At 34.8% G+C, this 72,089-nt stretch overlaps 1 protein-coding gene, 1 long non-coding RNA gene and 1 pseudogene across 5 annotated transcripts; 1 reads left to right on the top strand and 2 right to left on the bottom strand.

Moving 5' to 3' along the window:
• Window positions 1-29,513: 29,513 nt before the first annotated feature.
• On the bottom strand, window positions 29,514-36,941 carry LOC146904991 (uncharacterized). Its single transcript, XM_085727027.1, has 9 exons — window positions 36,850-36,941; window positions 35,406-35,516; window positions 32,059-32,919; window positions 31,679-31,938; window positions 31,395-31,598; window positions 31,221-31,313; window positions 30,964-31,068; window positions 30,156-30,509; window positions 29,514-29,888 (listed from the first exon to the last, which is right to left on the bottom strand). Exons 3-9 carry the CDS (start codon window positions 32,912-32,914, stop codon window positions 29,736-29,738), a joined length of 2,025 nt encoding a protein of 674 aa, XP_085583153.1. The 5' UTR covers window positions 32,915-32,919; window positions 35,406-35,516; window positions 36,850-36,941; the 3' UTR covers window positions 29,514-29,735.
• LOC146904992 (uncharacterized) lies at window positions 33,245-35,281 on the bottom strand (annotated as a pseudogene).
• Window positions 36,942-37,462: 521 nt separating the features above from the next.
• On the top strand, window positions 37,463-40,877 carry LOC146904990 (uncharacterized). Of its 4 annotated transcripts, none has more exons than XR_015019936.1 (6): window positions 37,463-38,094; window positions 38,190-38,234; window positions 38,564-38,622; window positions 39,376-39,477; window positions 39,780-39,981; window positions 40,534-40,877. It is a non-coding gene; the product is annotated as an uncharacterized LOC146904990 (long non-coding RNA). The 4 variants fall into 4 exon arrangements; XR_015019935.1 differs by having other exon boundaries at window positions 37,465-38,094; window positions 38,184-38,234; XR_015019934.1 differs by lacking the exon at window positions 38,564-38,622.
• Window positions 40,878-72,089: the final 31,212 nt, after the last annotated feature.

The raw sequence follows: 72,089 nt of genomic DNA, 5'->3' as shown, positions 1-72,089 counted from the left end.
AAAATGGTGGTAAAGTGAATTTCCTTGTTAATTTATGGATTTTACTCGATTTTGTTCCTTTTTCTTTCGCTAAAAATGGCATAAAGTGGCCTAGCCTTATCGAATCGAACCATGTAATAGTTCGTAGGAAATCTAACGAGCATATCTATCTCTTCCATGGTTGATTTTAGAATTTTCTAAACCGGCCAAAATGGGGGTTAAGTGAATATCCTTGTTTATTTACGGATCTTACTCGTCCTTGACCCATTTTCTTTCACTAAAAAATGCATAAAGTGGCCTAGCCTTATCGAATCGAAGCATGTAATAGTTCCTAGGAAATCTAACGAGCATATCTATGACTTCCATGGTTGATTTTTGAATTTTCAAAAACGGCCAAAATGGGGGTTAGGTTAATTTCCTTGTTAATTTACGGATTTTACTCGTTTTTGACCCTTTTTCTTTCCATAAAAAGGGCATAAAGTGGCCTAGCCTTATCGAATCGAAGCATGTAATAGTTCCTAGGAAATCTAACGAGCATATCTACGACTTCCATGGTTGATTTTAGAAATTTCAAAAACGTCCAAAATGGTGTTAAAGTGAATTTCCTTGTTAATTTACGGATTTTACTCGATTTTGATCCTTTTTCTTTTGCTAAAAAGGGCATAAAGTGGCCTAGCCTTATCGAATCGAACCATGTAATAGTTCGTAGAAATTCTAACGAGCATATCTATGACTTCCATGGTTGATTTTAGAATTTTCAAAAACGGCAAAAATGGGGGTTAAGTTAATTTCCTTGTTGATTTATGGATTTTTTTCGTTTTTGACCCTTTTTCTTTCACTAAAAAAGGCATAAAGTGGCCTGGCCTTACCGAATCGAAGCATGTAATAGTTCCTAGGAAATCTAACGAGCATATCTATGACTTCCATGGTTGATTTTAGAATTTTCAAAAACGGCCAAAATGGGGGTTAGGTTAATTTCCTTGTTAATTTACGGATTTTACTCGTTTTTGACCCTTTTTCTTTCCATAAAAAGGGCATAAAGTGGCCTAGCCTTATCGAATCGAAGCATGTAATAGTTCCTAGGAAATCTAACGAGCATATCTACGACTTCCATGGTTGATTTTAGAAATTTCAAAAACGTCCAAAATGGTGTTAACGTGAATTTCCTTGTTAATTTACGGATTTTACTCGATTTTTATCCGTTTTCTTTCGCTAAAAAGGGCATAAAGTGGCCTAGCCTTATCGAATCGAAGCATGTAATAGTTCGTAGGAAATCTAACAAGCATATCTACGACTTCCATGGTTTATATTAGAATTTTCAAAACGGCCAAAATGAGGGTTAAGTTAATTTCCTTGTTAATTTACGGATTTTACTCTCTTTTGACCCTTTTTTTTCACTAAAAAAGGCATAAAGTGGCCTAGCCTTATCGAATCGAAGCATGTAATAGTTCCTTGGAAATCTAACGAGCATATCTACGACTTCCATGGTTGATTTTAGAAATTTCAAAAACGTCCAAAATGGTGGTAAAGTGAATTTCCTTGTTAATTTATGGATTTTACTCGATTTTGTTCCTTTTTCTTTCGCTAAAAAAGGCATAAAGTGGCCTAGCCTTATCGAATCGAACCATGTAATAGTTCGTAGGAAATCTAACGAGCATATCTATCTCTTCCATGGTTGATTTTAGAATTTTCTAAACCGGCCAAAATGGGGGTTAAGTGAATATCCTTGTTTATTTACGGATCTTACTCGTCCTTGACCCATTTTCTTTCACTAAAAAATGCATAAAGTGGCCTAGCCTTATCGAATCGAAGCATGTAATAGTTCCTAGGAAATCTAACGAGCATATCTATGACTTCCATGGTTGATTTTTGAATTTTCAAAAACGGCCAAAATGGGGGTTAGGTTAATTTCCTTGTTAATTTACGGATTTTACTCGTTTTTGACCCTTTTTCTTTCCATAAAAAGGGCATAAAGTGGCCTAGCCTTATCGAATCGAAGCATGTAATAGTTCCTAGGAAATCTAACGAGCATATCTACGACTTCCATGGTTGATTTTAGAAATTTCAAAAACGTCCAAAATGGTGTTAAAGTGAATTTCCTTGTTAATTTACAGATTTTACTCGATTTTGATCCTTTTTCTTTTGCTAAAAAGGGCATAAAGTGGCCTAGCCTTATCGAATCGAACCATGTAATAGTTCGTAGGAATTCTAACGAGCATATCTATGACTTCCATGGTTGATTTTAGAATTTTCAAAAACGGCAAAAATGGGGGTTAAGTTAATTTCCTTGTTGATTTATGGATTTTTTTCGTTTTTGACCCTTTTTCTTTCACTAAAAAAGGCATAAAGTGGCCTGGCCTTACCGAATCGAAGCATGTAATAGTTCCTAGGAAATCTAACGAGCATATCTATGACTTCCATGGTTGATTTTAGAATTTTCAAAAACGGCCAAAATGGGGGTTAGGTTAATTTCCTTGTTAATTTACGGATTTTACTCGATTTTTATCCGTTTTCTTTCGCTAAAAAGGGCATAAAGTGGCCTAGCCTTATCGAATCGAAGCATGTAATAGTTCGTAGGAAATCTAACAAGCATATCTACGACTTCCATGGTTGATTTTAGAAATTTCAAAAACGTCCAAAATGGTGGTAAAGTGAATTTCCTTGTTAATTTACGGATTTTACTCGATTTTGTTTCTTTTTCTTTCGCTAAAAAAGGCATAAAGTGGCCTAGCCTTATCGTATCGAACCATGTAATAGTTCGTAGGAAATCTAACGAGCATATCTATCTCTTCCATGGTTGATTTTAGAATTTTCTAAACCGGCCAAAATGGGGGTTAAGTGAATATCCTTGTTTATTTACGGATCTTACTCGTCTTTGACCCATTTTCTTTCACTAAAAAATGCATAAAGTGGCCTAGCCTTATCGAATCGAAGCATGTAATAGTTCCTAGGAAATCTAACGAGCATATCTATGACTTCCATGGTTGATTTTAGAATTTTCAAAAACGGCCAAAATGGGGGTTAGGTTAATTTCCTTGTTAATTTACGGATTTTACTCGTTTTTGACCCTTTTTCTTTCCATAAAAAGGGCATAAAGTGGCCTAGCCTTATCGAATCGAAGCATGTAATAGTTCCTAGGAAATCTAACGAGCATATGTACGACTTCCATGGTTGATTTTAGAAATTTCAAAAACGTCCAAAATGGTGTTAAAGTGAATTTCCTTGTTAATTTACGGATTTTACTCGATTTTGATCCTTTTTCTTTTGCTAAAAAGGGCATAAAGTGGCCTAGCCTTATCGAATCGAACCATGTAATAGTTCGTAGGAATTCTAACGAGCATATCTATGACTTCCATCGTTGATTTTAGAATTTTCAAAAACGGCAAAAATGGGGGTTAAGTTAATTTCCTTGTTGATTTATGGATTTTACTCGTTTTTGACCCTTTTTCTTTCACTAAAAAAGGCATAAAGTGGCCTAGCCTTACCGAATCGAAGCATGTAATAGTTCCTAGGAAATCTAACGAGCATATCTATAACTTCCATGGTTGATTTTAGAATTTTCAAAAACGGCCAAAATGGGGATTAGGTTAATTTCCTTGTTAATTTACGGATTTTACTCGTTTTTGACCCTTTTTCTTTCCATAAAAAGGGCATAGACTGGCCTAGCCTTATCGAATCGAAGCATGTAATAGTTCCTAGAAAATCTAACGAGCATATCTACGACTTCCATGGTTGATTTTAGAAATTTCAAAAACGTCCAAAATGGTGTTAAAGTGAATTTCCTTGTTAATTTACGGATTTTACTCGATTTTTATCCGTTTTCTTTCGCTAAAAAGGGCATAAAGTGGCCTAGCCTTATCGAATCGAAGCATGTAATAGTTCGTAGGAAATCTAACAAGCATATCTACGACTTCCATGGTTTATATTAGAATTTTCAAAACGGCCAAAATGAGGGTTAAGTTAATTTCCTTGTTAATTTACGGATTTTACTCGCTTTTGACCCTTTTTCTTTCACTAAAAAAGGCATAAAGTGGCCTAGCCTTATCGAATCGAAGCATGTAATAGTTCCTTGGAAATCTAACGAGCATATCTACGACTTCCATGGTTGATTTTAGAAATTTCAAAAACGTCCAAAATGTTGGTAAAGTGAATTTCCTTGTTAATTTATGGATTTTACTCGATTTTGTTCCTTTTTCTTTCGCTAAAAAAGGCATAAAGTGGCCTAGCCTTATCGAATCGAACCATGTAATAGTTCGTAGGAAATCTAACGAGCATATCTATCTCTTCCATGGTTGATTTTAGAATTTTCTAAACCGGCCAAAATGGGGGTTAAGTGAATATCCTTGTTTATTTACGGATCTTACTCGTCCTTGACCCATTTTCTTTCACTAAAAAATGCATAAAGTGGCCTAGCCTTATCGAATCGAAGCATGTAATAGTTCCTAGGAAATCTAACGAGCATATCTATGACTTCCATGGTTGATTTTTGAATTTTCAAAAACGGCCAAAATGGGGGTTAGGTTAATTTCCTTGTTAATTTACGGATTTTACTCGTTTTTGACCCTTTTTCTTTCCATAAAAAGGGCATAAAGTGGCCTAGCCTTATCGAATCGAAGCATGTAATAGTTCCTAGGAAATCTAACGAGCATATCTACGACTTCCATGGTTGATTTTAGAAATTTCAAAAACGTCCAAAATGGTGTTAAAGTGAATTTCCTTGTTAATTTACGGATTTTACTCGATTTTGATCCTTTTTCTTTTGCTAAAAAGGGCATAAAGTGGCCTAGCCTTATCGAATCGAACCATGTAATAGTTCGTAGGAATTCTAACGAGCATATCTATGACTTCCATGGTTGATTTTAGAATTTTCAAAAACGGCAAAAATGGGGGTTAAGTTAATTTCCTTGTTGATTTATGGATTTTACTCGTTTTTGACCCTTTTTCTTTCACTAAAAAAGGCATAAAGTGGCCTAGCCTTACCGAATCGAAGCATGTAATAGTTCCTAGGAAATCTAACGAGCATATCTATAACTTCCATGGTTGATTTTAGAATTTTCAAAAACGGCCAAAATGGGGATTAGGTTAATTTCCTTGTTAATTTACGGATTTTACTCGTTTTTGACCCTTTTTCTTTCCATAAAAAGGGCATAGACTGGCCTAGCCTTATCGAATCGAAGCATGTAATAGTTCCTAGAAAATCTAACGAGCATATCTACGACTTCCATGGTTGATTTTAGAAATTTCAAAAACGTCCAAAATGGTGTTAAAGTGAATTTCCTTGTTAATTTACGGATTTTACTCGATTTTTATCCGTTTTCTTTCGCTAAAAAGGGCATAAAGTGGCCTAGCCTTATCGAATCGAAGCATGTAATAGTTCGTAGGAAATCTAACAAGCATATCTACGACTTCCATGGTTTATATTAGAATTTTCAAAACGGCCAAAATGAGGGTTAAGTTAATTTCCTTGTTAATTTACGGATTTTACTCGCTTTTGACCCTTTTTCTTTCACTAAAAAAGGCATAAAGTGGCCTAGCCTTATCGAATCGAAGCATGTAATAGTTCCTTGGAAATCTAACGAGCATATCTACGACTTCCATGGTTGATTTTAGAAATTTCAAAAACGTCCAAAATGTTGGTAAAGTGAATTTCCTTGTTAATTTATGGATTTTACTCGATTTTGTTCCTTTTTCTTTCGCTAAAAAAGGCATAAAGTGGCCTAGCCTTATCGAATCGAACCATGTAATAGTTCGTAGGAAATCTAACGAGCATATCTATCTCTTCCATGGTTGATTTTAGAATTTTCTAAACCGGCCAAAATGGGGGTTAAGTGAATATCCTTGTTTATTTACGGATCTTACTCGTCCTTGACCCATTTTCTTTCACTAAAAAATGCATAAAGTGGCCTAGCCTTATCGAATCGAAGCATGTAATAGTTCCTAGGAAATCTAACGAGCATATCTATGACTTCCATGGTTGATTTTTGAATTTTCAAAAACGGCCAAAATGGGGGTTAGGTTAATTTCCTTGTTAATTTACGGATTTTACTCGTTTTTGACCCTTTTTCTTTCCATAAAAAGGGCATAAAGTGGCCTAGCCTTATCGAATCGAAGCATGTAATAGTTCCTAGGAAATCTAACGAGCATATCTACGACTTCCATGGTTGATTTTAGAAATTTCAAAAACGTCCAAAATGGTGTTAAAGTGAATTTCCTTGTTAATTTACGGATTTTACTCGATTTTGATCCTTTTTCTTTTGCTAAAAAGGGCATAAAGTGGCCTAGCCTTATCGAATCGAACCATGTAATAGTTCGTAGGAATTCTAACGAGCATATCTATGACTTCCATGGTTGATTTTAGAATTTTCAAAAACGGCAAAAATGGGGGTTAAGTTAATTTCCTTGTTGATTTATGGATTTTACTCGTTTTTGACCCTTTTTCTTTCACTAAAAAAGGCATAAAGTGGCCTGGCCTTACCGAATCGAAGCATGTAATAGTTCCTAGGAAATCTAACGAGCATATCTATGACTTCCATGGTTGATTTTAGAATTTTCAAAAACGGCCAAAATGGGGGTTAGGTTAATTTCCTTGTTAATTTACGGATTTTACTCGTTTTTGACCCTTTTTCTTTCCATAAAAAGGGCATAGACTGGCCTAGCCTTATCGAATCGAAGCATGTAATAGTTCCTAGAAAATCTAACGAGCATATCTACGACTTCCATGGTTGATTTTAGAAATTTCAAAAACGTCCAAAATGGTGTTAAAGTGAATTTCCTTGTTAATTTACGGATTTTACTCGATTTTTATCCGTTTTCTTTCGCTAAAAAGGGCATAAAGTGGCCTAGCCTTATCGAATCGAAGCATGTAATAGTTCGTAGGAAATCTAACAAGCATATCTACGACTTCCATGGTTTATATTAGAATTTTCAAAACGGCCAAAATGAGGGTTAAGTTAATTTCCTTGTTAATTTACGGATTTTACTCGCTTTTGACCCTTTTTCTTTCACTAAAAAAGGCATAAAGTGGCCTAGCCTTATCGAATCGAAGCATGTAATAGTTCCTTGGAAATCTAACGAGCATATCTACGACTTCCATGGTTGATTTTAGAAATTTCAAAAACGTCCAAAATGTTGGTAAAGTGAATTTCCTTGTTAATTTATGGATTTTACTCGATTTTGTTCCTTTTTCTTTCGCTAAAAAAGGCATAAAGTGGCCTAGCCTTATCGAATCGAACCATGTAATAGTTCGTAGGAAATCTAACGAGCATATCTATCTCTTCCATGGTTGATTTTAGAATTTTCTAAACCGGCCAAAATGGGGGTTAAGTGAATATCCTTGTTTATTTACGGATCTTACTCGTCCTTGACCCATTTTCTTTCACTAAAAAATGCATAAAGTGGCCTAGCCTTATCGAATCGAAGCATGTAATAGTTCCTAGGAAATCTAACGAGCATATCTATGACTTCCATGGTTGATTTTTGAATTTTCAAAAACGGCCAAAATGGGGGTTAGGTTAATTTCCTTGTTAATTTACGGATTTTACTCGTTTTTGACCCTTTTTCTTTCCATAAAAAGGGCATAAAGTGGCCTAGCCTTATCGAATCGAAGCATGTAATAGTTCCTAGGAAATCTAACGAGCATATCTACGACTTCCATGGTTGATTTTAGAAATTTCAAAAACGTCCAAAATGGTGTTAAAGTGAATTTCCTTGTTAATTTACGGATTTTACTCGATTTTGATCCTTTTTCTTTTGCTAAAAAGGGCATAAAGTGGCCTAGCCTTATCGAATCGAACCATGTAATAGTTCGTAGGAATTCTAACGAGCATATCTATGACTTCCATGGTTGATTTTAGAATTTTCAAAAACGGCAAAAATGGGGGTTAAGTTAATTTCCTTGTTGATTTATGGATTTTACTCGTTTTTGACCCTTTTTCTTTCACTAAAAAAGGCATAAAGTGGCCTGGCCTTACCGAATCGAAGCATGTAATAGTTCCTAGGAAATCTAACGAGCATATCTATAACTTCCATGGTTGATTTTAGAATTTTCAAAAACGGCCAAAATGGGGATTAGGTTAATTTCCTTGTTAATTTACGGATTTTACTCGTTTTTGACCCTTTTTCTTTCCATAAAAAGGGCATAGACTGGCCTAGCCTTATCGAATCGAAGCATGTAATAGTTCCTAGAAAATCTAACGAGCATATCTACGACTTCCATGGTTGATTTTAGAAATTTCAAAAACGTCCAAAATGGTGTTAAAGTGAATTTCCTTGTTAATTTACGGATTTTACTCGATTTTTATCCGTTTTCTTTCGCTAAAAAGGGCATAAAGTGGCCTAGCCTTATCGAATCGAAGCATGTAATAGTTCGTAGGAAATCTAACAAGCATATCTACGACTTCCATGGTTTATATTAGAATTTTCAAAACGGCCAAAATGAGGGTTAAGTTAATTTCCTTGTTAATTTACGGATTTTACTCGCTTTTGACCCTTTTTCTTTCACTAAAAAAGGCATAAAGTGGCCTAGCCTTATCGAATCGAAGCATGTAATAGTTCCTTGGAAATCTAACGAGCATATCTACGACTTCCATGGTTGATTTTAGAAATTTCAAAAACGTCCAAAATGGTGGTAAAGTGAATTTCCTTGTTAATTTACGGATTTTACTCGATTTTGTTCCTTTTTCTTTCGCTAAAAAAGGCATAAAGTGGCCTAGCCTTATCGAATCGAACCATGTAATAGTTCGTAGGAAATCTAACGAGCATATCTATCTCTTCCATGGTTGATTTTAGAATTTTCTAAACCGGCCAAAATGGGGGTTAAGTGAATATCCTTGTTTATTTACGGATCTTACTCGTCCTTGACCCATTTTCTTTCACTAAAAAATGCATAAAGTGGCCTAGCCTTATCGAATCGAAGCATCTAATAGTTCCTAGGAAATCTAACGAGCATATCTATGACTTCCATGGTTGATTTTAGAATTTTCAAAAACGGCAAAATGGGGGTTAGGTTAATTTCCTTGTTAATTTACGGATTTTACTCGTTTTTGGCCCTTTTTCTTTCCATAAAAAGGGCATAAAGTGGCCTAGCCTTATCGAATCGAAGCATGTAATAGTTCCTAGGAAATCTAACGAGCATATCTACGACTTCCATGGTTGATTTTAGAAATTTCAAAAACGTCCAATATGGTGTTAAAGTGAATTTCCTTGTTAATTTACGGATTTTACTCGATTTTTATCCGTTTTCTTTCGCTAAAAAGGGCATAAAGTGGCCTAGCCTTATCGAATCGAAGCATGTAATAGTTCGTAGGAAATCTAACAAGCATATCTACGACTTCCATGGTTTATATTAGAATTTTCAAAACGGCCAAAATGAGGGTTAAGTTAATTTCCTTGTTAATTTACGGATTTTACTCTCTTTTGACCCTTTTTCTTTCACTAAAAAAGGCATAAAGTGGCCTAGCCTTATCGAATCGAAGCATGTAATAGTTCCTTGGAAATCTAACGAGCATATCTACGACTTCCATGGTTGATTTTAGAAATTTCAAAAACGTCCAAAATGGTGGTAAAGTGAATTTCCTTGTTAATTTATGGATTTTACTCGATTTTGTTCCTTTTTCTTTCGCTAAAAAAGGCATAAAGTGGCCTAGCCTTATCGAATCGAACCATGTAATAGTTCGTAGGAAATCTAATGAGCATATCTATCTCTTCCATGGTTGATTTTAGAATTTTCTAAACCGGCCAAAATGGGGGTTAAGTGAATATCCTTGTTTATTTACGGATCTTACTCGTCTTTGACCCATTTTCTTTCACTAAAAAATGCATAAAGTGGCCTAGCCTTATCGAATCGAAGCATGTAATAGTTCCTAGGAAATCTAACGAGCATATCTATGACTTCCATGGTTGATTTTAGAATTTTCAAAAACGGCCAAAATGGGGTTAGGTTAATTTCCTTGTTAATTTACGGATTTTACTCGTTTTTGACCCTTTTTCTTTCCATAAAAAGGGCATAAAGTGGCCTAGCCTTATCGAATCGAAGCATGTAATAGTTCGTAGGAAATCTAACAAGCATATCTACGACTTCCATGGTTTATATTAGAATTTTCAAAACGGCCAAAATGAGGGTTAAGTTAATTTCCTTGTTAATTTACGGATTTTACTCGTTTTTGACCCTTTTTCTTTCACTAAAAAAGGCATAAAGTGGCCTAGCCTTATTGAATCGAAGCATGTAATAGTTCCTTGGAAATCTAACGAGCATATCTACGACTTCCATGGTTGATTTTAGAAATTTCAAAAACGTCCAAAATGGTGGTCAAGTGAATTTCCTTGTTAATTTACGGATTTTACTCGATTTTGTTCCTTTTTCTTTCGCTAAAAAAGGCATAAAGTGGCCTAGCCTTATCGAATAGAACCATGTAATAGTTCGTAGGAAATCTAACGAGCATATCTATCTCTTCCATGGTTGATTTTAGAATATTCTAAACCGGCCAAAATGGGGGTTAAGTGAATATCCTTGTTTATTTACGGATCTTACTTGTCTTTGACCCATTTTCTTTCACTAAAAAATGCATAAAGTGGCATAGCCTTATCGAATCGAAGCATGTAATAGTTCCTAGGAAATCTAACGAGCATATCTATGACTTCCATGGTTGAATTTAGAATTTTCAAAAACGGCCAAAATGGGGGTTAGGTTAATTTCCTTGTTAATTTACGGATTTTACTCGTTTTTGACCCTTTTTCTTTCCATAAAAAGGGCATAAAGTGGCCTAGCCTTATCGAATCGAAGCATGTAATAGTTCGTAGGAAATCTAACAAGCATATCTACGACTTCCATGGTTTATATTAGAATTTTCAAAACGGCCAAAATGAGGGTTAAGTTAATTTCCTTGTTAATTTACGGATTTTACTCGTTTTTGACCTTTTTTCTTTCACTAAAAAAGGCATAAAGTGGCCTAGCCTTATTGAATCGAAGCATGTAATAGTTCCTTGGAAATCTAACGAGCATATCTACGACTTCCATGGTTGATTTTAGAAATTTCAAAAACGTCCAAAATGGTGGTCAAGTGAATTTCCTTGTTAATTTACGGATTTTACTCGATTTTGTTCCTTTTTCTTTCGCTAAAAAAGGCATAAAGTGGCCTAGCCTTATCGAATAGAACCATGTAATAGTTCGTAGGAAATCTAACGAGCATATCTATCTCTTCCATGGTTGATTTTAGAATATTCTAAACCGGCCAAAATGGGGGTTAAGTGAATATCCTTGTTTATTTACGGATCTTACTTGTCTTTGACCCATTTTCTTTCACTAAAAAATGCATAAAGTGGCCTAGCCTTATCGAATCGAAGCATGTAATAGTTCCTAGGAAATCTAACGAGCATATCTATGACTTCCATGGTTGATTTTAGAATTTTCAAAAACGGCCAAAATGTGGGTTAGGTTAATTTCCTTGTTAATTTACGGATTTTACTCGTTTTTGACCCTTTTTCTTTCCATAAAAAGGGCATAAAGTGGCCTAGCCTTATCGAATCGAAGCATGTAATAGTTCCTAGGAAATCTAACGAGCATATCTACGACTTCCATGGTTGATTTTAGAAATTTCAGAAACGTCCAAAATGGTGGTAAAGTGAATTTCCTTGTTAATTTACGGATTTTACTCGATTTTGTTCCTTTTTCTTTCGCTAAAAAAGGCATAAAGTGGCCTAGCCTTATCGAATCGAACCATGTAATAGTTCGTAGGAAATCTAACGAGCATATCTACGACTTCCATGGTTTATATTAGAATTTTCAAAACGGCCAAAATGAGGGTTAAGTTAATTTCCTTGTTAATTTACGGATTTTACTCGTTTTTGACCCTTTTTCTTTCACTAAAAAAGGCATAAAGTGGCCTAGCCTTATTGAATCGAAGCATGTAATAGTTCCTTGGAAATCTAACGAGCATATCTACGACTTCCATGGTTGATTTTAGAAATTTCAAAAACGTCCAAAATGGTGGTCAAGTGAATTTCCTTGTTAATTTACGGATTTTACTCGATTTTGTTCCTTTTTCTTTCGCTAAAAAAGGCATAAAGTGGCCTAGCCTTATCGAATAGAACCATGTAATAGTTCGTAGGAAATCTAACGAGCATATCTATCTCTTCCATGGTTGATTTTAGAATATTCTAAACCGGCCAAAATGGGGGTTAAGTGAATATCCTTGTTTATTTACGGATCTTACTTGTCTTTGACCCATTTTCTTTCACTAAAAAATGCATAAAGTGGCCTAGCCTTATCGAATCGAAGCATGTAATAGTTCCTAGGAAATCTAACGAGCATATCTATGACTTCCATGGTTGATTTTAGAATTTTCAAAAACGGCCAAAATGGGGGTTAGGTTAATTTCCTTGTTAATTTACGGATTTTACTCGTTTTTGACCCTTTTTCTTTCCATAAAAAGGGCATAAAGTGGCCTAGCCTTATCGAATCGAAGCATGTAATAGTTCCTAGGAAATCTAACGAGCATATCTACGACTTCCATGGTTGATTTTAGAAATTTCAAAAACGTCCAAAATGGTGGTAAAGTGAATTTCCTTGTTAATTTACGGATTTTACTCGATTTTGTTCCTTTTTCTTTCGCTAAAAAAGGCATAAAGTGGCCTAGCCTTATCGAATCGAACCATGTAATAGTTCGTAGGAAATCTAACGAGCATATCTATCTCTTGCATGGTTGATTTTAGAATTTTCTAGACCGGCCAAAATGGGGGTTAAGTGAATATCCTTGTTTATTTACGGATCTTACTCGTCTTTGACCCATTTTCTTTCACTAAAAAATGCATAAAGTGGCCTAGCCTTATCGAATCGAAGCATGTAATAGTTCCTAGGAAATCTAACGAGCATATCTATGACTTCCATGGTTGATTTTAGAATTTTCAAAAACGGCCAAAATGGGGGTTAGGTTAATTTCCTTGTTAATTTACGGATTTTACTCGTTTTTGACCCTTTTTCTTTCCATAAAAAGGGCATAAAGTGGCCTAGCCTTATCGAATCGAAGCATGTAATAGTTCGTAGGAAATCTAACAAGCATATCTACGACATCCATGGTTTATATTAGAATTTTCAAAATGGCCAAAATGAGGGTTAAGTTAATTTCCTTGTTAATTTACGGATTTTACTCGCTTTTGACCCTTTTTCTTTCACTTAAAAAGGCATAAAGTGGCCTAGCCTTATCGAATCGAAGCATGTAATAGTTTCTTGGAAATGTAACGAGCATATCTACGACTTCCATTGTTGATTTTAGAAATTTCAAAAACGTCCAAAATGGTGGTAAAGTGAATTTCCTTGTTAATTTACGGATTTTACTCGATTTTGTTCCTTTTTCTTTCGCTAAAAAAGGCATAAAGTGGCCTAGCCTTATCGAATCGAACCATGTAATAGTTCGTAGGAAATCTAACGAGCATATCTATCTCTTCCATGGTTGATTTTAGAATTTTCTAAACCGGCCAAAATGGGGGTTAAGTGAATATCCTTGTTTATTTACGGATCTTACTCGTCTTTGACCCATTTTCTTTCACTAAAAAATGCATAAAGTGGCCTAGCCTTATCGAATCGAAGCGTGTAATAGTTCCTAGGAAATCTAACGAGCATATCTATGACTTCCATGGTTGATTTTAGAATTTTCAAAAACGGCCAAAATGGGGGTTAGGTTAATTTCCTTGTTAATTTACGGATTTTACTCGTTTTTGACCCTTTTTCCTTCCATAAAAAGGGCATAAAGTGGCCTAGCCTTATCGAATCGAAGCATGTAATAGTTCATAGGAAATCTAACAAGCATATCTACGACTTCCATGGTTTATATTAGAATTTTCAAAACGGCCAAAATGAGGGTTAACTTAATTTCCTTGTTAATTTACGGATTTTACTCGCTTTTGACCCTTTTTCTTTCACTAAAAAAGGCATAAAGTGGCCTAGCCTTATCGAATCGAAGCATGTAATAGTTCCTTGGAAATCTAACGAGCATATCTACGACTTCCATTGTTGATTTTAGAAATTTCAAAAACGTCCAAAATGGTGGTAAAGTGAATTTCCTTGTTAATTTACGGATTTTACTCGATTTTGTTCCTTTTTCTTTCGCTAAAAAAGGCATAAAGTGGCCTAGCCTTATCGAATCGAACCATGTAATAGTTCGTAGGAAATCTAACGAGCATTTCTATCTCTTCCATGGTTGATTTTAGAATTTTCTAAACCGGCCAAAATGGGGGTTAAGTGAATATCCTTGTTTATTTACGGATCTTACTCGTCTTTGACCCATTTTCTTTCACTAAAAAATGCATAAAGTGGCCTAGCCTTATCGAATCGAAGCATGTAATAGTTCCTAGGAAATCTAACGAGCATATCTATGACTTCCATGGTTGATTTTAGAATTTTCAAAAACGGCCAAAATGGGGGTTAGGTTAATTTCCTTGTTAATTTACGGATTTTACTCGTTTTTGACCCTTTTTCTTTCCATAAAAAGGGCATAAAGTGGCCTAGCCTTATCGAATCGAAGCATGTAATAGTTCCTAGGAAATCTAACGAGCATATCTACGACTTCCATGGTTGATTTTAGAAATTTCAAAAACGTCCAAAATGGTGGTAAAGTGAATTTCCTTGTTAATTTACGGATTTTACTCGATTTTGTTCCTTTTTCTTTCGCTAAAAAAGGCATAAAGTGGCCTAGCCTTATCGAATCGAACCATGTAATAGTTCGTAGGAAATCTAACGAGCATATCTATCTCTTGCATGGTTGATTTTAGAATTTTCTAGACCGGCCAAAATGGGGGTTAAGTGAATATCCTTGTTTATTTACGGATCTTACTCGTCTTCGACCCATTTTCTTTCACTAAAAAATGCATAAAGTGGCCTAGCCTTATCGAATCGAAGCATGTAATAGTTCCTAGGAAATCTAACGAGCATATCTATGACTTCCATGGTTGATTTTAGAATTTTCAAAAACGGCCAAAATGGGGGTTAGGTTAATTTCCTTGTTAATTTACGGATTTTACTCGTTTTTGACCCTTTTTCTTTCCATAAAAAGGGCATAAAGTGGCCTAGCCTTATCGAATCGAAGCATGTAATAGTTCGTAGGAAATCTAACAAGCATATCTACGACATCCATGGTTTATATTAGAATTTTCAAAATGGCCAAAATGAGGGTTAAGTTAATTTCCTTGTTAATTTACGGATTTTACTCGCTTTTGACCCTTTTTCTTTCACTAAAAAAGGCATAAAGTGGCCTAGCCTTATCGAATCGAAGCATGTAATAGTTTCTTGGAAATCTAACGAGCATATCTACGACTTCCATTGTTGATTTTAGAAATTTCAAAAACGTCCAAAATGGTGGTAAAGTGAATTTCCTTGTTAATTTACGGATTTTACTCGATTTTGTTCCTTTTTCTTTCGCTAAAAAAGGCATAAAGTGGCCTAGCCTTATCGAATCGAACCATGTAATAGTTCGTAGGAAATCTAACGAGCATATCTATCTCTTCCATGGTTGATTTTAGAATTTTCTAAACCGGCCAAAATGGGGGTTAAGTGAATATCCTTGTTTATTTACGGATCTTACTCGTCTTTGACCCATTTTCTTTCACTAAAAAATGCATAAAGTGGCCTAGCCTTATCGAATCGAAGCGTGTAATAGTTCCTAGGAAATCTAACGAGCATATCTATGACTTCCATGGTTGATTTTAGAATTTTCAAAAACGGCCAAAATGGGGGTTAGGTTAATTTCCTTGTTAATTTACGGATTTTACTCGTTTTTGACCCTTTTTCTTTCCATAAAAAGGGCATAAAGTGGCCTAGCCTTATCGAATCGAAGCATGTAATAGTTCATAGGAAATCTAACAAGCATATCTACGACTTCCATGGTTTATATTAGAATTTTCAAAACGGCCAAAATGAGGGTTAACTTAATTTCCTTGTTAATTTACGGATTTTACTCGCTTTTGACCCTTTTTCTTTCACTAAAAAAGGCATAAAGTGGCCTAGCCTTATCGAATCGAAGCATGTAATAGTTCCTTGGAAATCTAACGAGCATATCTACGACTTTCATTGTTTATTTTAGAAATTTCAAAAACGTCCAAAATGGTGGTAAAGTGAATTTCCTTGTTAATTTACGGATTTTACTCGATTTTGTTCCTTTTTCTTTCGCTAAAAAAGGCATAAAGTGGCCTAGCCTTATCGAATCGAACCATGTAATAGTTCGTAGGAAATCTAACGAGCATTTCTATCTCTTCCATGGTTGATTTTAGAATTTTCTAAACCGGCCAAAATGGGGGTTAAGTGAATATCCTTGTTTATTTACGGATCTTACTCGTCTTTGACCCATTTTCTTTCACTAAAAAATGCATAAAGTGGCCTAGCCTTATCGAATCGAAGCATGTAATAGTTCCTAGGAAATCTAACGAGCATATCTATGACTTCCATGGTTGATTTTAGAATTTTCAAAAACGGCCAAAATGGGGGTTAGGTTAATTTCCTTGTTAATTTACGGATTTTACTCGCTTTTGACCCTTTTTCTTTCACTAAAAAAGGCATAAAGTGGCCTAGCCTTATCGAATCGAAGCATGTAATAGTTCCTTGGAAATCTAACGAGCATATCTACGACTTCCATTGTTGATTTTAGAAATTTCAAAAACGTCCAAAATGGTGGTAAAGTGAATTTCCTTGTTAATTTACGGATTTTACTCAATTTTGTTCCTTTTTCTTTCGCTAAAAAAGGCATAAAGTGGCCTAGCCTTATCGAATCGAACCATGTAATAGTTCGTAGGAAATCTAACGAGCATATCTATCTCTTCCATGGTTGATTTTAGAATTTTCTAAACCGGCCAAAATGGGGGTTAAGTGAATATCCTTGTTTATTTACGGATCTTACTCGTCTTTGACCCATTTTCTTTCACTAAAAAATGCATAAAGTGGCCTAGCCTTATCGAATCGAAGCATGTAATAGTTCCTAGGAAATCTAACGAGCATATCTATGACTTCCATGGTTAATTTTAGAATTTTCAAAAACGGCCAAAATGGGGGTTAGGTTAATTTCCTTGTTAATTTACGGATTTTACTCGTTTTTGACCCTTTTTCTTTCCATAAAAAGGGCATAAAGTGGCCTAGCCTTATCGAATCGAAGCATGTAATAGTTCGTAGGAAATCTAACAAGCATATCTACGACTTCCATGGTTTATATTAGAATTTTCAAAACGGCCAAAATGAGGGTTAAGTTAATTTCCTTGTTAATTTACGGATTTTACTCGCTTTTGACCCTTTTTCTTTCACTAAAAAAGGCATAAAGTGGCCTAGCCTTATCGAATCGAAGCATGTAATAGTTCCTTGGAAATCTAACGAGCATATCTACGACTTCCATTGTTGATTTTAGAAATTTCAAAAACGTCCAAAATGGTGGTAAAGTGAATTTCCTTGTTAATTTACGGATTTTACTCAATTTTGTTCCTTTTTCTTTCGCTAAAAAAGGCATAAAGTGGCCTAGCCTTATCGAATCGAACCATGTAATAGTTCGTAGGAAATCTAACGAGCATATCTATCTCTTCCATGGTTGATTTTAGAATTTTCTAAACCGGCCAAAATGGGGGTTAAGTGAATATCCTTGTTTATTTACGGATCTTACTCGTCTTTGACCCATTTTCTTTCACTAAAAAATGCATAAAGTGGCCTAGCCTTATCGAATCGAAGCATGTAATAGTTCCTAGGAAATCTAACGAGCATATCTATGACTTCCATGGTTAATTTTAGAATTTTCAAAAACGGCCAAAATGGGGGTTAGGTTAATTTCCTTGTTAATTTACGGATTTTACTCGTTTTTGACCCTTTTTCTTTCCATAAAAAGGGCATAAAGTGGCCTAGCCTTATCGAATCGAAGCATGTAATAGTTCGTAGGAAATCTAACAAGCATATCTACGACTTCCATGGTTTATATTAGAATTTTCAAAACGGCCAAAATGAGGGTTAAGTTAATTTCCTTGTTAATTTACGGATTTTACTCGCTTTTGACCCTTTTTCTTTCACTAAAAAAGGCATAAAGTGGCCTAGCCTTATCGAATCGAAGCATGTAATAGTTCCTTGGAAATCTAACGAGCATATCTACGACTTCCATTGTTGATTTTAGAAATTTCAAAAACGTCCAAAATGGTGGTAAAGTGAATTTCCTTGTTAATTTACGGATTCTACTCGATTTTGATCCTTTTTCTTTTGCTAAAAAGGGCATAAAGTGGCCTAGCCTTATCGAATCGAACCATGTAATAGTTCGTAGGAAATCTAACGAGCATATCTATCTCTTCCATGGTTGATTTTAGAATTTTCTAAACCGGCCAAAATGGGGGTTAAGTGAATATCCTTGTTTATTTACGGATCTTACTCGTCTTTGACCCATTTTCTTTCACTAAAAAATGCATAAAGTGGCCTAGCCTTATCGAATCGAAGCATGTAATAGTTCCTAGGAAATCTAACGAGCATATCTATGACTTCCATGGTTGATTTTAGAATTTTCAAAAACGGCCAAAATGGGGGTTAGGTTAATTTCCTTGTTAATTTACGGATTTTACTCGTTTTTGACCCTTTTTCTTTCCATAAAAAGGGCATAAAGTGGCCTAGCCTTATCGAATCGAAGCATGTAATAGTTCGTAGGAAATCTAACAAGCATATCTACGACTTCCATGGTTTATATTAGAATTTTCAAAACGGCCAAAATGAGGGTTAAGTTAATTTCCTTGTTAATTTACGGATTTTACTCGCTTTTGACCCTTTTTCTTTCACTAAAAAAGGCATAAAGTGGCCTAGCCTTATCGAATCGAAGCATGTAATAGTTCCTTGGAAATCTAACGAGCATATCTACGACTTCCATTGTTGATTTTAGAAATTTCAAAAACGTCCAAAATGGTGGTAAAGTGAATTTCCTTGTTAATTTACGGATTTTACTCGATTTTGATCCTTTTTCTTTTGCTAAAAAGGGCATAAAGTGGCCTAGCCTTATCGAATCGAACCATGTAATAGTTCGTAGGAATTCTAACGAGCATATCTATGACTTCCATGGTTGATTTTAGAATTTTCAAAAACGGCAAAAATGGGGGTTAAGTTAATTTCCTTGTTGATTTATGGATTTTACTCGTTTTTGACCCTTTTTCTTTCACTAAAAAAGGCATAAAGTGGCCTAGCCTTACCGAATCGAAGCATGTAATAGTTCCTAGGAAATCTAACGAGCATATCTATAACTTCCATGGTTGATTTTAGAATTTTCAAAAACGGCCAAAATGGGGGTTAGGTTAATTTCCTTGTTAATTTACGGATTTTACTCGTTTTTGACCCTTTTTCTTTCCATAAAAAGGGCATAAAGTGGCCTAGCCTTATCGAATCGAAGCATGTAATAGTTCCTAGAAAATCTAACGAGCATATCTACGACTTCCATGGTTGATTTTAGAAATTTCAAAAACGTCCAAAATGGTGTTAAAGTGAATTTCCTTGTTAATTTACGGATTTTACTCGATTTTTATCCGTTTTCTTTCGCTAAAAAGGGCATAAAGTGGCCTAGCCTTATCGAATCGAAGCATGTAATAGTTCGTAGGAAATCTAACAAGCATATCTACGACTTCCATGGTTTATATTAGAATTTTCAAAACGGCCAAAATGAGGGTTAAGTTAATTTCCTTGTTAATTTACGGATTTTACTCGTTTTTGACCCTTTTTCTTTCCATAAAAAGGGCATAAAGTGGCCTAGCCTTATCGAATCGAAGCATGTAATAGTTCGTAGGAAATCTAACAAGCATATCTACGACATCCATGGTTTATATTAGAATTTTCAAAATGGCCAAAATGAGGGTTAAGTTAATTTCCTTGTTAATTTACGGATTTTACTCGCTTTTGACCCTTTTTCTTTCACTAAAAAAGGCATAAAGTGGCCTAGCCTTATCGAATCGAAGCATGTAATAGTTTCTTGGAAATCTAACGAGCATATCTACGACTTCCATTGTTGATTTTAGAAATTTCAAAAACGTCCAAAATGGTGGTAAAGTGAATTTCCTTGTTAATTTACGGATTTTACTCGATTTTGTTCCTTTTTCTTTCGCTAAAAAAGGCATAAAGTGGCCTAGCCTTATCGAATCGAACCATGTAATAGTTCGTAGGAAATCTAACGAGCATATCTATCTCTTCCATGGTTGATTTTAGAATTTTCTAAACCGGCCAAAATGGGGGTTAAGTGAATATCCTTGTTTATTTACGGATCTTACTCGTCTTTGACCCATTTTCTTTCACTAAAAAATGCATAAAGTGGCCTAGCCTTATCGAATCGAAGCATGTAATAGTTCCTAGGAAATCTAACGAGCATATCTATGACTTCCATGGTTAATTTTAGAATTTTCAAAAACGGCCAAAATGGGGGTTAGGTTAATTTCCTTGTTAATTTACGGATTTTACTCGTTTTTGACCCTTTTTCTTTCCATAAAAAGGGCATAAAGTGGCCTAGCCTTATCGAATCGAAGCATGTAATAGTTCGTAGGAAATCTAACAAGCATATCTACGACTTCCATGGTTTATATTAGAATTTTCAAAACGGCCAAAATGAGGGTTAAGTTAATTTCCTTGTTAATTTACGGATTTTACTCGCTTTTGACCCTTTTTCTTTCACTAAAAAAGGCATAAAGTGGCCTAGCCTTATCGAATCGAAGCATGTAATAGTTCCTTGGAAATCTAACGAGCATATCTACGACTTCCATTGTTGATTTTAGAAATTTCAAAAACGTCCAAAATGGTGGTAAAGTGAATTTCCTTGTTAATTTACGGATTCTACTCGATTTTGATCCTTTTTCTTTTGCTAAAAAGGGCATAAAGTGGCCTAGCCTTATCGAATCGAACCATGTAATAGTTCGTAGGAAATCTAACGAGCATATCTATCTCTTCCATGGTTGATTTTAGAATTTTCTAAACCGGCCAAAATGGGGGTTAAGTGAATATCCTTGTTTATTTACGGATCTTACTCGTCTTTGACCCATTTTCTTTCACTAAAAAATGCATAAAGTGGCCTAGCCTTATCGAATCGAAGCATGTAATAGTTCCTAGGAAATCTAACGAGCATATCTATGACTTCCATGGTTGATTTTAGAATTTTCAAAAACGGCCAAAATGGGGGTTAGGTTAATTTCCTTGTTAATTTACGGATTTTACTCGTTTTTGACCCTTTTTCTTTCCATAAAAAGGGCATAAAGTGGCCTAGCCTTATCGAATCGAAGCATGTAATAGTTCGTAGGAAATCTAACAAGCATATCTACGACTTCCATGGTTTATATTAGAATTTTCAAAACGGCCAAAATGAGGGTTAAGTTAATTTCCTTGTTAATTTACGGATTTTACTCGCTTTTGACCCTTTTTCTTTCACTAAAAAAGGCACAAAGTGGCCTAGCCTTATCGAATCGAAGCATGTAATAGTTCCTTGGAAATCTAACGAGCATATCTACGACTTCCATTGTTGATTTTAGAAATTTCAAAAACGTCCAAAATGGTGGTAAAGTGAATTTCCTTGTTAATTTACGGATTTTACTCGATTTTGATCCTTTTTCTTTTGCTAAAAAGGGCATAAAGTGGCCTAGCCTTATCGAATCGAACCATGTAATAGTTCGTAGGAATTCTAACGAGCATATCTATGACTTCCATGGTTGATTTTAGAATTTTCAAAAACGGCAAAAATGGGGGTTAAGTTAATTTCCTTGTTGATTTATGGATTTTACTCGTTTTTGACCCTTTTTCTTTCACTAAAAAAGGCATAAAGTGGCCTAGCCTTACCGAATCGAAGCATGTAATAGTTCCTAGGAAATCTAACGAGCATATCTATAACTTCCATGGTTGATTTTAGAATTTTCAAAAACGGCCAAAATGGGGGTTAGGTTAATTTCCTTGTTAATTTACGGATTTTACTCGTTTTTGACCCTTTTTCTTTCCATAAAAAGGGCATAAAGTGGCCTAGCCTTATCGAATCGAAGCATGTAATAGTTCCTAGAAAATCTAACGAGCATATCTACGACTTCCATGGTTGATTTTAGAAATTTCAAAAACGTCCAAAATGGTGTTAAAGTGAATTTCCTTGTTAATTTACGGATTTTACTCGATTTTTATCCGTTTTCTTTCGCTAAAAAGGGCATAAAGTGGCCTAGCCTTATCGAATCGAAGCATGTAATAGTTCGTAGGAAATCTAACAAGCATATCTACGACTTCCATGGTTTATATTAGAATTTTCAAAACGGCCAAAATGAGGGTTAAGTTAATTTCCTTGTTAATTTACGGATTTTACTCGTTTTTGACCCTTTTTCTTTCCATAAAAAGGGCATAAAGTGGCCTAGCCTTATCGAATCGAAGCATGTAATAGTTCGTAGGAAATCTAACAAGCATATCTACGACATCCATGGTTTATATTAGAATTTTCAAAATGGCCAAAATGAGGGTTAAGTTAATTTCCTTGTTAATTTACGGATTTTACTCGCTTTTGACCCTTTTTCTTTCACTAAAAAAGGCATAAAGTGGCCTAGCCTTATCGAATCGAAGCATGTAATAGTTTCTTGGAAATCTAACGAGCATATCTACGACTTCCATTGTTGATTTTAGAAATTTCAAAAACGTCCAAAATGGTGGTAAAGTGAATTTCCTTGTTAATTTACGGATTTTACTCGATTTTGTTCCTTTTTCTTTCGCTAAAAAAGGCATAAAGTGGCCTAGCCTTATCGAATCGAACCATGTAATAGTTCGTAGGAAATCTAACGAGCATATCTACGACTTCCATTGTTGATTTTAGAAATTTCAAAAACGTCCAAAATGGTGGTAAAGTGAATTTCCTTGTTAATTTACGGATTTTACTCGATTTTGATCCTTTTTCTTTTGCTAAAAAGGGCATAAAGTGGCCTAGCCTTATCGAATCGAACCATGTAATAGTTCGTAGGAATTCTAACGAGCATATCTATGACTTCCATGGTTGATTTTAGAATTTTCAAAAACGGCAAAAATGGGGGTTAAGTTAATTTCCTTGTTGATTTATGGATTTTACTCGTTTTTGACCCTTTTTCTTTCACTAAAAAAGGCATAAAGTGGCCTAGCCTTACCGAATCGAAGCATGTAATAGTTCCTAGGAAATCTAACGAGCATATCTATAACTTCCATGGTTGATTTTAGAATTTTCAAAAACGGCCAAAATGGGGGTTAGGTTAATTTCCTTGTTAATTTACGGATTTTACTCGTTTTTGACCCTTTTTCTTTCCATAAAAAGGGCATAAAGTGGCCTAGCCTTATCGAATCGAAGCATGTAATAGTTCCTAGAAAATCTAACGAGCATATCTACGACTTCCATGGTTGATTTTAGAAATTTCAAAAACGTCCAAAATGGTGTTAAAGTGAATTTCCTTGTTAATTTACGGATTTTACTCGATTTTTATCCGTTTTCTTTCGCTAAAAAGGGCATAAAGTGGCCTAGCCTTATCGAATCGAAGCATGTAATAGTTCGTAGGAAATCTAACAAGCATATCTACGACATCCATGGTTTATATTAGGATTTTCAAAATGGCCAAAATGAGGGTTAAGTTAATTTCCTTGTTAATTTACGGATTTTACTCGCTTTTGACCCTTTTTCTTTCACTAAAAAAGGCATAAAGTGGCCTAGCCTTATCGAATCGAAGCATGTAATAGTTTCTTGGAAATCTAACGAGCATATCTACGACTTCCATTGTTGATTTTAGAAATTTCAAAAACGTCCAAAATGGTGGTAAAGTGAATTTCCTTGTTAATTTACGGATTTTACTCGATTTTGTTCCTTTTTCTTTCGCTAAAAAAGGCATAAAGTGGCCTAGCCTTATCGAATCGAACCATGTAATAGTTCGTAGGAAATCTAACGAGCATATCTATCTCTTCCATGGTTGATTTTAGAATTTTCTAAACCGGCCAAAATGGGGGTTAAGTGAATATCCTTGTTTATTTACGGATCTTACTCGTCTTTGACCCATTTTCTTTCACTAAAAAATGCATAAAGTGGCCTAGCCTTATCGAATCGAAGCGTGTAATAGTTCCTAGGAAATCTAACGAGCATATCTATGACTTCCATGGTTGATTTTAGAATTTTCAAAAACGGCCAAAATGGGGGTTAGGTTAATTTCCTTGTTAATTTACGGATTTTACTCGTTTTTGACCCTTTTTCTTTCCATAAAAAGGGCATAAAGTGGCCTAGCCTTATCGAATCGAAGCATGTAATAGTTCATAGGAAATCTAACAAGCATATCTACGACTTCCATGGTTTATATTAGAATTTTCAAAACGGCCAAAATGAGGGTTAAGTTAATTTCCTTGTTAATTTACGGATTTTACTCGCTTTTGACCCTTTTTCTTTCACTAAAAAAGGCATAAAGTGGCCTAGCCTTATCGAATCGAAGCATGTAATAGTTCCTTGGAAATCTAACGAGCATATCTACGACTTCCATTGTTGATTTTAGAAATTTCAAAAACGTCCAAAATGGTGGTAAAGTGAATTTCCTTGTTAATTTACGGATTTTACTCGATTTTGTTCCTTTTTCTTTCGCTAAAAAAGGCATAAAGTGGCCTAGCCTTATCGAATCGAACCATGTAATAGTTCGTAGGAAATCTAACGAGCATATCTATCTCTTCCATGGTTGATTTTAGAATTTTCTAAACCGGCCAAAATGGGGGTTAAGTGAATATCCTTGTTTATTTACGGATCTTACTCGTCTTTGACCCATTTTCTTTCACTAAAAAATGCATAAAGTGGCCTAGCCTTATCGAATCGAAGCATGTAATAGTTCCTAGGAAATCTAACGAGCATATCTATGACTTCCATGGTTAATTTTAGAATTTTCAAAAACGGCCAAAATGGGGGTTAGGTTAATTTCCTTGTTAATTTACGGATTTTACTCGTTTTTGACCCTTTTTCTTTCCATAAAAAGGGCATAAAGTGGCCTAGCCTTATCGAATCGAAGCATGTAATAGTTCGTAGGAAATCTAACAAGCATATCTACGACTTCCATGGTTTATATTAGAATTTTCAAAACGGCCAAAATGAGGGTTAAGTTAATTTCCTTGTTAATTTACGGATTTTACTCGCTTTTGACCCTTTTTCTTTCACTAAAAAAGGCATAAAGTGGCCTAGCCTTATCGAATCGAAGCATGTAATAGTTCCTTGGAAATCTAACGAGCATATCTACGACTTCCATTGTTGATTTTAGAAATTTCAAAAACGTCCAAAATGGTGGTAAAGTGAATTTCCTTGTTAATTTACGGATTCTACTCGATTTTGATCCTTTTTCTTTTGCTAAAAAGGGCATAAAGTGGCCTAGCCTTATCGAATCGAACCATGTAATAGTTCGTAGGAAATCTAACGAGCATATCTATCTCTTCCATGGTTGATTTTAGAATTTTCTAAACCGGCCAAAATGGGGGTTAAGTGAATATCCTTGTTTATTTACGGATCTTACTCGTCTTTGACCCATTTTCTTTCACTAAAAAATGCATAAAGTGGCCTAGCCTTATCGAATCGAAGCATGTAATAGTTCCTAGGAAATCTAACGAGCATATCTATGACTTCCATGGTTGATTTTAGAATTTTCAAAAACGGCCAAAATGGGGGTTAGGTTAATTTCCTTGTTAATTTACGGATTTTACTCGTTTTTGACCCTTTTTCTTTCCATAAAAAGGGCATAAAGTGGCCTAGCCTTATCGAATCGAAGCATGTAATAGTTCGTAGGAAATCTAACAAGCATATCTACAACTTCCATGGTTTATATTAGAATTTTCAAAACGGCCAAAATGAGGGTTAAGTTAATTTCCTTGTTAATTTACGGATTTTACTCGCTTTTGACCCTTTTTCTTTCACTAAAAAAGGCATAAAGTGGCCTAGCCTTATCGAATCGAAGCATGTAATAGTTCCTTGGAAATCTAACGAGCATATCTACGACTTCCATTGTTGATTTTAGAAATTTCAAAAACGTCCAAAATGGTGGTAAAGTGAATTTCCTTGTTAATTTACGGATTTTACTCGATTTTGATCCTTTTTCTTTTGCTAAAAAGGGCATAAAGTGGCCTAGCCTTATCGAATCGAACCATGTAATAGTTCGTAGGAATTCTAACGAGCATATCTATGACTTCCATGGTTGATTTTAGAATTTTCAAAAACGGCAAAAATGGGGGTTAAGTTAATTTCCTTGTTGATTTATGGATTTTACTCGTTTTTGACCCTTTTTCTTTCACTAAAAAAGGCATAAAGTGGCCTAGCCTTACCGAATCGAAGCATGTAATAGTTCCTAGGAAATCTAACGAGCATATCTATAACTTCCATGGTTGATTTTAGAATTTTCAAAAACGGCCAAAATGGGGGTTAGGTTAATTTCCTTGTTAATTTACGGATTTTACTCGTTTTTGACCCTTTTTCTTTCCATAAAAAGGGCATAAAGTGGCCTAGCCTTATCGAATCGAAGCATGTAATAGTTCCTTGGAAATCTAACGAGCATATCTACGACTTCCATTGTTGATTTTAGAAATTTCAAAAACGTCCAAAATGGTGGTAAAGTGAATTTCCTTGTTAATTTACGGATTCTACTCGATTTTGATCCTTTTTCTTTTGCTAAAAAGGGCATAAAGTGGCCTAGCCTTATCGAATCGAACCATGTAATAGTTCGTAGGAAATCTAACGAGCATATCTATCTCTTCCATGGTTGATTTTAGAATTTTCTAAACCGGCCAAAATGGGGGTTAAGTGAATATCCTTGTTTATTTACGGATCTTACTCGTCTTTGACCCATTTTCTTTCACTAAAAAATGCATAAAGTGGCCTAGCCTTATCGAATCGAAGCATGTAATAGTTCCTAGGAAATCTAACGAGCATATCTATGACTTCCATGGTTGATTTTAGAATTTTCAAAAACGGCCAAAATGGGGGTTAGGTTAATTTCCTTGTTAATTTACGGATTTTACTCGTTTTTGACCCTTTTTCTTTCCATAAAAAGGGCATAAAGTGGCCTAGCCTTATCGAATCGAAGCATGTAATAGTTCGTAGGAAATCTAACAAGCATATCTACAACTTCCATGGTTTATATTAGAATTTTCAAAACGGCCAAAATGAGGGTTAAGTTAATTTCCTTGTTAATTTACGGATTTTACTCGCTTTTGACCCTTTTTCTTTCACTAAAAAAGGCATAAAGTGGCCTAGCCTTATCGAATCGAAGCATGTAATAGTTCCTTGGAAATCTAACGAGCATATCTACGACTTCCATTGTTGATTTTAGAAATTTCAAAAACGTCCAAAATGGTGGTAAAGTGAATTTCCTTGTTAATTTACGGATTTTACTCGATTTTGATCCTTTTTCTTTTGCTAAAAAGGGCATAAAGTGGCCTAGCCTTATCGAATCGAACCATGTAATAGTTCGTAGGAATTCTAACGAGCATATCTATGACTTCCATGGTTGATTTTAGAATTTTCAAAAACGGCAAAAATGGGGGTTAAGTTAATTTCCTTGTTGATTTATGGATTTTACTCGTTTTTGACCCTTTTTCTTTCACTAAAAAAGGCATAAAGTGGCCTAGCCTTACCGAATCGAAGCATGTAATAGTTCCTAGGAAATCTAACGAGCATATCTATAACTTCCATGGTTGATTTTAGAATTTTCAAAAACGGCCAAAATGGGGGTTAGGTTAATTTCCTTGTTAATTTACGGATTTTACTCGTTTTTGACCCTTTTTCTTTCCATAAAAAGGGCATAAAGTGGCCTAGCCTTATCGAATCGAAGCATGTAATAGTTCCTAGAAAATCTAACGAGCATATCTACGACTTCCATGGTTGATTTTAGAAATTTCAAAAACGTCCAAAATGGTGTTAAAGTGAATTTCCTTGTTAATTTACGGATTTTACTCGATTTTTATCCGTTTTCTTTCGCTAAAAAGGGCATAAAGTGGCCTAGCCTTATCGAATCGAAGCATGTAATAGTTCGTAGGAAATCTAACAAGCATATCTACGACTTCCATGGTTTATATTAGAATTTTCAAAACGGCCAAAATGAGGGTTAAGTTAATTTCCTTGTTAATTTACGGATTTTACTCGCTTTTGACCCTTTTTCTTTCACTAAAAAAGGCATAAAGTGGCCTAGCCTTATCGAATCGAAGCATGTAATAGTTCCTTGGAAATCTATCGAGCATATCTACGACTTCCATGGTTGATTTTAGAAATTTCAAAAACGTCCAAAATGGTTGTAAAGTGAATTTCCTTGTTAATTTACGGATTTTACTCGATTTTGTTCCTTTTTCTTTCGCTAAAAAAGGCATAAAGTGGCCTAGCCTTATCGAATCGAACCATGTAATAGTTCGTAGGAAATCTAACGAGCATATCTATCTCTTCCATGGTTGATTTTAGAATTTTCTAAACCGGCCAAAATGGGGGTTAAGTGAATATCCTTGTTTATTTACGGATCTTACTCGTCTTTGACCCATTTTCTTTCACTAAAAAATGCATAAAGTGGCCTAGCCTTATCGAATCGAAGCATCTAATAGTTCCTAGGAAATCTAACGAGCATATCTATGACTTCCATGGTTGATTTTAGAATTTTCAAAAACGGCCAAAATGGGGGTTAGGTTAATTTCCTTGTTAATTTACGGATTTTACTCGTTTTTGACCCTTTTTCTTTCCATAAAAAGGGCATAAAGTGGCCTAGCCTTATCGAATCGAAGCATGTAATAGTTCCTAGGAAATCTAACGAGCATATCTACGACTTCCATGGTTGATTTTAGAAATTTCAAAAACGTCCAAAATGGTGTTAAAGTGAATTTCCTTGTTAATTTACGGATTTTACTCGATTTTTATCCGTTTTCTTTCGCTAAAAAGGGCATAAAGTGGGCTAGCCTTATCGAATCGAAGCATGTAATAGTTCGTAGGAAATCTAACAAGCATATCTACGACTTCCATTGTTTATATTAGAATTTTCAAAACGGCCAAAATGAGGGTTAAGTTAATTTCCTTGTTAATTTACGGATTTTACACTACAACATTTTTCGCCTTAGGCAACGACCGAAAACGGTGGCTAGAACCCCGATAACCGTTGCTTAAACGTTTAGGCCACGATTTTACAGGCATGGTATATATGCCCGTTGCCTATTCAATATGTCACGGTTTTTTGTACTTTAGGCAACGGCATGACCAATCCATTGCATTATTGGGAATAGGTCACAGTTTAAGAGGTTCTTTTAGGTCACAGTTTCAACTTAGCAATGCATGAAAATCGTGGCAAAAACATGAAAACGCCACGGATGTATTGAAACAATTTGTTTTAACCGTGGCATAAAATGTAAAAACAAGCCACAGTTTTGAACAGATAAGACATATATAACTTTGCCTGTAGTTTAAAAAATTGTTGCCTATAGTGTAAAAAACCATACCATATTGTTTTAATCCACTATAATTATATTAACAATTAGAGTCATACATCTTTATACTCTTTTTTTTTTTTTTCATTTATAGAGTGCTATGATATTATACTTTATGCAATATTATCAATTAGATAAATCTCATAAATTGTTCATATACCTTAAAGTACTTAATAATGACATCTCCGTACATTCATTCATAAATTCAAAAGATTATAATCTAATAATAACAATAGGGTTACCAAACATTAATGTAGACTTCCAAAATACATCAAAGTTTTATAACTAATTATAGTGAACATTATCTCATTACAAAAAACAAAACATAATATTCCATCTTTTCATGCTTGAATCATGGTTGGTCTTCACCAAATTCATCAAATTCTTCAAGTTGGTCAATATCATTAAAATCATCATCTTGGGGCTCATTTTGAGGATCATCATCATCTTGAGGGTCTTGATCATCTTGAGGATCAACATCTTGATCATTATCTTTGTTTCTAACCTAAAATTATGAAAGTAGTAATAACAAAGTAAAATAATCACCAACCAAAAAAATGACACTTTAAACTTTCATTTATATTTTAATAAAATGGATAAACTAGGTTCATATTTAATCTCACTTTGATCCTTAACTAATGAACAAAATCTAATACATCTACTTCAAATATAGTTGAATATCCTAACATCAAATTCATGATATAAATATATCATCATTCAATTATAACTTAAAAAGTTGAAACAACAAGAACACAATGTTATTAATTTATACCTTTTGATGAGTAGGAGCGTAGGTTGATGTCGATGAATGTGGTGCTGGACTATCACCATTGGGTAAAACATGTCTCAACATATTATCTACATCTTCTTCACTTAAATGCGGGTTATTTTGCATGTATATGTTTTTCAAAAGTGATTGCATTGCTCCCATCTTCTGTGACATTTCGGCTATTTGACCATCATATTGCCTTTTCATTAAAGCAATTTCAGCATTTCTCTTTAACATTGATGGTGTGGCAGTTCTTCCAAAACACCGCACTCTACCAGGCCTTTCTTTCCCAAGCAATGACTCAAATGTTTGTTCTCCAGCTTCAGTTGAAATTTTAATCGATTCTTGAAGTTTATCCTAATATCAAACATAGATAGATTAAATTGTTGGTAGTTGTTGGCTGAACATAACTTTTATTTAAACAACAAATATTATTCACGACGAATAACTTTTGAATCAGAAAATAAAAACCAGCACAAACAGTAGCCCAGGTAACAAACCAATTAAGCTTATTCACCTAAACATGGTCTACTCACGCATACACCTGCATAACAGCCAGCACTAAAACAGACAGAACTATACGGGACACACCAAAACAGAAGGGAGCCAAAAGAGGAGAGAAGCAACACTGAGAGTAAAACAAAAAATGGCACCATGAAACAAGTACTGAAGCTACTGCAGAAAAACATAGCAGCCATCAGCACCCACCCAAACCACCAAAAACGCCATCCCCTCACCAAATCTCAAACCAACACACATACAGAAAAACGATCTAAGAGAACATATCATATGATGGAAAAATTTAACTTACAATTGCATCTTGTGTTTCTGCATCCAATTGTTTTCCTTTTCGGCCTTTTCGAGTTTCAATGAACATCTCAGCTTTGGTTACTTCTTCTCCATCCTTCTTTTCTCGCTACATTAGTAATCATATATTGAAAAGAAAAATACTACTTAACAAGATATAGAAGAAATGATAAAAATATAATAAAAATGAAATACTAGTTACTGAAGTCCATAAAACAATCCAAATTACAAAAACAAAAACACATAATAAAAATATCATACCAATTTTGCTCGAATTCTAGCAAAGTTTGTTGATCCCACACGATGCATAAACTTTTGTTTTTTCCTATTAGCTGCATTTTTTTCGCTAATGGTCTGCAATACGAGAAATGATATCGCTATCTACTATATCAACATTTTCTTGAAATGACATTATTGAGTTAAACACTACCTTACCTGGACATTACTATGTTTCCAAAATATCAACAGTTTTCTGAAATGACATTCAGATATGCAATCAGGACGGTTTTTTAATCTTTCCTTCATAGTGGGATACTTCAGATAATGATCTCTCTTGATAAAACATTTTTGTCGTCTCCAAGCATCATTAATGCGGGAAAACACTGCTTTCTCTCCTTCAATAGGAATATTGAACCTCCTCTACAAAAAAAAAGAAATTGTCATCACACGTCGATAAATATTTTATCATTGAAACAAATATGAAATTTTACTTCCCATACATTAATATATCTCCATAAACGCTCCTTGCGAGTCATATTATCCTCTTTTTCTTTCAGCAAATCTTTGAAGTTCGTATGGATCAAGGGACAAAGAGTAGAATTCCTTGCTATAGTTCCAAGGAAATTTCCCACATCTATAACAGTTTTATCATCGGGTCCAATTATCTCTCCTTCATTGTCTAGAGTAACATCTTGACAATATTCTCTTGCATATATTTCTAAACATCGTGTTGGTCCTCGTGTTTTTTTCTTAGTTGCCCCTGTTTTGACATCAAACAAGATAATGTAATATTAAACATCACACATTACAAACACATATGATTAACAAAATAAATTAACATTAAATAATTTTCTTGATCTTAAATAAAATAAAACATCACCATTTGCTTCAGCAGCTTCCTCACAGTCCGCATTTTCTTGTTCTTCCATAACGATGTCTCCTTCATCTTCAACTAAATTTTGCATCTCCCTCTCAACATCTTTCCCTTTTTCTTTAAGAAATCCATCAATTGACATTGATGGATACAAAGGGGTTCTTTTTGTCTTCTTGCTACCATTTTCCTGCCTTACCATTGACTCATCTTGAGCCACCGCCCTTTTCCTAGGCTGCTCCCTTGCCCTTGAAGTGTCATTTTCAGATACTTTCTTGTTTTGTAGCTGTTCCTTTGTCTTTGAACTATCATTTCCACCCAAATTGGTTTTCACAGTTTGTTGTCTTGCCGCTGATACACCTTCAATCATTTTTGTTTTCATTAGTTGTCTCTTTGGATCTTGAATCTGCGTAGGTGTCAGACCTCTACCTTGAGCCGAAGATTGGCCCTTTGGATTTTGGCTTTTAGAAACCAAAGATTGACCTTTGTGTTTTTTCAAGGATACTTCCATTTCTACACTCCTTTCTGAAGAAATCTTAGGTTGATTCCTACTTGCATTGTCAGACACTTTATTCTTTAGTTCAGGCTCCTTGTTTGAATTCAAATTTGTTTTGGAGGTTGTTGCAAACATAGATAGCTTGAACTGGTTATTAGTTGGTGGATGATTTGGCTTGATACTAGGAGCTTCAACTTCAGCTATACGTGTCTTAGTTTGTCCAAGATTGGCCATTCTATCCTCACGCTTGATTTTGTAACTCTGTAGCAATTCAGCACTTGACTTTACCACCGGAAGCTCAAAACTAGAACCATCCCTTTGACCCTTCACATGAGAATTCATATTTTTCTTCTGTGTTTCCTTTTTCATTTTTCCTGCAGAAAAATAAAAAGAATGGTCAATCTGAACTGAAAAACAATGGTCAATCTGAACAGAAAAAAAAGGTCAATCGGAACATAGAAACAAATTGAGGGATATTCAAAACAACCATCAATTGAAAAGGACAAACAAAAATAAACCTGATTATGCATCAAAATAAAATAAAGATTAATTTTACAATCTAAAGATTTCATTTAAAATATAATGAGAAAGATATTGTTTGAACATAAAGATCTCATTTACAATTTAATCAAAAGGTAACTCATGTTACATCAAAGTATTGAGTTTAACAAAAGATAATTTAAAAGTCTTCTCAAGGTACTAGTCCTCATCGGAATCATCTTCATCTCTTGTTTCTTCCATAGCAACCGGAGGTATCTCATCAACCGGAGGTAACATGAAATGTGCGTCATGACTCTAATAGCCAAATATTTTCTTATTACTAACTTGAACACAGTTTGAAATGTTTGATGCGGTCCCATCTGGTAATTTTGCAGCCTTCAAAACATCACAAAAAATAGTCTTCTCATGTGCACTCAAAGAAAAACAAGATTTAGCAAACTCTGCACGACCTCCACCAATCTCTCTTGGATGAAGTTTCTTTCTAATTCCCATATCTTGCAAATCATATCGAGCCTTAATGTGATCTTTTGTCTTCCCGGATATGTCTAAGAGAGTACCAATAATACTATCACATATATTTTTTTCAATGTGCATCACGTCAAGATTATGACGTAATGTATTTTTAGCCCAATATGGTAACTCAAAAAATATTGATTTCTTCTTCAATGGCCCATCAATTTTCTTCTTTCTCTTCTTGCCAAAGTTATTCCTAAAACCTTTTAATTTTTTTGCAATTTCTGTCCCTTTTAACCCACGAGGTGCTGACCTAAGTTCTTCTTTTCCATTAAAGGACCTTTTATTAGACCTCCACGCATGGTCCATTGGTAAAAATGTACGATGACCCATGTAGATTGTCTTGCGACTGTTTTTCAAGTAGATTGAGTTACTTTTGCAATTACAACACGCACATGCAAACTTTCCTTTGGTGCTCAAACCCGATAACATAGCATACCCGGGATAGTCACTAATAGTCCATAAGAGTGCTGCACGAACTTTAAATGATTGATTCTTTGAGGCATCATATGTATCTACTCCTAATTCCCACAACTCCTTTAACTCTTCAATCAATGGTTGAAGATACACGTCAATGTCGTTCCCCGGTGAATCCTTCCCAGGTATCAACAATGACAACATTGTATATTCAGATTTCATGGATAGCCATGGCGGATAGTTGTATACTACCATCATGACAGGCCATGTGCTATATGATGTGCTCATGGTTCAGAATGGGTTGAATCCGTCACTCGATAAGCCAAGTCTTATGTTACGAGTTTCAGAAGCAAATTCAGAATGAAGTCTGTCAAAGTCCTTCCATGCTTGGCCATCAGCCGGATGCCGCAACTTTCCATCCCTAGAGCGTTCTTCATCATGCCACCTCATTGCAGCGGCTGTCTCTGAACACATAAATAGCCTTTGAAGTCGAGGAATCAATGGAAAATGTCTCAAAACCTTTGCAGGGACATTATAATCATACTTTACTTGCTCAGGAGACTCGCCTTCTACTTGAGGGAACACCTTCCATCGTGAAGCTTTACAAATATTGCAAAAATCATCATTCTCATGATCTTTCCAAAATAACATGCAATCATTTGGACATGCATGAATTTTTTTGTAATCAAGACCCAAATCACTAATCATCTTCTTTGTTTTGTTAAAAGATTCAGGAATATTTAAATCTGGAATCGCTTCCTTCAATAATTCTAAAAGGGAAGTGAATGATACATTGCTCCACCCATGCAAGCACTTCAGCAAGTAGAGTCGAATTATGAAAGATAAAGTAGAGAATCCTTTGTATCCTGGGTATAGCTCTTGTTTTGCCTCGTTAATTAAATTATAGAACTTTCTAGCATCCTCATTGAGACCCTCGTTGTTCCCTTCTTCTATCACATTTATGAATCTGTCATATAGTAAGCCACCAATGTCATCGTGATCATTTGTGTCCTCATCAATTTCCATAGGCGAAGGGATATCCTCTCCGTGGTTTACCCAAACATCGTATCCTTTTACAAAACCTGCAGCAATTAAATGATCGCGAACCACGTTCCTTCTTGCCCATTTACCATTTGCACAGTCAGCACAAGGACAAGAAATTTCACGCCCTTGAGGTTTTCCTTTGGTATACGCAAAATCCAAAAATGACTCGACACCTTTTCTATACTTTTTCCAATGTCTTGGGAGTTTAGTCCACTCTTTGTCCATCCTTTAACTAATCTAATTCATAAAAAATGTAACTATAATATACTATACGAAGATATATTATAATTATAATATACTAGTCGAGAGCACATGTTTACATACACAATGTCTTAAAAACATATGGATAACTTTATTGAAGATTAGAATAGTGGTCACCGCTTACCTTTGAAGAAAAGCGCGTGTTGAGAAGAATAAAAAACAGGAGACACAATTAGCAACCGAGAAGAACGACGTCACCGGAATGAAAATTACGGACTTGACTGTGAAAATTAACCTGTGAAAATTGAATGTTAAAAGGGGGTATCAGCAGGTCAACAAGGGAAAAAATGGTTAAATAAGGTAAAATCCACTAACAAATTGGTCAGTAGAAGTAGTGTGTGTTAACAAAAATTGATTAAGAAAAGTATTGTCTAGTAGAATTGAGTAAACTCAAACAATATAGCTTACCAATAAAATTTGAATTAAAGGAGTGTTCAAAAATAAACACTCAATAGAGTGTGTGTGTGTGTGTGTATAGAAAACAAAAAGTAATATATAACTATTCGTTTGATTCTTCTTTTTTAAGAAAATTAAACTATTGGTTTTTTTCAACTCTTGTTAGACATATGTGGGTCATATATAGGTGATAAATTTTGCACCCAGTTTGGTTGGTGTTATATATATTATCAAGTTAATCAATTTCTACCAAGTTATTTTAAAATCGGCAGTGTTAATCAAGGCTTTTCTATACCCACTTGAAATCTTAAACATCAAGAGAGGGACTAGTTCAAGGACACACTTAATCAAATTATCAACTAACAAGAAAAAACATGCCAAAGAAAAATAAAATAATTAAAAGGAATGTATAAGTGCAATACTCTAATATTATTATAATTAAAAAAACATAATGATAACAATGAAACTGTCATGATTATAGTTCACTACCACCTATCATTATCCACAACAGCAACATTAAACCAACGTCATCCTACCTTTTTCTTTCCTTTCAATTCCAAAGTCTTTCCCAATATAATCCCATTGCCTTGTTATAACTTTACTATATATATTTCTCTTGCAGACTTGTTAGTTACATTGTTAATTAATATTCCTTATGACAGAAAATTACAGATCAATGAAACTTCATATAGAAATAGAGTGGTGTCTCCCAAATAATGTTACAGAAATTTCATGTATGGATAACCAACCAACAGTGGTGATTGAGAAAGTGAGAAAAAGGGTGCATTTACTAGGTTTCATGTTACAAAATGGTGTCTCTAAGAGTAACAGAGTGATATAAGACATGCAAGAAATGATGAAGAGAGGAAAAAACATAGGGAAAGAACTAAACAACGTGATGGTGAAGAACTAACTAAATCCATTACTCATAATCACAAAACACATTACTGATGAAAAAACTCAATTAACAATCACAAAATCCTTAATTTTAAACAAATAACAAACCCTAACAATGATTTTATAACATAAAATACATTACCCATAATCTAAATTGATTAATTACTTAATCAATTTAGTACAAATTGGGTCAAATGAAAAAATCCCAAATTAAAAACCCTAAAAATGAAATTTGAAAGAGAGAGACAGAGAGAGAGAGAGAGAGAGATGGAGACCTGGGCTCATTGTGATTCGTCAGTTAATGTTCTGAAGATTCAAGTGAGGTTCTGAGTGAAGAATGGTGAAGAGTGAAGATCGAGAGTTCGCACTTCGCAAGAGCGAAGAGTGTTCTGAAGCTGCGTTTGTTCTTTTTGAAGTACGTATTCACGTTTTTGTTTTTGAGGTGTTAATGTATTTTCCTTCTTAATGTTTATTATTATATTATTATTATTATATTATTAATATAAAAATATAGAGAGTCTCAAAAAATAGAGGGAATCTAAAAAAATTAGAGGGAGGTTTGGCGGGCTATGAAATTTTTTTACTGCACGGTTTGCAAAAACTAAAGGCCACCGTTTTTTCAAAGTGGCTTAAAATATTTAAAATCCATGGGCAAATGAAGTATAGGTCATGGTTTACTACTGGCAGCTTATTAAAAAAGAAAAGGCGACGGATTTTGATTGAGATTTAGATATCAACGAATAAAATTCGTTGTCTATTAGGAGTTGGCAACGGCCATGTTAACTCCACACCTCCAGAAGGGTGGCTTAAAATGAATAGGCAATGGATTTCTTTAGGGTAGTGAACAAAATATAGAAACTTGTCAATGAGTGAATATCCATTCACTACAAAAAAACTTGGGAATTGCGGCGGTCTTGTTACGGCGGGTACAGAAGACTGCCACTATAAACGGTAGATTGCGGCGGTTTTTATGAACGCCACTATAAACTGTCTATTACGGCGGTTTAAGCCGCCGCTATATACATTAACTTATTCAAACAATACACAACGTGCATTACAGCATTTTGAACTGCCGGTATTTACAATTTTATTTTTCCACCTTGCCGCATTTATATTTTACTTTCCCTCTCTTCCCCTCCATTATTTTAGAAAAATCCCTCCATCTATTTTCATAATTTTTTTTATTTCTTTTCTTTGTTTATATTTCTTCCCTATCCTTTTTTTCTTATCAAAATCCCAGAACACAAACCCTACCTCTACAGAAACGCATCAAAACCCAAATCCATGGAACTCTTACGCTCTTCGTGAACTCTAATCACTGCATTGGCTCAAATCTACACAAACTCTTTCGTTCCCTTTCTCAAACCCTATCTTCGGCTAAACCCATCGAAACCGTCGAACCCATCTCAAACCCATGGAAACCTTCTCGGTGAAACCCATCAAAACCATCTCAAATCCTTCCCTCTCCATCGAATCCTCTCAAATCATCGATTTGCATCTGTTCTTGAAGGTGAATTCAGGTTCGTATTGCTTTTGTTTTCTTAGCTGAAACCCTCGATTGATTTTTCACTAATAGCTATTTTTACTAAATCTTTGTTCTTGAACGTAGATTCAGGTTCTCGTAGACACCCTTGTCATCACTACTTAATGATTTGGACTGGTCAATTACTAAACCGTTGTTCTTTTTGATTTTTTGTTGTTGATTTATTTCATCTCTCTCTCTGGGTTTTTTTTGGATACTGAGAAAGAATAGAAACTGATACTGATATGGGTATTTTTTTTATTCTAGATTTTCTATCTTTTAACTGAAAGTTTCTATTGTTTTTGCAAAAAAAAAAAAATTGTTTTCCATTTCTATGTATTGCTTTTAAACAATGATTTTTAAGTCCTCTATTGCGTGAAATCACAAGATTTGGATCATGCTATGGATGTAAAGTAATGCTGAAATGATTGATGGATGATATTGATCAAATCTGTTAATTGTTCCAGGAATAATCAATTGGCTCAATGTCTCCTAGGTGCAGATCTACATGGTGCTATTATTTTAGGTTCGGGCACACTCTATTTTTGTTCTTTGTTTTTGGATCAGTTGTGAACACCTACAGTAGAAAATGCTAAACCATTTTATTTATCTAGAGCTTTTTGGATAATTTACAAGGACAGTTATTTTGTCATTGGTTGGATGTTAATTATTTCCCACGGATGCTTATGTCTTTATGTGTAAATATTTCATATGCATAGAAAGGTGTGTTAAAATTGTCGTTGCCGCTGTACTCAAACCTGTGAAAGCCTACTTTTGGTGTTCTTAGAAAGAGTTAGAGTAGAACTATTTTACGCAATCATTGGTATTTACTGTTGCGACTTGCAATAAGTTCAATAGTAAAATGAGCTTCTGATTGGTTGAGGTTATACCTAAGTCTTCTTCTCCGGGAATGTTTCTCATTTGAATCCTCCCATTTCATTCCCAGTGGCATGCATAACCTTTTTTTTTCATGCTCCTTACACTTGGATTTTTTTTTAAAAAGTTGCTAGAACTTATGTTGAATGTTTTTAGGTGTTTAATCGAATCAATTCTTTTAAAATGCATTTCCATTAGTGTTGTTTTAGTTTAATGTTATCATGTTGATAATTTTATATATCCAAACTTTGTCTAGATGACTCAACATGCATTGTCCTTTAAATTTAGAAAAGAGTTGTGCTTTTGAGACTCCTTCAAAACAAATACAAATATTTTAGCCTCTACCTCCTAAATAATTGTCTGCTAGTTATCACTGACTGCACTATATCCACCTGTTATGCAGTTGTGGAGTGTAAACTAACCCATTTTACTGGAACTGGTGGCATCATGATTCGTGAAACTGCAGAAGCTTTTGGGATAATTACTGAAGATAATAAATTCCGAGGTAATCCTTTCACTACTTAAAAATAGAATCTGTTCTAGCATTACCAGAGCTGTTATTCCTGTGTTTCTCAAGTATTAGTGCTTATTGAATATACACAGTCGTTTATGTATGCTTTTCTTATACCAGTGTTTGCTGTACAAATTTGATAAATTTGATAATTAATGAATTATAAGGAGTTTGCACTTCTGTTTTGAAACTTCAGCATAGTTTAAACAGTAATTGTTTGTTTACTATGGCTCTCTCAGCGAAGTGGAGCTGGTTGACTAACATAGATGCAATTTGGTTTCCCGTTTTATTTTCAGGCACAGTGAAGCAAATTGAAGCTTAGCAGTGGAGCACCAATCAGAGAGATGCGGCATAGACTCAATTAGCTATACTTAGCCAAACTTGTATAGCCAAGGTGAGGCGTTCAATATGGCGCTCTTGGCGAAGTGGGGGTGGAGGAAACTTGTATAACCAAGTGGAGGTATTTGATAACGAAGTGTAGGTTCTGTCATGTTGAAGGTATAGCCAAACTTTTCTTGTTACTTGGCATATTTGTATGGTTCTGTTTTGTTGTTTTGGTGTTGCTTTCTAGCTCTTAACTTTATAATGGTTTTGCACTCTATGTTTCTTAAGTTTGATAATTTTTACTATGTGAATGAAATTCTGGTAAATATGTAGTACAAATAGAGTATTGCTCAAGTGTGGTTGGACCAATAATTATATGTTGTTTATATGTATATGCATGTTAGTGGTGACTAATGCCTTTGTCACCATTGTTTTGGTTGGCTGGTTTGAATGTTCAAGTGTGGCTGGAGTGCTTGTTTTCTTCATTTACATACCATAAATTAAATTTAAGCTATGTTATGTCTGAAGTTTTCTTCTACCTTTGTGTAAAGATTTTGTTTAGTATGAAAACCTAAATTTGTTCATTTATATCCTTTGTCATGCCTTGTTGTTCTAGAATTTTAATTCACAAATACATTATTGTTTTTTACATTTATTCTAGAGTGTTAATTCATCTCCTGTTCAATGTCATGTTTATTATATGAGCTGCTTTTGGTATGGAATCAGCATTTTCAGCAACGAACTTTGAGACTAACAGAGCACACTGCTATTGTGAAGGCATTGCTGGTCCCCTAACTAGAGCATCCTTCTTGTTTCTGGAGAAGGAAGTGCTGATAGGTGTTTGCTCTTTTTTTTTATCAAGTTGTTGTTGTTTTATGAATTGTGAACCTTATTTGATATATATGCATGTGTACATGTATCAGAGAAGTTGAAGGATTAGCATTACATTAGGGAAATAAGAAGTCCTTACACACACACACACACATATATAGAAGAGTTCCTATATAAACTCTACAATACAATTGAAGAGTTAAGTTTACTTTCTCAACATTCATGAGGTTGTTGGACAATTTTACACATTGTAATATTACAATTTATGTATAAAAATAATTTATATTCGTACTAATAAGTGCTATTTAGCTGATTTGTTCATATATATATTTTTTTTGTTTAAAAAATGACAATTACGGCGGCTAAAACTGCCACTATGCACATATTTAATATTTTAAAAAAGTGATCATTATGGCGTTTAAAACTGCCAGTATGTACGTTTCTTTTTGCAGAACTAGTGTCTATTCTGGCGGTCAAAAACGCCGCTTTAATCAAACAACTAGCCGCCGCATTATACATCGCGTATTACGGCAGTCTGCATGGCGGTCCTTCTTAAACTGCCGGTTTAAACTTTGTGGCAGGAAAAATTTCGGCAGTTTTTAAACTGCCAGTTTGGTTTATAGTGGCGGCTAAAACCGCCGCAACATGCAATTTTTAGCCGCCGGTATCCACGCGATTTTTTGTAGTGATTGCCTATACACCTATTAGTTTACGGTTTTTCATCCGTGGCCTAAAGTTTCGTTGCCTAAAGTCAAAAATCTTGTAGTGTTACTCTCTTTTGACCCTTTTTCTTTCACTAAAAAAGGCATAAAGTGGCCTAGCCTTATCGAATCGAAGCATGTAATAGTTCCTTGGAAATCTAACGAGCATATCTACGACTTCCATGGTTGATTTTAGAAATTTCAAAAACGTCCAAAATGGTGGTAAAGTGAATTTCCTTGTTAATTTATGGATTTTACTCGATTTTGTTCCTTTTTCTTTCGCTAAAAAAGGCATAAAGTGGCCTAGCCTTATCGAATCGAACCATGTAATAGTTCGTAGGAAATCTAATGAGCATATCTATCTCTTCCATGGTTGATTTTAGAATTTTCTAAACTGGCCAAAATGGGGGTTAAGTGAATATCCTTGTTTATTTACGGATCTTACTCGTCTTTGACCCATTTTCTTTCACTAAAAAATGCATAAAGTGGCCTAGCCTTATCGAATCGAAGCATGTAATAGTTCCTAGGAAATCTAACGAGCATATCTATGACTTCCATGGTTGATTTTAGAATTTTCAAAAACGGCCAAAATGGGGGTTAGATAAATTTCCTTGTTAATTTACGGATTTTACTCGTTTTTGACCCTTTTTCTTTCCATAAAAAGGGCATAAAGTGGCCTAGCCTTATCGAATCGAAGCATGTAATAGTTCGTAGGAAATCTAACAAGCATATCTACGACTTCCATGGTTTATATTAGAATTTTCAAAACGGCCAAAATGAGGGTTAAGTTAATTTCCTTGTTAATTTACGGATTTTACTCGCTTTTGACCCTTTTTCTTTCACTAAAAAAGGCATAAAGTGGCCTAGCCATATTGAATCGAAGCATGTAATAGTTCCTTGGAAATCTAACGAGCATATCTACGACTTCCATGGTTGATTTTAGAAATTTCAAAAACGTCCAAAATGGTGGTAAAGTGAATTTCCTTGTTAATTTACGGATTTTACTCGATTTTGTTCCTTTTTCTTTCGCTAAAAAAGGCATAAAGTGGCCTAGCCTTTTCGAATCGAACCATGTAATAGTTCGTAGGAAATCTAACGAGCATATCTATCTCTTGCATGGTTGATTTTAGAATTTTCTAAACCGGCCAAAATGGGGGTTAAGTGAATATCCTTGTTTATTTACGGATCTTACTCGTCTTTAACCCATTTTCTTTCACTAAAAAATGCATAAAGTGGCCTAGCCTTACCGAATCGAAGCATGTAATAGTTCCTAGGAAATCTAACGAGCATATCTATGACTTCCATGGTTGATTTTAGAATTTTCAAAAACGGCCAAAATGGGGGTTAGGTTAATTTCCTTGTTAATTTACGGATTTTACTCGTTTTTGACCCTTTTTCTTTCCATAAAAAGGGCATAAAGTGGCCTAGCCTTATCGAATCGAAGCATGTAATAGTTCGTAGGAAATCTAACAAGCATATCTACGACATCCATGGTTTATATTAGAATTTTCAAAACGGCCAAAATGAGGGTTAAGTTAATTTCCTTGTTAATTTACGGATTTTACTCGCTTTTGACCCTTTTTCTTTCACTAAAAAAGGCATAAAGTGGCCTAGCCTTATCGAATCGAAGCATGTAAAAGTTTCTTGGAAATCTAACGAGCATATCTACGACTTCCATTGTTGATTTTAGAAATTTCAAAAACGTCCAAAATGGTGGTAAAGTGAATTTCCTTGTTAATTTACGGATTTTACTCGATTTTGTTCCTTTTCCTTTCGCTAAAAAAGGCATAAAGTGGCCTAGCCTTTTCGAATCGAACCATGTAATAGTTCGTAGGAAATCTAACGAGCATATCTATCTCTTGCATGGTGTATTTTAGAATTTTCTAAACCGGCCAAAATGGGGGTTAAGTGAATATCCTTGTTTATTTATGGATCTTACTCGTCTTTGACCCATTTTCTTTCACTAAAAAATGCATAAAGTGGCCTAGCCTTATCGAATCGAAGCATGTAATAGTTCCTCGGAAATCTAACGAGCATATCTATGACTTCCATGGTTGATTTTAGAATTTTCAAAAACGGCCAAAATGGGGGTTAGGTTAATTTCCTTGTTAATTTACGGATTTTACTCGTTTTTGACCCTTTTTCTTTCCATAAAAAGGGCATAAAGTGGCCTAGCCTTATCGAATCGAAGCATGTAATAGTTCCTAGAAAATCTAACGAGCATATCTACGACTTCCATGGTTGATTTTAGAAATTTCAAAAACGTCCAAAATGGTGTTAAAGTGAATTTCCTTGTTAATTTACGGATTTTACTCGATTTTTATCCGTTTTCTTTCGCTAAAAAGGGCATAAAGTGGCCTAGCCTTATCGAATCGAAGCATGTAATAGTTCGTAGGAAATCTAACAAGCATATCTACGACTTCCATGGTTTATATTAGAATTTTCAAAACGGCCAAAATGAGGGTTAAGTTAATTTCCTTGTTAATTTGCGGATTTTACTCGCTTTTGACCCTTTTTCTTTCACTAAAAAAGGCATAAAGTGGCCTAGCCTTATCGAATCGAAGCATGTAATAGTTCCTTGGAAATCTATCGAGCATATCTACGACTTCCATGGTTGATTTTAGAAATTTCAAAAACGTCCAAAATGGTGTTAAAGTGAATTTCCTTGTTAATTTACGGATTTTACTCGATTTTTATCCGTTTTCTTTCGCTAAAAAGGGCATAAAGTGGCCTAGCCTTATCGAATCGAAGCATGTAATAGTTCCTTGGAAATTAACGAGCATATCTACGACTTCCATGGTTGATTTTAGAAATTTCAAAAACGTCCAAAATGGTGGTAAAGTGAATTTCCTTGTTAATTTATGGATTTTACTCGATTTTGTTCCTTTTTCTTTCGCTAAAAAAGGCATAAAGTGGCCTAGCCTTATCGAATCGAACCATGTAATAGTTCGTAGGAAATCTAATGAGCATATCTATCTCTTCCATGGTTGATTTTAGAATTTTCTAAACCGGCCAAAATGGGGGTTAAGTGAATATCCTTGTTTATTTACGGATCTTACTCGTCTTTGACCCATTTTCTTTCACTAAAAAATGCATAAAGTGGCCTAGCCTTATCGAATCGAAGCATGTAATAGTTCCTAGGAAATCTAACGAGCATATCTATGACTTCCATGGTTGATTTTAGAATTTTCAAAAACGGCCAAAATGGGGGTTAGGTTAATTTCCTTGTTAATTTACGGATTTTACTCGTTTTTGACCCTTTTTCTTTCCATAAAAAGGGCATAAAGTGGCCTAGCCTTATCGAATCGAAGCATGTAATAGTTCGTAGGAAATCTAACAAGCATATCTACGACTTCCATGGTTTATATTAGAATTTTCAAAACGGCCAAAATGAGGGTTAAGTTAATTTCCTTGTTAATTTACGGATTTTACTCGCTTTTGACCCTTTTTCTTTCACTAAAAAAGGCATAAAGTGGCCTAGCCTTATTGAATCGAAGCATGTAATAGTTCCTTGGAAATCTAACGAGCATATCTACGACTTCCATGGTTGATTTTAGAAATTTCAAAAACGTCCAAAATGGTGGTAAGGTGAATTTCCTTGTTAATTTACGGATTTTACTCGATTTTGTTCCTTTTTCTTTCGCTAAAAAAGGCATAAAGTGGCCTAGCCTTTTCGAATCGAACCATGTAATAGTTTGTAGGAAATCTAACGAGCATATCTATCTCTTGCATGGTTGATTTTAGAATTTTCTAAACCGGCCAAAATGGGGGTTAAGTGAATATCCTTGTTTATTTACGGATCTTACTCGTCTTTGACCCATTTTCTTTCACTAAAAAATGCATAAAGTGGCCTAGCCTTATCGAATCGAAGCATGTAATAGTTCCTAGGAAATCTAACGAGCATATCTATGACTTCCATGGTTGATTTTAGAATTTTCAAAAACGGCCAAAATGGGGGTTAGGTTAATTTCCTTGTTAATTTACGGATTTTACTCGTTTTTGACCCTTTTTCTTTCCAAAAAAAGGGCATAAAGTGGCCTAGCCTTATCGAATCGAAGCATGTAATAGTTCGTAGGAAATCTAACAAGCATATCTACGACATCCATGGTTTATATTAGAATTTTCAAAACGGCCAAAATGAGGGTTAAGTTAATTTCCTTGTTAATTTACGGATTTTACTCGCTTTTGACCCTTTTTCTTTCACTAAAAAAGGCATAAAGTGGCCTAGCCTTATCGAATCGAAGCATGTAATAGTTTCTTGGAAATCTAACGAGCATATCTACGACTTCCATTGTTGATTTTAGAAATTTCAAAAACGTCCAAAATGGTGGTAAAGTGAATTTCCTTGTTAATTTACGGATTTTACTCGATTTTGTTCCTTTTTCTTTCGCTAAAAAAGGCATAAAGTGGCCTAGCCTTATCGAATCGAACCATGTAATAGTTCGTAGGAAATCTAACGAGCATATCTATCTCTTCCATGGTTGATTTTAGAATTTTCTAAACCAGCCAAAATGGGGGTTAAGTGAATATCCTTGTTTATTTACGGATCTTACTCGTCTTTGACCCATTTTCTTTCACTAAAAAATGCATAAAGTGGCCTAGCCTTATCGAATCGAAGCATGTAATAGTTCCTAGGAAATCTAACGAGCATATCTATGACTTCCATGGTTGATTTTAGAATTTTCAAAAACGGCCAAAATGGGGGTTAGGTTAATTTCCTTGTTAATTTACGGATTTTACTCGTTTTTGACCCTTTTTCTTTCCATAAAAAGGGCATAAAGTGGCCTAGCCTTATCGAATCGAAGCATGTAATAGTTCCTAGGAAATCTAACGAGCATATCTACGACTTCCATGGTTGATTTTAGAAATTTCAAAAACGTCCAAAATGGTGGTAAAGTGAATTTCCTTGTTAATTTACGGATTTTACTCGATTTTGTTCCTTTTTCTTTCGCTAAAAAAGGCATAAAGTGGCCTAGCCTTATCGAATCGAACCATGTAATAGTTCGTAGGAAATCTAACGAGCATATCTATCTCTTCCATGGTTGATTTTAGAATTTTCTAAACCGGCCAAAATGGGGGTTAAGTGAATATCCTTGTTTATTTACGGATCTTACTCGTCTTTGACCCATTTTCTTTCACTAAAAAATGCATAAAGTGGCCTAGCCTTATCGAATCGAAGCGTGTAATAGTTCCTAGGAAATCTAACGAGCATATCTATGACTTCCATGGTTGATTTTAGAATTTTCAAAAACGGCCAAAATGGGGGTTAGGTTAATTTCCTTGTTAATTTACGGATTTTACTCGTTTTTGACCCTTTTTCTTTCCATAAAAAGGGCATAAAGTGGCCTAGCCTTATCGAATCGAAGCATGTAATAGTTCCTAGGAAATCTAACGAGCATATCTACGACTTCCATGGTTGATTTTAGAAATTTCAAAAACGTCCAAAATGGTGTTAAAGTGAATTTCCTTGTTAATTTACGGATTTTACTCGATTTTTATCCGTTTTCTTTCGCTAAAAAGGGCATAAAGTGGCCTAGCCGTATCGAATCGAAGCATGTAATAGTTCGTAGGAAATCTAACAAGCATATCTACGACTTCCATGGTTTATATTAGAATTTTCAAAAAGGCCAAAATGAGGGTTAAGTTAATTTCCTTGTTAATTTACGGATTTTACTCTCTTTTGACCCTTTTTCTTTCACTAAAAAAGGCATAAAGTGACCTAGCCTTATCGAATCGAACCATGTAATAGTTCGTAGGAAATCTAACGAGCATATCTATCTCTTCCATGGTTGATTTAAGAATTTTCTAAACCGGCCAAAATGGGGGTTAAGTGAATATCCTTGTTTATTTACGGATCTTACTCGTCTTTGACCCATTTTCTTTCACTAAAAAATGCATAAAGTGGCCTAGCCTTATCGAATCGCAGCATGTAATAGTTCCTAGGAAATCTAACAAGCATATCTACGACTTCCACGGTTTATATTAGAATTTTCAAAACGGCCAAAATGAGGGTTAAGTTAATTTCCTAGTTAATTTATGGATTTTACTTGCTTTTGACCCTTTTTCTTTCACTAAAAAAGGCATAAAGTGGCCTAGCCTTATCGAATCGAAGCATGTAATAGTTCCTAGGAAATCTAACAAGCATATCTACGACATCCATGGTTTATTTTAGAAATTTCAAAACGGCCAAAATGAGGGTTAACTTAATTTCCTTGTTAATTTACGGATTTTACTCGTTTTTGACCCTTTTTCTTTCACTAAAAAGGGCATAAAGTGGCCTAGCCTTATCGAATCGAAGCATGTAATAGTTCCTAGGAAATCTAACGAGCATATCTATTACTTCCATGGTTGATTTTAGAATTTTCAAAAATGGCCAAAATGGGGGTTAGGTTAATTTCCTTGTTAATTTACGGATTTTACTCGTTTTTCACCCTTTTTCTTTCACTAAAAAGGGCATAAAGTGGCCTATCTTTATCGAATCGAAGCATGTAATAGTTCCTAGGAAATCTAACGAGCATATCTACGACTTCCATGGTTGATTTTAGAAATTTCAAAAACGTCCAAAATGGTGGTAAAGTGAATTTCCTTGTTAATTTACGGATTTTACTCGATTTTGATCCTTTTTCTTTTGCTAAAAAGGGCATAAAGAGGCCTAGGCTTATCGAATCGAACCATGTAATAGTTCGTAGGAATTCTAACGAGCATATCTATGACTTCCATGGTTGATTTTAGAATTTTCCAAAAAGGCCAAGATGGGGGTTAAGTGAATATCCTTGTTTATTTACGGATCTTACTCATATTTGACCCATTTTCTTGCACTAAAAAATGCGTAATGTGGCCTAGCCTTTTCGAATCGAACCATGCAATAGTTCCTAGGAAATCTAACAAGCATATCTACGACTTCCACCGATTATATTAGAATTTTCAAAACGGCCAAAATGGGGTTAAGTTAATTTCCTTGTTAATTTACGGATTTTACTCGTTTTTGACCCTTTTTCTTTCACTAAAAAGGGCATAAAGTGGCCTAGCCTTATCGAATCGAAGCATGTAATAGTTCCTAGGAAATCTAACGAGCATATCTACGACTTCCATGGTTGATTTTAGAAATTTCAAAAACGTCCAAAATGGTGTTAAAGTGAATTTCCTTGTTAATTTACGGATTTTACTCGATTTTTATCCGTTTTCTTTCGCTAAAAAGGGCATAAAGTGGCCTAGCCGTATCGAATCGAAGCATGTAATAGTTCGTAGGAAATCTAACAAGCATATCTACGACTTCCATGGTTTATATTAGAATTTTCAAAAAGGCCAAAATGAGGGTTAAGTTAATTTCCTTGTTAATTTACGGATTTTACTCTCTTTTGACCCTTTTTCTTTCACTAAAAAAGGCATAAAGTGACCTAGCCTTATCGAATCGAACCATGTAATAGTTCGTAGGAAATCTAACGAGCATATCTATCTCTTCCATGGTTGATTTAAGAATTTTCTAAACCGGCCAAAATGGGGGTTAAGTGAATATCCTTGTTTATTTACGGATCTTACTCGTCTTTGACCCATTTTCTTTCACTAAAAAATGCATAAAGTGGCCTAGCCTTATCGAATCGCAGCATGTAATAGTTCCTAGGAAATCTAACAAGCATATCTACGACTTCCACGGTTTATATTAGAATTTTCAAAACGGCCAAAATGAGGGTTAAGTTAATTTCCTAGTTAATTTATGGATTTTACTTGCTTTTGACCCTTTTTCTTTCACTAAAAAAGGCATAAAGTGGCCTAGCCTTATCGAATCGAAGCATGTAATAGTTCCTAGGAAATCTAACAAGCATATCTACGACATCCATGGTTTATTTTAGAAATTTCAAAACGGCCAAAATGAGGGTTAACTTAATTTCCTTGTTAATTTACGGATTTTACTCGTTTTTGACCCTTTTTCTTTCACTAAAAAGGGCATAAAGTGGCCTAGCCTTATCGAATCGAAGCATGTAATAGTTCCTAGGAAATCTAACGAGCATATCTATTACTTCCATGGTTGATTTTAGAATTTTCAAAAATGGCCAAAATGGGGGTTAGGTTAATTTCCTTGTTAATTTACGGATTTTACTCGTTTTTCACCCTTTTTCTTTCACTAAAAAGGGCATAAAGTGGCCTATCTTTATCGAATCGAAGCATGTAATAGTTCCTAGGAAATCTAACGAGCATATCTACGACTTCCATGGTTGATTTTAGAAATTTCAAAAACGTCCAAAATGGTGGTAAAGTGAATTTCCTTGTTAATTTACGGATTTTACTCGATTTTGATCCTTTTTCTTTTGCTAAAAAGGGCATAAAGAGGCCTAGGCTTATCGAATCGAACCATGTAATAGTTCGTAGGAATTCTAACGAGCATATCTATGACTTCCATGGTTGATTTTAGAATTTTCCAAAAAGGCCAAGATGGGGGTTAAGTGAATATCCTTGTTTATTTACGGATCTTACTCATATTTGACCCATTTTCTTGCACTAAAAAATGCGTAATGTGGCCTAGCCTTTTCGAATCGAACCATGCAATAGTTCCTAGGAAATCTAACAAGCATATCTACAACTTCCACCGATTATATTAGAATTTTCAAAACGGCCAAAATGGGGTTAAGTTAATTTCCTTGTTAATTTACGGATTTTACTCGTTTTTGACCCTTTTTCTTTCACTAAAAAGGGCATAAAGTGGCCTAGCCTTATCGAATCGAAGCATGTAATAGTTCCTAGGAAATCTAACGAGCATATCTATTACTTCCATGGTTGATTTTAGAATTTTCAAAAATGGCCAAAATGGGGGTTAGGTTAATTTCCTTGTTAATTTACGGATTTTACTCGTTTTTCACCCTTTTTCTTTCACTAAAAAGGGCATAAAGTGGCCTATCTTTATCGAATCGAAGCATGTAATAGTTCCTAGGAAATCTAACGAGCATATCTACGACTTCCATGGTTGATTTTAGAAATTTCAAAAACGTCCAAAATCATGGTAAAGTGAATTTCCTTGTTAATTTACGGATTTTACTCGATTTTGATCCTTTTTCTTTTGCTAAAAAGGGCATAAAGTGGCCTAGCCTTATCGAATCGAACCATGTAATAGTTCGTAGGAATTCTAACGAGCATATCTATGACTTCCATGGTTGATTTTAGAATTTTCAAAAACGGCAAAAATGGGGGTTACGTTAATTTCCTTGTTGATTTATGGATTTTACTCGTTTTTGACCCTTTTTCTTTCACTAAAAAAGGCATAAAGTGGCCTAGCCTTATCGAATCGAAGCATGTAATAGTTCCTAGGAAATCTAACGAGCATATCTATGACTTCCATAGTTGATTTTAGAATTTTCAAAAACGGCCAAAATGGGGGTTAGGTTAATTTCCTTGTTAATTTACGGATTTTACTCGTTTTTGACCCTTTTTCTTTCCATAAAAAGGGCATAAAGTGGCCTAGCCTTATCGAATCGAAGCATGTAATAGTTCCTAGGAAATATAACGAGCATATCTACGACTTCCATGGTTGATTTTAGAAATTTCAAAAACGTCCAAAATGGTGTTAAAGTGAATTTCCTTGTTAATTTACGGATTTTACTCGATTTTTATCCGTTTTCTTTCGCTAAAAAGGGCATAAAGTGGCCTAGCCTTATCGAATCGAAGCATGTAATAGTTCCTAGGAAATCTAACGAGCATATCTATTACTTCCATGGTTGATTTTAGAATTTTCAAAAATGGCCAAAATGGGGGTTAGGTTAATTTCCTTGTTAATTTACGGATTTTACTCGTTTTTCACCCTTTTTCTTTCACTAAAAAGGGCATAAAGTGGCCTATCTTTATCGAATCGAAGCATGTAATAGTTCCTAGGAAATCTAACGAGCATATCTACGACTTCCATGGTTGATTTTAGAAATTTCAAAAACGTCCAAAATGGTGGTAAAGTGAATTTCCTTGTTAATTTACGGATTTTACTCGATTTTGATCCTTTTTCTTTTGCTAAAAAGGGCATAAAGAGGCCTAGGCTTATCGAATCGAACCATGTAATAGTTCGTAGGAATTCTAACGAGCATATCTATGACTTCCATGGTTGATTTTAGAATTTTCCAAAACGGCCAAGATGGGGGTTAAGTGAATATCCTTGTTTATTTACGGATCTTACTCATATTTGACCCATTTTCTTGCACTAAAAAATGCGTAATGTGGCCTAGCCTTTTCGAATCGAACCATGCAATAGTTCCTAGGAAATCTAACAAGCATATCTACGACTTCCACGGATTATATTAGAATTTTCAACACGGCCAAAATGGGGTTAAGTTAATTTCCTTGTTAATTTACGGATTTTACTCGTTTTTGACCCTTTTTCTTTCACTAAAAAAGGCATAAAGTGGCCTAGCCTTATCGAATCGAAGCATGTAATAGTTCCTAGGAAATCTAACGAGCATATCTATTACTTCCATGGTTGATTTTAGAATTTTCAAAAATGGCCAAAATGGGGGTTAGGTTAATTTCCTTGTTAATTTACGGATTTTACTCGTTTTTCACCCTTTTTCTTTCACTAAAAAGGGCATAAAGTGGCCTATCTTTATCGAATCGAAGCATGTAATAGTTCCTAGGAAATCTAACGAGCATATCTACGACTTCCATGGTTGATTTTAGAAATTTCAAAAACGTCCAAAATCATGGTAAAGTGAATTTCCTTGTTAATTTACGGATTTTACTTGATTTTGATCCTTTTTCTTTTGCTAAAAAGGGCATAAAGTGGCCTAGCCTTATCGAATCGAACCATGTAATAGTTCGTAGGAATTCTAACGAGCATATCTATGACTTCCATGGTTGATTTTAGAATTTTCAAAAACGGCAAAAATGGGGGTTACGTTAATTTCCTTGTTGATTTATGGATTTTACTCGTTTTTGACCCTTTTTCTTTCACTAAAAAAGGCATAAAGTGGCCTAGCCTTATCGAATCGAAGCATGTAATAGTTCCTAGGAAATCTAACGAGCATATCTATGACTTCCATAGTTGATTTTAGAATTTTCAAAAACGGCCAAAATGGGGGTTAGGTTAATTTCCTTGTTAATTTACGGATTTTACTCGTTTTTGACCCTTTTTCTTTCCATAAAAAGGGCATAAAGTGGCCTAGCCTTATCGAATCGAAGCATGTAATAGTTCCTAGGAAATATAACGAGCATATCTACGACTTCCATGGTTGATTTTAGAAATTTCAAAAACGTCCAAAATGGTGTTAAAGTGAATTTCCTTGTTAATTTACGGATTTTACTCGATTTTTATCCGTTTTCTTTCGCTAAAAAGGGCATAAAGTGGCCTAGCCTTATCGAATCGAAGCATGTAATAGTTCCTAGGAAATCTAACGAACATATCTATTACTTCCATGGTTGATTTTAGAATTTTCAAAAATGGCCAAAATGGGGGTTAGGTTAATTTCCTTGTTAATTTACGGATTTTACTCGTTTTTCACCCTTTTTCTTTCACTAAAAAGGGCATAAAGTGGCCTATCTTTATCGAATCGAAGCATGTAATAGTTCCTAGGAAATCTAACGAGCATATCTACGACTTCCATGGTTGATTTTAGAAATTTCAAAAACGTCCAAAATGGTGGTAAAGTGAATTTCCTTGTTAATTTACGGATTTTACTCGATTTTGATCCTTTTTCTTTTGCTAAAAAGGGCATAAAGAGGCCTAGGCTTATCGAATCGAACCATGTAATAGTTCGTAGGAATTCTAACGAGCATATCTATGACTTCCATGGTTGATTTTAGAATTTTCCAAAACGGCCAAGATGGGGGTTAAGTGAATATCCTTGTTTATTTACGGATCTTACTAATATTTGACCCATTTTCTTGCACTAAAAAATGCGTAATGTGGCCTAGCCTTTTCGAATCGAACCATGCAATAGTTCCTAGGAAATCTAACAAGCATATCTACGACTTCCACGGATTATATTAGAATTTTCAAAACGGCCAAAATGGGGTTAAGTTAATTTCCTTGTTAATTTACGGATTTTACTCGTTTTTGACCCTTTTTCTTTCACTAAAAAAGGCATAAAGTGGCCTAGCCTTATCGAATCGAAGCATGTAATAGTTCCTAGGAAATCTAACGAGCATATCTATTACTTCCATGGTTGATTTTAGAATTTTCAAAAATGGCCAAAATGGGGGTTAGGTTAATTTCCTTGTTAATTTACGGATTTTACTCGTTTTTCACCCTTTTTCTTTCACTAAAAAGGGCATAAAGTGGCCTATCTTTATCGAATCGAAGCATGTAATAGTTCCTAGGAAATCTAACGAGCATATCTACGACTTCCATGGTTGATTTTAGAAATTTCAAAAACGTCCAAAATCATGGTAAAGTGAATTTCCTTGTTAATTTACGGATTTTACTTGATTTTGATCCTTTTTCTTTTGCTAAAAAGGGCATAAAGTGGCCTAGCCTTATCGAATCGAACCATGTAATAGTTCGTAGGAATTCTAACGAGCATATCTATGACTTCCATGGTTGATTTTAGAATTTTCAAAAACGGCAAAAATGGGGGTTACGTTAATTTCCTTGTTGATTTATGGATTTTACTCGTTTTTGACCCTTTTTCTTTCACTAAAAAAGGCATAAAGTGGCCTAGCCTTATCGAATCGAAGCATGTAATAGTTCCTAGGAAATCTAACGAGCATATCTATGACTTCCATAGTTGATTTTAGAATTTTCAAAAACGGCCAAAATGGGGGTTAGGTTAATTTCCTTGTTAATTTACGGATTTTACTCGTTTTTGACCCTTTTTCTTTCCATAAAAAGGGCATAAAGTGGCCTAGCCTTATCGAATCGAAGCATGTAATAGTTCCTAGGAAATATAACGAGCATATCTACGACTTCCATGGTTGATTTTAGAAATTTCAAAAACGTCCAAAATGGTGTTAAAGTGAATTTCCTTGTTAATTTACGGATTTTACTCGATTTTTATCCGTTTTCTTTCGCTAAAAAGGGCATAAAGTGGCCTAGCCTTATCGAATCGAAGCATGTAATAGTTCCTAGGAAATCTAACGAGCATATCTATTACTTCCATGGTTGATTTTAGAATTTTCAAAAATGGCCAAAATGGGGGTTAGGTTAATTTCCTTGTTAATTTACGGATTTTACTCGTTTTTCACCCTTTTTCTTTCACTAAAAAGGGCATAAAGTGGCCTATCTTTATCGAATCGAAGCATGTAATAGTTCCTAGGAAATCTAACGAGCATATCTACGACTTCCATGGTTGATTTTAGAAATTTCAAAAACGTCCAAAATGGTGGTAAAGTGAATTTCCTTGTTAATTTACGGATTTTACTCGATTTTGATCCTTTTTCTTTTGCTAAAGAGGGCATAAAGAGGCCTAGGCTTATCGAATCGAACCATGTAATAGTTCGTAGGAATTCTAACGAGCATATCTATGACTTCCATGGTTGATTTTAGAATTTTCCAAAACGGCCAAGATGGGGGTTAAGTGAATATCCTTGTTTATTTACGGATCTTACTAATATTTGACCCATTTTCTTGCACTAAAAAATGCGTAATGTGGCCTAGCCTTTTCGAATCGAACCATGCAATAGTTCCTAGGAAATCTAACAAGCATATCTACGACTTCCACGGATTATATTAGAATTTTCAAAACGGCCAAAATGGGGTTAAGTTAATTTCCTTGTTAATTTACGGATTTTACTCGTTTTTGACCCTTTTTCTTTCACTAAAAAAGGCATAAAGTGGCCTAGCCTTATCGAATCGAAGCATGTAATAGTTCCTAGGAAATCTAACGAGCATATCTATTACTTCCATGGTTGATTTTAGAATTTTCAAAAATGGCCAAAATGGGGGTTAGGTTAATTTCCTTGTTAATTTACGGATTTTACTCGTTTTTCACCCTTTTTCTTTCACTAAAAAGGGCATAAAGTGGCCTATCTTTATCGAATCGAAGCATGTAATAGTTCCTAGGAAATCTAACGAGCATATCTACGACTTCCATGGTTGATTTTAGAAATTTCAAAAACGTCCAAAATCATGGTAAAGTGAATTTCCTTGTTAATTTACGGATTTTACTTGATTTTGATCCTTTTTCTTTTGCTAAAAAGGGCATAAAGTGGCCTAGCCTTATCGAATCGAACCATGTAATAGTTCGTAGGAATTCTAACGAGCATATCTATGACTTCCATGGTTGATTTTAGAATTTTCAAAAACGGCAAAAATGGGGGTTACGTTAATTTCCTTGTTGATTTATGGATTTTACTCGTTTTTGACCCTTTTTCTTTCACTAAAAAAGGCATAAAGTGGCCTAGCCTTATCGAATCGAAGCATGTAATAGTTCCTAGGAAATCTAACGAGCATATCTATGACTTCCATAGTTGATTTTAGAATTTTCAAAAACGGCCAAAATGGGGGTTAGGTTAATTTCCTTGTTAATTTACGGATTTTACTCGTTTTTGACCCTTTTTCTTTCCATAAAAAGGGCATAAAGTGGCCTAGCCTTATCGAATCGAAGCATGTAATAGTTCCTAGGAAATATAACGAGCATATCTACGACTTCCATGGTTGATTTTAGAAATTTCAAAAACGTCCAAAATGGTGTTAAAGTGAATTTCCTTGTTAATTTACGGATTTTACTCGATTTTTATCCGTTTTCTTTCGCTAAAAAGGGCATAAAGTGGCCTAGCCTTATCGAATCGAAGCATGTAATAGTTCGTAGGAAATCTAACAAGCATATCTACGACTTCCATGGTTTATATTAGAATTTTCAAAACGGCCAAAATGAGGGTTAAGTTAATTTCCTTGTTAATTTACGGATTTTACTCGCTTTTGACCCTTTTTCTTTTACTAAAAAAGGCATAAAGTGGCCTAGCCTTATCGAATCGAAGCATGTAATAGTTCCTTGGAAATCTAACGAGCATATCTACGACTTCCATGGTTGATTTTAGAAATTTCAAAAACGTCCAAAATGGTGGTAAAGTGAATTTCCATGTTAATTTACGGATTTTACTCGATTTTGATCCTTTTTCTTTTGCTAAAAAGGACATAAAGAGGCCTAGGCTTATCGAATCGAACCATGTAATAGTTCGTAGGAATTCTAACGAGCATATCTATGACTTCCATGGTTGATTTTAGAATTTTCAAAAACGGCCAAGATGGGGGTTAAGTGAATATCCTTGTTTATTTATGGATCTTACTCATCTTTGACCCATTTTCTTGCACTAAAAAATGCATAAAGTGGCCTAGCCTTTTCGAATCGAACCATGCAATAGTTCCTAGGAAATCTAACAAGCATATCTACGACTTCCACCGATTATATTAGAATTTTCAAAACGGCCAGAATGGGGTTAAGTTAATTTCCTTGTTAATTTACGGATTTTACTCGTTTTTGACCCTTTTTCTTTCACTAAAAAGGGCATAAAGTGGCCTAGCCTTATCGAATCGAAGCATGTAATAGTTCCTAGGAAATCTAACGAGCATATCTATTACTTCCATGGTTGATTTTAGAATTTTCAAAAATGGCCAAAATGGGGGTTAGGTTAATTTCCTTGTTAATTTACGGATTTTACTCGTTTTTCACCCTTTTTCTTTCACTAAAAAGGGCATAAAGTGGCCTATCTTTATCGAATCGAAGCATGTAATAGTCCTAGGAAATCTAACGAGCATATCTACGACTTCCATGGTTGATTTTAGAAATTTCAAAAACGTCCAAAATGGTGGTAAAGTGAATTTCCTTGTTAATTTACGGATTTTACTCGATTTTGATCCTTTTTCTTTTGCTAAAAAGGGCATAAAGAGGCCTAGGCTTATCGAATCGAACCATGTAATAGTTCGTAGGAATTCTAACGAGCATATCTATGACTTCCATGGTTGATTTTAGAATTTTCCAAAACGGCCAAGATGGGGGTTAAGTGAATATCCTTGTTTATTTACGGATCTTACTCATATTTGACCCATTTTCTTGCACTAAAAAATGCGTAATGTGGCCTAGCCTTTTCGAATCGAACCATGCAATAGTTCCTAGGAAATCTAACAAGCATATCTACGACTTCCACGGATTATATTAGAATTTTCAAAACGGCCAAAATGGGGTTAAGTTAATTTCCTTGTTAATTTACGGATTTTACTCGTTTTTGACCCTTTTTCTTTCACTAAAAAAGGCATAAAGTGGCCTAGCCTTATCGAATCGAAGCATGTAATAGTTCCTAGGAAATCTAACGAGCATATCTATTACTTCCATGGTTGATTTTAGAATTTTCAAAAATGGCCAAAATGGGGGTTAGGTTAATTTCCTTGTTAATTTACGGATTTTACTCGTTTTTCACCCTTTTTCTTTCACTAAAAAGGGCATAAAGTGGCCTATCTTTATCGAATCGAAGCATGTAATAGTTCCTAGGAAATCTAACAAGCATATCTACGACTTCCATGGTTGATTTTAGAAATTTCAAAAACGTCCAAAATCATGGTAAAGTGAATTTCCTTGTTAATTTACGGATTTTACTCGATTTTGATCCTTTTTCTTTTCCTAAAAAGGGCATAAAGTGGCCTAGCCTTATCGAATCGAACCATGTAATAGTTCGTAGGAATTCTAACGAGCATATCTATGACTTCCATGGTTGATTTTAGAATTTTCAAAAACGGCAAAAATGGGGGTTACGTTAATTTCCTTGTTGATTTATGGATTTTACTCGTTTTTGACCTTTTTTCTTTCACTAAAAAAGGCATAAAGTGGCCTAGCCTTATCGAATCGAAGCATGTAATAGTTCCTAGGAAATCTAACGAGCATATCTATTACTTCCATGGTTGATTTTAGAATTTTCAAAAACGGCCAAAATGGGGGTTAGGTTAATTTCCTTGTTAATTTACGGATTTTACTCGTTTTTCACCCTTTTTCTTTCATTAAAAAGGGCATAAAGTGGCCTAGCTTTATCGAATCGAAGCATGTAATAGTTCCTAGGAAATCTAACGAGCATATCTACGACTTCCATGGTTGATTTTAGAAATTTCAAAAACGTCCAAAATGGTGGTAAAGTGAATTTCCATGTTAATTTACGGATTTTACTCGATTTTGATCCTTTTTCTTTTGCTAAAAAGGACATAAAGAGGCCTAGGCTTATCGAATCGAACCATGTAATAGTTCGTAGGAATTCTAACGAGCATATCTATGACTTCCATGGTTGATTTTAGAATTTTCAAAAACGGCCAAGATGGGGGTTAAGTGAATATCCTTGTTTATTTATGGATCTTACTCATCTTTGACCCATTTTCATGCACTAAAAAATGCATAAAGTGGCCTAGCCTTTTCGAATCGAACCATGCAATAGTTCCTAGGAAATCTAACAAGCATATCTACGACTTCCACCGATTATATTAGAATTTTCAAAACGGCCAAAATGGGGTTAAGTTAATTTCCTTGTTAATTTACGGATTTTACTCGTTTTTGACCCTTTTTCTTTCACTAAAAAGGGCATAAAGTGGCCTAGCCTTATCGAATCGAAGCATGTAATAGTTCCTAGGAAATCTAACGAGCATATCTATTACTTCCATGGTTGATTTTAGAATTTTCAAAAATGGCCAAAATGGGGGTTAGGTTAATTTCCTTGTTAATTTACGGATTTTACTCGTTTTTCACCCTTTTTCTTTCACTAAAAAGGGCATAAAGTGGCCTATCTTTATCGAATCGAAGCATGTAATAGTTCCTAGGAAATCTAACGAGCATATCTACGACTTCCATGGTTGATTTTAGAAATTTCAAAAACGTCCAAAATGGTGGTAAAGTGAATTTCCTTGTTAATTTACGGATTTTACTCGATTTTGATCCTTTTTCTTTTGCTAAAAAGGGCATAAAGAGGCCTAGGCTTATCGAATCGAACCATGTAATAGTTCGTAGGAATTCTAACGAGCATATCTATGACTTCCATGGTTGATTTTAGAATTTTCCAAAACGGCCAAGATGGGGGTTAAGTGAATATCCTTGTTTATTTACGGATCTTACTCATATTTGACCCATTTTCTTGCACTAAAAAATGCGTAATGTGGCCTAGCCTTTTCGAATCGAACCATGCAATAGTTCCTAGGAAATCTAACAAGCATATCTACGACTTCCACGGATTATATTAGAATTTTCAAAACGGCCAAAATGGGGTTAAGTTAATTTCCTTGTTAATTTACGGATTTTACTCGTTTTTGACCCTTTTTCTTTCACTAAAAAAGGCATAAAGTGGCCTAGCCTTATCGAATCGAAGCATGTAATAGTTCATAGGAAATCTAACGAGCATATCTATTACTTCCATGGTTGATTTTAGAATTTTCAAAATTGGCCAAAATGGGGGTTAGGTTAATTTCCTTGTTAATTTACGGATTTTACTCGTTTTTCACCCTTTTTCTTTCACTAAAAAGGGCATAAAGTGGCCTATCTTTATCGAATCGAAGCATGTAATAGTTCCTAGGAAATCTAACGAGCATATCTACGACTTCCATGGTTGATTTTAGAAATTTCAAAAACGTCCAAAATCATGGTAAAGTGAATTTCCTTGTTAATTTACGGATTTTACTCGATTTTGATCCTTTTTCTTTTCCTAAAAAGGGCATAAAGTGGCCTAGCCTTATCGAATCGAACCATGTAATAGTTCGTAGGAATTCTAACGAGCATATCTATGACTTCCATGGTTGATTTTAGAATTTTCAAAAACGGCAAAAATGGGGGTTACGTTAATTTCCTTGTTGATTTATGGATTTTACTCGTTTTTGACCCTTTTTCTTTCACTAAAAAGGGCATAAAGTGGCCTAGCCTTATCGAATCGAAGCATGTAATAGTTCCTAGGAAATCTAACGAGCATATCTATGACTTCCATAGTTGATTTTAGAATTTTCAAAAACGGCCAAAATGGGGGTTAGGTTAATTTCCTTGTTAATTTACGGATTTTACTCGTTTTTGACCCTTTTTCTTTCCATAAAAAGGGCATAAAGTGGCCTAGCCTTATCGAATCGAAGCATGTAATAGTTCCTAGGAAATATAACGAGCATATCTACGACTTCCATGGTTGATTTTAGAAATTTCAAAAACGTCCAAAATGGTTGTAAAGTATATTTCCTTGTTAATTTACGGATTTTACTCGATTTTGTTCCTTTTTCTTTTGCTAAAAAAGGCATAAAGTGGCCTAGCCTTATCGAATCGAACCATGTAATAGTTCGTAGGAAATCTAACGAGCATATCTATCTCTTCCATGGTTGATTTTAGAATTTTCTAAACCGGCCAAAATGGGGGTTAAGTGAATATCCTTGTTTATTTACGGATCTTACTCGTCTTTGACCCATTTTCTTTCACTAAAAAATGCATAAAGTGGCCTAGCCTTATCGAATCGAAGCATCTAATAGTTCCTAGGAAATCTAACGAGCATATCTATGACTTCCATGGTTGATTTTAGAATTTTCAAAAACGGCCAAAATGGGGGTTAGGTTAATTTCCTTGTTAATTTACGGATTTTACTCGTTTTTGACCCTTTTTCTTTCCATAAAAAGGGCATAAAGTGGCCTAGCCTTATCGAATCGAAGCATGTAATAGTTCCTAGGAAATCTAACGAGCATATCTACGACTTCCATGGTTGATTTTAGAAATTTCAAAAACGTGCAAAATGGTGTTAAAGTGAATTTCCTTGTTAATTTACGGATTTTACTCGATTTTTATCCGTTTTCTTTCGCTAAAAAGGGCATAAAGTGGCCTAGCCTTATCGAATCGAAGCATGTAATAGTTCGTAGGAAATCTAACAAGCATATCTACGACTTCCATGGTTTATATTAGAATTTTCAAAACGGCCAAAATGAGGGTTAAGTTAATTTCCTTGTTAATTTACGGATTTTACTCTCTTTTGACCCTTTTTCTTTCACTAAAAAAGGCATAAAGTGGCCTAGCCTTATCGAATCGAAGCATGTAATAGTTCCTTGGAAATCTAACGAGCATATCTACGACTTCCATGGTTGATTTTAGAAATTTCAAAAACGTCCAAAATGGTGGTAAAGTGAATTTCCTTGTTAATTTATGGATTTTACTCGATTTTGTTCCTTTTTCTTTCGCTAAAAAAGGCATAAAGTGGCCTAGCCTTATCGAATCGAACCATGTAATAGTTCGTAGGAAATCTAATGAGCATATCTATCTCTTCCATGGTTGATTTTAGAATTTTCTAAACCGGCCAAAATGGGGGTTAAGTGAATATCCTTGTTTATTTACGGATCTTACTCGTCTTTGACCCATTTTCTTTCACTAAAAAATGCATAAAGTGGCCTAGCCTTATCGAATCGAAGCATGTAATAGTTCCTAGGAAATCTAACGAGCATATCTATGACTTCCATGGTTGATTTTAGAATTTTCAAAAACGGCCAAAATGGGGGTTAGGTTAATTTCCTTGTTAATTTACGGATTTTACTCGTTTTTGACCCTTTTTCTTTCCATAAAAAGGGCATAAAGTGGCCTAGCCTTATCGAATCGAAGCATGTAATAGTTCGTAGGAAATCTAACAAGCATATCTACGACATCCATGGTTTATATTAGAATTTTCAAAACGGCCAAAATGAGGGTTAAGTTAATTTCCTTGTTAATTTACGGATTTTACTCGCTTTTGACCCTTTTTCTTTCACTAAAAAAGGCATAAAGTGGACTAGCCTTATTGAATCGAAGCATGTAATAGTTCCTTGGAAATCTAACGAGCATATCTACGACTTCCATGGTTGATTTTAGAAATTTCAAAAACGTCCAAAATGGTGGTAAAGTGAATTTCCTTGTTAATTTACGGATTTTACTCGATTTTGTTCCTTTTTCTTTCGCTAAAAAAGGCATAAAGTGGCCTAGCCTTATCGAATCGAACCATGTAATAGTTCGTAGGAAATCTAACGAGCATATCTATCTCTTCCATGGTTGATTTTAGAATTTTCTAAACCGGCCAAAATGGGGGTTAAGTGAATATCCTTGTTTATTTACGGATCTTACTCGTCTTTGACCCATTTTCTTTCACTAAAAAATGCATAAAGTGGCCTAGCCTTATCGAATCGAAGCATGTAATAGTTCCTAGGAAATCTAACGAGCATATCTATGACTTCCATGGTTGATTTTAGAATTTTCAAAAACGGCCAAAATGGGGGTTAGGTTAATTTCCTTGTTAATTTACGGATTTTACTCGTTTTTGACCCTTTTTCTTTCCATAAAAAGGGCATAAAGTGGCCTAGCCTTATCGAATCGAAGCATGTAATAGTTCCTAGGAAATCTAACGAGCATATCTACGACTTCCATGGTTGATTTTAGAAATTTCAAAAACGTCCAAAATGGTGGTAAAGTGAATTTCCTTGTTAATTTACGGATTTTACTCGATTTTGTTCCTTTTTCTTTCGCTAAAAAAGGCATAAAGTGGCCTAGCCTTATCGAATCGAACCATGTAATAGTTCGTAGGAAATCTAACGAGCATATCTATCTCTTCCATGGTTGATTTTAGAATTTTCTAAACCGGCCAAAATGGGGGTTAAGTGAATATCCTTGTTTATTTACGGATCTTACTCGTCTTTGACCCATTTTCTTTCACTAAAAAATGCATAAAGTGGCCTAGCCTTATCGAATCGAAGCGTGTAATAGTTCCTAGGAAATCTAACGAGCATATCTATGACTTCCATGGTTGATTTTAGAATTTTCAAAAACGGCCAAAATGGGGGTTAGGTTAATTTCCTTGTTAATTTACGGATTTTACTCGTTTTTGACCCTTTTTCTTTCCATAAAAAGGGCATAAAGTGGCCTAGCCTTATCGAATCGAAGCATGTAATAGTTCCTAGGAAATCTAACGAGCATATCTACGACTTCCATGGTTGATTTTAGAAATTTCAAAAACGTCCAAAATGGTGTTAAAGTGAATTTCCTTGTTAATTTACGGATTTTACTCGATTTTTATCCGTTTTCTTTCGCTAAAAAGGGCATAAAGTGGCCTAGCCGTATCGAATCGAAGCATGTAATAGTTCGTAGGAAATCTAACAAGCATATCTACGACTTCCATGGTTTATATTAGAATTTTCAAAAAGGCCAAAATGAGGGTTAAGTTAATTTCCTTGTTAATTTACGGATTTTACTCTCTTTTGACCCTTTTTCTTTCACTAAAAAAGGCATAAAGTGACCTAGCCTTATCGAATCGAACCATGTAATAGTTCGTAGGAAATCTAACGAGCATATCTATCTCTTCCATGGTTGATTTTAGAATTTTCTAAACCGGCCAAAATGGGGGTTAAGTGAATATCCTTGTTTATTTACGGATCTTACTCGTCTTTGACCCATTTTCTTTCACTAAAAAATGCATAAAGTGGCCTAGCCTTATCGAATCGAAGCATGTAATAGTTCCTAGGAAATCTAACAAGCATATCTACGACTTCCACGGTTTATATTAGAATTTTCAAAACGGCCAAAATGAGGGTTAAGTTAATTTCCTAGTTAATTTATGGATTTTACTTGCTTTTGACCCTTTTGCTTTCACTAAAAAAGGCATAAAGTGGCCTAGCCTTATCGAATCGAAGCATGTAATAGTTCCTGGGAAATCTAACGAGCATATCTATTACTTCCATGGTTGATTTTAGAATTTTCAAAAATGGCCAAAATGGGGGTTAGGTTAATTGCCTTGTTAATTTACGGATTTTACTCGTTTTTCACCCTTTTTCTTTCACTAAAAAGGGCATAAAGTGGCCTAGCCTTATCGAATCGAAGCATGTAATAGTTCCTAGGAAATCTAACGAGCATATCTACGACTTCCATGGTTGATTTTAGAAATTTCAAAAACGTCCAAAATGGTGGTAAAGTGAATTTCCTTGTTAATTTACGGATTTTACTCGATTTTGTTCCTTTTTCTTTCGCTAAAAAAGGCATAAAGTGGCCTAGCCTTATCGAATCATGTAATAGTTCGTAGGAAATCTAACGAGCATATCTATCTCTTCCATGGTTGATTTTAGAATTTTCTAAACCGGCCAAAATGGGGGTTAAGTGAATATCCTTGTTTATTTACGGATCTTACTCGTCTTTGACCCATTTTCTTTCACTAAAAAATGCATAAAGTGGCCTAGCCTTATCGAATCGAAGCGTGTAATAGTTCCTAGGAAATCTAACGAGCATATCTATGACTTCCATGGTTGATTTTAGAATTTTCAAAAACGGCCAAAATGGGGGTTAGGTTAATTTCCTTGTTAATTTACGGATTTTACTCGTTTTTGACCCTTTTTCTTTCCATAAAAAGGGCATAAAGTGGCCTAGCCTTATCGAATCGAAGCATGTAATAGTTCCTAGGAAATCTAACGAGCATATCTACGACTTCCATGGTTGATTTTAGAAATTTCAAAAACGTCCAAAATGGTGGTAAAGTGAATTTCCTTGTTAATTTACGGATTTTACTCGATTTTGTTCCTTTTTCTTTCGCTAAAAAAGGCATAAAGTGGCCTAGCCTTATCGAATCGAACCATGTAATAGTTCGTAGGAAATCTAACGAGCATATCTATCTCTTCCATGGTTGATTTTAGAATTTTCTAAACCGGCCAAAATGGGGGTTAAGTGAATATCCTTGTTTATTTACGGATCTTACTCGTCTTTGACCCATTTTCTTTCACTAAAAAATGCATAAAGTGGCCTAGCCTTATCGAATCGAAGCGTGTAATAGTTCCTAGGAAATCTAACGAGCATATCTATGACTTCCATGGTTGATTTTAGAATTTTCAAAAACGGCCAAAATGGGGGTTAGGTTAATTTCCTTGTTAATTTACGGATTTTACTCGTTTTTGACCCTTTTTCTTTCCATAAAAAGGGCATAAAGTGGCCTAGCCTTATCGAATCGAAGCATGTAATAGTTCCTAGGAAATCTAACGAGCATATCTACGACTTCCATGGTTGATTTTAGAAATTTCAAAAACGTCCAAAATGGTGTTAAAGTGAATTTCCTTGTTAATTTACGGATTTTACTCGATTTTTATCCGTTTTCTTTCGCTAAAAAGGGCATAAAGTGGCCTAGCCGTATCGAATCGAAGCATGTAATAGTTCGTAGGAAATCTAACAAGCATATCTACGACTTCCATGGTTTATATTAGAATTTTCAAAAAGGCCAAAATGAGGGTTAAGTAAATTTCCTTGTTAATTTACGGATTTTACTCTCTTTTGACCCTTTTTCTTTCACTAAAAAAGGCATAAAGTGACCTAGCCTTATCGAATCGAACCATGTAATAGTTCGTAGGAAATCTAACGAGCATATCTATCTCTTCCATGGTTGATTTTAGAATTTTCTAAACCGGCCAAAATGGGGGTTAAGTGAATATCCTTGTTTATTTACGGATCTTACTCGTCTTTGACCCATTTTCTTTCACTAAAAAATGCATAAAGTGGCCTAGCCTTATCGAATCGAAGCATGTAATAGTTCCTAGGAAATCTAACAAGCATATCTACGACTTCCACGGTTTATATTAGAATTTTCAAAACGGCCAAAATGAGGGTTAAGTTAATTTCCTAGTTAATTTATGGATTTTACTTGCTTTTGACCCTTTTGCTTTCACTAAAAAAGGCATAAAGTGGCCTAGCCTTATCGAATCGAAGCATGTAATAGTTCCTGGGAAATCTAACGAGCATATCTATTACTTCCATGGTTGATTTTAGAATTTTCAAAAATGGCCAAAATGGGGGTTAGGTTAATTGCCTTGTTAATTTACGGATTTTACTCGTTTTTCACCCTTTTTCTTTCACTAAAAAGGGCATAAAGTGGCCTAGCCTTATCGAATCGAAGCATGTAATAGTTCCTAGGAAATCTAACGAGCATATCTACGACTTCCATGGTTGATTTTAGAAATTTCAAAAACGTCCAAAATGGTGGTAAAGTGAATTTCCTTGTTAATTTACGGATTTTACTCGATTTTGTTCCTTTTTCTTTCGCTAAAAAAGGCATAAAGTGGCCTAGCCTTATCGAATCATGTAATAGTTCGTAGGAAATCTAACGAGCATATCTATCTCTTCCATGGTTGATTTTAGAATTTTCTAAACCGGCCAAAATGGGGGTTAAGTGAATATCCTTGTTTATTTACGGATCTTACTCGTCTTTGACCCATTTTCTTTCACTAAAAAATGCATAAAGTGGCCTAGCCTTATCGAATCGAAGCGTGTAATAGTTCCTAGGAAATCTAACGAGCATATCTATGACTTCCATGGTTGATTTTAGAATTTTCAAAAACGGCCAAAATGGGGGTTAGGTTAATTTCCTTGTTAATTTACGGATTTTACTCGTTTTTGACCCTTTTTCTTTCCATAAAAAGGGCATAAAGTGGCCTAGCCTTATCGAATCGAAGCATGTAATAGTTCCTAGGAAATCTAACGAGCATATCTACGACTTCCATGGTTGATTTTAGAAATTTCAAAAACGTCCAAAATGGTGGTAAAGTGAATTTCCTTGTTAATTTACGGATTTTACTCGATTTTGTTCCTTTTTCTTTCGCTAAAAAAGGCATAAAGTGGCCTAGCCTTATCGAATCGAACCATGTAATAGTTCGTAGGAAATCTAACGAGCATATCTATCTCTTCCATGGTTGATTTTAGAATTTTCTAAACCGGCCAAAATGGGGGTTAAGTGAATATCCTTGTTTATTTACGGATCTTACTCGTCTTTGACCCATTTTCTTTCACTAAAAAATGCATAAAGTGGCCTAGCCTTATCGAATCGAAGCGTGTAATAGTTCCTAGGAAATCTAACGAGCATATTTATGACTTCCATGGTTGATTTTAGAATTTTCAAAAACGGCCAAAATGGGGGTTAGGTTAATTTCCTTGTTAATTTACGGATTTTACTCGTTTTTGACCCTTTTTCTTTCCATAAAAAGGGCATAAAGTGGCCTAGCCTTATCGAATCGAAGCATGTAATAGTTCCTAGGAAATCTAACGAGCATATCTACGACTTCCATGGTTGATTTTAGAAATTTCAAAAACGTCCAAAATGGTGTTAAAGTGAATTTCCTTGTTAATTTACGGATTTTACTCGATTTTTATCCGTTTTCTTTCGCTAAAAAGGGCATAAAGTGGCCTAGCCGTATCGAATCGAAGCATGTAATAGTTCGTAGGAAATCTAACAAGCATATCTACGACTTCCATGGTTTATATTAGAATTTTCAAAAAGTCCAAAATGAGGGTTAAGTTAATTTCCTTGTTAATTTACGGATTTTACTCTCTTTTGACCCTTTTTCTTTCACTAAAAAAGGCATAAAGTGACCTAGCCTTATCGAATCGAACCATGTAATAGTTCGTAGGAAATCTAACGAGCATATCTATCTCTTCCATGGTTGATTTTAGAATTTTCTAAACCGGCCAAAATGGGGGTTAAGTGAATATCCTTGTTTATTTACGGATCTTACTCGTCTTTGACCCATTTTCTTTCACTAAAAAATGCATAAAGTGGCCTAGCCTTATCGAATCGAAGCATGTAATAGTTCCTAGGAAATCTAACAAGCATATCTACGACTTCCACGGTTTATATTAGAATTTTCAAAACGGCCAAAATGAGGGTTAAGTTAATTTCCTAGTTAATTTATGGATTTTACTTGCTTTTGACCCTTTTGCTTTCACTAAAAAAGGCATAAAGTGGCCTAGCCTTATCGAATCGAAGCATGTAATAGTTCCTGGGAAATCTAACGAGCATATCTATTACTTCCATGGTTGATTTTAGAATTTTCAAAAATGGCCAAAATGGGGGTTAGGTTAATTGCCTTGTTAATTTACGGATTTTACTCGTTTTTCACCCTTTTTCTTTCACTAAAAAGGGCATAAAGTGGCCTAGCCTTATCGAGTCGAAGCATGTAATAGTTCCTAGGAAATCTAACGAGCATATCTACGACTTCCATGGTTGATTTTAGAAATTTCAAAAACGTCCAAAATGGTGGTAAAGTGAATTTCCTTGTTAATTTACGGATTTTACTCGATTTTGTTCCTTTTTCTTTCGCTAAAAAAGGCATAAAGTGGCCTAGCCTTATCGAATCATGTAATAGTTCGTAGGAAATCTAACGAGCATATCTATCTCTTCCATGGTTGATTTTAGAATTTTCTAAACCGGCCAAAATGGGGGTTAAGTGAATATCATTGTTTATTTACGGATCTTACTCGTCTTTGACCCATTTTCTTTCACTAAAAAATGCATAAAGTGGCCTAGCCTTATCGAATCGAAGCGTGTAATAGTTCCTAGGAAATCTAACGAGCATATCTATGACTTCCATGGTTGATTTTAGAATTTTCAAAAACGGCCAAAATGGGGGTTAGGTTAATTTCCTTGTTAATTTACGGATTTTACTCGTTTTTGACCCTTCTTCTTTCCATAAAAAGGGCATAAAGTGGCCTAGCCTTATCGAATCGAAGCATGTAATAGTTCCTAGGAAATCTAACGAGCATATCTACGACTTCCATGGTTGATTTTAGAAATTTCAAAAACGTGCAAAATGGTGTTAAAGTGAATTTCCTTGTTAATTTACGGATTTTACTCGATTTTTATCCGTTTTCTTTCGCTAAAAAGGGCATAAAGTGGCCTAGCCTTATTGAATCGAAGCATGTAATAGTTCGTAGGAAATCTAACAAGCATATCTACGACTTCCATGGTTTATATTAGAATTTTCAAAACGGCCAAAATGAGGGTTAAGTTAATTTCCTTGTTAATTTACGGATTTTACTCTCTTTTGACCCTTTTTCTTTCACTAAAAAAGGCATAAAGTGGCCTAGCCTTATCGAATCGAAGCATGTAATAGTTCCTTGGAAATCTAACGAGCATATCTACGACTTCCATGGTTGATTTTAGAAATTTCAAAAACGTCCAAAATGGTGGTAAAGTGAATTTCCTTGTTAATTTATGGATTTTACTCGATTTTGTTCCTTTTTCTTTCGCTAAAAAAGGCATAAAGTGGCCTAGCCTTATCGAATCGAAGCATGTAATAGTTGCTAGGAAATCTAACGAGCATATCTACGACTTCCATGGTTGATTTTAGAAATTTCAAAAACGTCCAAAATCATGGTAAAGTGAATTTCCTTGTTAATTTACGGATTTTACTCGATTTTGATCCTTTTTCTTTTCCTAAAAAGGGCATAAAGTGGCCTAGCCTTATCGAATCGAACCATGTAATAGTTCGTAGGAATTCTAACGAGCATATCTATGACTTCCATGGTTGATTTTAGAATTTTCAAAAACGGCAAAAATGGGGGTTACGTTAATTTCCTTGTTGATTTATGGATTTTACTCGTTTTTGACCCTTTTTCTTTCACTAAAAAAGGCATAAAGTGGCCTAGCCTTATCGAATCGAAGCATGTAATAGTTCCTAGGAAATCTAACGAGCATATCTATGACTTCCATAGTTGATTTTAGAATTTTCAAAAACGGCCAAAATGGGGGTTAGGTTAATTTCCTTGTTAATTTACGGATTTTACTCGTTTTTGACCCTTTTTCTTTCCATAAAAAGGGCATAAAGTGGCCTAGCCTTATCGAATCGAAGCATGTAATAGTTCGTAGGAAATATAACGAGCATATCTACGACTTCCATGGTTGATTTTAGAAATTTCAAAAACGTCCAAAATGGTTGTAAAGTATATTTCCTTGTTAATTTACGGATTTTACTCGATTTTGTTCCTTTTTCTTTTGCTAAAAAAGGCATAAAGTGGCCTAGCCTTATCGAATCGAACCATGTAATAGTTCGTAGGAAATCTAACGAGCATATCTATCTCTTCCATGGTTGATTTTAGAATTTTCTAAACCGGCCAAAATGGGGGTTAAGTGAATATCCTTGTTTATTTACGGATCTTACTCGTCTTTGACCCATTTTCTTTCACTAAAAAATGCATAAAGTGGCCTAGCCTTATCGAATCGAAGCATCTAATAGTTCCTAGGAAATCTAACGAGCATATCTATGACTTCCATGGTTGATTTTAGAATTTTCAAAAACGGCCAAAATGGGGGTTAGGTTAATTTCCTTGTTAATTTACGGATTTTACTCGTTTTTGACCCTTTTTCTTTCCATAAAAAGGGCATAAAGTGGCCTAGCCTTATCGAATCGAAGCATGTAATAGTTCCTAGGAAATCTAACGAGCATATCTACGACTTCCATGGTTGATTTTAGAAATTTCAAAAACGTGCAAAATGGTGTTAAAGTGAATTTCCTTGTTAATTTACGGATTTTACTCGATTTTTATCCGTTTTCTTTCGCTAAAAAGGGCATAAAGTGGCCTAGCCTTATCGAATCGAAGCATGTAATAGTTCGTAGGAAATCTAACAAGCATATCTACGACTTCCATGGTTTATATTAGAATTTTCAAAACGGCCAAAATGAGGGTTAAGTTAATTTCCTTGTTAATTTACGGATTTTACTCTCTTTTGACCCTTTTTCTTTCACTAAAAAAGGCATAAAGTGGCCTAGCCTTATCGAATCGAAGCATGTAATAGTTCCTTGGAAATCTAACGAGCATATCTACGACTTCCATGGTTGATTTTAGAAATTTCAAAAACGTCCAAAATGGTGGTAAAGTGAATTTCCTTGTTAATTTATGGATTTTACTCGATTTTGTTCCTTTTTCTTTCGCTAAAAAAGGCATAAAGTGGCCTAGCCTTATCGAATCGAAGCATGTAATAGTTCCTAGGAAATCTAACGAGCATATCTACGACTTCCATGGTTGATTTTAGAAATTTCAAAAACGTCCAAAATCATGGTAAAGTGAATTTCCTTGTTAATTTACGGATTTTACTCGATTTTGATCCTTTTTCTTTTCCTAAAAAGGGCATAAAGTGGCCTAGCCTTATCGAATCGAACCATGTAATAGTTCGTAGGAATTCTAACGAGCATATCTATGACTTCCATGGTTGATTTTAGAATTTTCAAAAACGGCAAAAATGGGGGTTACGTTAATTTCCTTGTTGATTTATGGATTTTACTCGTTTTTGACCCTTTTTCTTTCACTAAAAAAGGCATAAAGTGGCCTAGCCTTATCGAATCGAAGCATGTAATAGTTCCTAGGAAATCTAACGAGCATATCTATGACTTCCATAGTTGATTTTAGAATTTTCAAAAACGGCCAAAATGGGGGTTAGGTTAATTTCCTTGTTAATTTACGGATTTTACTCGTTTTTGACCCTTTTTCTTTCCATAAAAAGGGCATAAAGTGGCCTAGCCTTATCGAATCGAAGCATGTAATAGTTCCTAGGAAATACAACGAGCATATCTACGACTTCCATGGTTGATTTTAGAAATTTCAAAAACGTCCAAAATGGTTGTAAAGTATATTTCCTTGTTAATTTACGGATTTTACTCGATTTTGTTCCTTTTTCTTTTGCTAAAAAAGGCATAAAGTGGCCTAGCCTTATCGAATCGAACCATGTAATAGTTCGTAGGAAATCTAACGAGCATATCTATCTCTTCCATGGTTGATTTTAGAATTTTCTAAACCGGCCAAAATGGGGGTTAAGTGAATATCCTTGTTTATTTACGGATCTTACTCGTCTTTGACCCATTTTCTTTCACTAAAAAATGCATAAAGTGGCCTAGCCTTATCGAATCGAAGCATCTAATAGTTCCTAGGAAATCTAACGAGCATATCTATGACTTCCATGGTTGATTTTAGAATTTTCAAAAACGGCCAAAATGGGGGTTAGGTTAATTTCCTTGTTAATTTACGGATTTTACTCGTTTTTGACCCTTTTTCTTTCCATAAAAAGGGCATAAAGTGGCCTAGCCTTATCGAATCGAAGCAT

The sequence above is a fragment of the Medicago sativa genome, chromosome 7 (genome assembly GCF_051527215.1).
Source record: "Medicago sativa cultivar Bolivia chromosome 7, Bolivia_mono, whole genome shotgun sequence".
Classification (NCBI taxonomy): Eukaryota; Viridiplantae; Streptophyta; class Magnoliopsida; order Fabales; family Fabaceae; genus Medicago; species Medicago sativa.
This window is presented reverse-complemented; position numbering and strand designations above follow the sequence as displayed.

What these genes read in the sequence shown, in the direction of transcription:
- LOC146904991 (XM_085727027.1), bottom strand. Translation starts at nt 32,914, where the DNA reads ATGAAAAAGGAAACACAGAAGAAAAATATGAATTCTCATGTGAAGGGT. An exon ending in GTTTATGGAGATATATTAAT is followed by an intron (nt 31,599 to 31,678) that starts GTATGGGAAGTA and finishes TTTTTTTTGTAG; the next exon opens with AGGAGGTTCAATATTCCTAT. An exon ending in GGAAACATAGTAATGTCCAG is followed by an intron (nt 31,314 to 31,394) that starts GTAAGGTAGTGT and finishes CTCGTATTGCAG; the next exon opens with ACCATTAGCGAAAAAAATGC.